Below are 56,926 nucleotides of genomic sequence, written 5' to 3' on the forward strand. Positions count from 1 at the left end.
TGTGTTCGTTATCTATCTCTGCATAACCAAGTACCCCCACAATTAGCACAACTACATTCACTTAGAGTTTCTGCGCGTCAGGGATCTGGACAAGGCTTAACTGAGTCCTTTGCCCCAGGACTTCCCACAAGTCAAGATGGTGGCCAGATCCGGGGTCTCATCTGGACGTTCACCCGGGGAAGGATCTGCTTCTAAACACACATGGTTGTTGGCATTACTCTTGTCCTCAAGGGCTGGTGAACGGAAGGCCTCAGTTCCTGGCTGGCTGTTGGTCAGAGTTTCCCTTGTTGTTGTTGTTGTTGTTCTGTTTTGTTTTTTGTTTTGTTTTGGTTTTTTCCTGTGGATCTCTCTAACATGGCAGTTACTTTATGGGAAAAAAAAAAAAAAAAAAAAAAAGCATGCTAACCTAGAGGCCACAGACAGTCTGCTGGCCGGACAGAAGTCACAGTGCTTGTAACCTAATCACAGAAGTGACATCCATCATTTTTGCCTTATTCTGTTCATGAAAACCCAGTCATGCGTCCAGCCCACTCTCAAGGGGAGGGGATCACACAAGGGTGAAGCCCCAGGAGGTAGGGTCACATGGAGAAGGGGTGGCACCCTAGCAGCCTGTCCACCAGTTTGCTTGCAAAGGACATGGCTATTGATCAGAAGTGAGAAAAGCCTCTGCGACACCTGTCAAGATTCAACTGACCCACCAACCAAAAGGGGGGTTCACTGGCCGAATCACCTTCCCATCTCGTCCGTTCCCATCCGGACTTTATGGCTTTAGATACTGTCTTTTAGGGTCTCCAGCCTTCTTGACCAAAGCCCGCCTAGTCTCCGTTACCTATCCTGCTACAACTCCAAGTCCTGCTACTGCCTGAAGGTTGGGGATCACGTTCGCCCCGGGGCACGGACACCGCTTGTCATTCCTTCTAAGAACAGAAAAGAGTCAACAGAAGCAGGTTATGAGCAACGGGCAGAACCTTAAAACGTTCAAGCCAGCCAAGGCCACACAAGAGGGGCCAGAGTTCTCAGTACCCTGTGCTCCTCACCCCTGACCCCCACCCTGGCCTTTTGTCAACCTGTTCCTGCTGTGAAGCAATCAGCCAGGATGCCTCATAGGTGCCACAGCAGACATGCATTTCTCATTCACGCATCTGCAGCTTGGCTGGAACAGCTCTGTGTCCCAGATGGGAGTTCTGTAGGTCACCTAGGGTAGTTCTGCTCCCCACGTCTTTAATTTTTCTGGAAACCGTGGGCTACTGGAGGTGTCTTCTGCTTACGGAAATGGCAAAAGCACACGAGGGTAAGCCTTACTGGCCAAGCGCATTCCCAGCCTTTGCGTGTGCCCTGCCTGCTAATATCTCATTGACCAAAGCCTGCCAGTGGCCTGCCTCAAGGTCAACGGAGGGGCGGGGGCGGGGGGAGGGATGTACACTCTTCTGGCCACAAGGCTGGAGTGTGGATGCACACTGCTCTATAGCAGGTGAAGATTTGGCACCCAGAACTCAATCGAACACATTCTTATTTTCCCCCCACACCATGTTGAGGTTTCCAGCTTATTATGGAAACACCAGGAGTGTGAATACGGGTGGGTAAAGGTAGGTTTCTGCCTCCAGTTTTAGCGGACAGATAGGACTGTATTTAAAGAAACCAAACTAAGAGGCATAGGCAGCAGGTGAATGGGCAGGTAGGTGGGGCTCTGGAGCGGGGTTTGGGAACAATAGAGAGGAACAGTGGATCCCCTCCTTTCTCTGGGTCCTGGAAAGGCTCTTTGGTGTCTTGCCAGGTGCTTCCCGGGGTGAGGCATGCCCCACCAGCAGGCACACTGGAGGTGATTTAGGTGATTCGGGAGGAGGCACTGCCTAGAGTGAGAGTGAGTTTGAATCACAGAGTGAGAAGGAGTTTCTCTTTCCTGGTGATCTTGCAGTGGTTCTGATGACAAGAAGGAGAGTCTCCTTTTGTGCTAACATGTCCCTAATACCTCCCAGGCTGGCTGATAGATCCCCAACTTCAGGTTCGTGGTTCTTTCAGGCAACAGGATCTGGCTAGAATATACTGACACTGGGGTGGGGGTGGGGGGTTGGGTAGTGTTTATAAGTTTCTCATCTATGTTTGCTGAATGGCACTGTTTCCTGTTTACTGTAATGCTATAGGGCTTCCTTTTAAAATAAATATAGTTAAATAAACAGAGTTGATTTAAAGGAAAAAAAGTCAGTGAATACTAGTTCAGGGGGCATGTAGTGACAGCTTGGCCATAGTTAGCATTTGGTAAATAGTGACGTGGTAGGAACAGGAGAGTGGTCTTGCTGCAGTCGGTCTGATTTCAAATCCACGTTCCATGCGTCACTTGAGGCCTTTGAGCAAGTTACTTAGGTAGCTAATCTGACCCTCAGTCTCTTTATGGAGAAAACGAGGGCAACTTCTTTTGCAGGGCTGTGGGGTTATATTGAAGGGAATGTTGAAGCAGAAACCCACCCGGACTGTCCATTCTGGGAGAGCCTCCTGGGTTTCCTGCGTCCTCCAAGTGGCCATGGGACAGCAAATGCCAATATCTCTGCTGGTGGCTGGGCCCCACCTGGCCCTCCTCAGCTGCAGCCAGACCCCACTCTCCTTCCCTTTAAGGCAGGGCCTCAGTTCAAATGAACACCTTCCTGCCTCCTCTCTAGCCCTACAGAAAACCTTCTGCTTAGTGGATAGTGGTCTTGAGCAGCATTAAATTCCAAAATTCAAAGAGAGATGACAGGTCAGGCACCAGAGCAACTGGGGAACCTCAGGACATTGGGGGTGGGGCGTGGCCCTTCAGAGGGGCTCTCAGATCTCCTAAGGATCTCTAATTTCCATTCAGGGAGGCTCTCCCCTTGGAGAGCTCCCCAGCAGGATTGAAAAAAGACTGGCATCAGTCAGTTTAAACATGGCATTCTGGCCCCATCAGCCAGTGCATAATAGATTGGTATTTCCTAAAAGTGTTTCTAATTCTCTTTTCTGTAATGCGGTTTACTGCCTTGCATTTTGGGGTGCATGCAAATAATATGAACCTGTTAAATTAAAAGCTTAAAATATACTGTTATGTTGTGGCCCTACTAAATGCTCCCCCCCCCCCACTCCACACATGGGGCTTGGGTACCTCTGGCCTCCTCCAACTCCCCAAGAACCTCCAGAACACATTAGTCCTCTCAGTTTCCAGATGGGAAAACTGAGGCTGGAAAGAGGCTGGCTGTTCCTTGTCTTCTGCTGTCACTTCTAGGGATCATAAATTCCAGGGCTGTGGGTTCAAAGGATGTGGGTGGTGGTTTGTGCAAGGGTGTGTGTGCAGTGGGGGGAAGCAGCAAGTGGGGGGGGGGTGGGCTCGGCGGGAGTCCTAAGACTTGGTTCCCGGTTGCCCTGCCCCCTCCCACCAAGGTCGGAGAATAAAAATAACAACCGTTCATATTCACTGAGCACTAACTATGTGCCAGGCACTGGGCCCGCGTGTATCACCACTTTCGGGTCTTCCAACGACCCTACAGGTCCCATTGTGACTCCCCTTTCCAGAAGAGGAAACCGAGGCAGGAAAGGTGTAGGAAGGATAGGATCACAAAGTTGAGAAGTGGGCCTGAGAAGGGGTTCTCCAGCAGGAAGTCGGATTCCAGATTCGTCGTTCTGAACCCTTACGGGAAGGTTGGAGGAGAAAAGGGGGGCAGAGGGACCGGAGAGGGGAGGGAGTGGAAATCCGTCCGGGCGAGCGCGGCGGAGGGACTCCTGGCTGCCCGTAGCGGCGCGATTCTCCGTCTTTCCCCGAACTGCGCGGCAGACTCCGCCCCAAACTTGGCCCGAGTTGCGCCCGGGGGCGGCCGGGGGCCGGGGGCGCTCCCCGGGCCGCAGCCTTTCCCTCCGGCGTCCCCCCACCCGCCTGCCGCCGGCCCTCCCACTCCGCTCTCCGGGTCCCTGACATCACGCCCCGGGAGGCGGGATCCGGGAAGGAGGGGACGCGGGGAGGAGGCTCCGCGCCACCGCGAGGGAGGAGGGAGGGCGCGCAGTCCCAGCCCAGAGCTTCAAAACAGCCCGGCGGCCTCGCCTCGCGCCCCAGCCCGTCCGTCTGTCCAGCCGCCTGCGCCCGGTGAGTGGGGCTCGCGCCCGGGAAGCGCGCGCGGGGCGCAGGGCCACGTCGGGGGGGCTCCGGGCAGCGTGCGCCCCGGGAGCCGGCCGCGCGCTCCTGCGCGCACGGGATCGAGGGAGTCCCGCCGTTGGTGGGGGGCAGGGAGGGGCCGAGGCCCATCCGTACCGAACCCCCCCCCCCCACGGTCCTCCGCCAGGGGACCAGGGCGCGGACCTTCCCCGTGCGCCGAGTTCGCCGCGCACCCCGAATTCCACCTCCCCACCCCCGGACCGCTTCCTGCGCCTTTTGCGCCGAGGCGGGCGGGAAAAGTTCGGGGAGGAGTCAGGGTGGCTCCCCTCGCCCCCGCCGACTGCACTCCCGGGGCTCTCGGAGTCCGGCGCAGCCGTTTGTCGCGGGAAGGTCCCGGGCGCCTCGGCGCACCGTCCCCCATCTTACCGAGCGGCGGGCCGGGCTGCGCCCAGGCCGGGTCAGTGGGTACCCCCTCGGCGGCGGCTCCGTTGCGCCCCCCAGCGACGAGGAGCAACTTCCTTGGAGGAGCCTGGAGGCGCCGCTGGGAAGCCGCTTCTCCCTTCTTATTGTGGTTGGGGTGGGGGTCTTTGGCGGCCCCACCCATGGGTTCCAGAGAAAGGGGAGGCTGGAGCTCGAGTATAGAGGGACTATACACTCTCCAAATCCAGGGTCCTAAACACACCCCATGGAGGCCCTGATTTGGGGCTCACATGGGGACATCATAAATGGGAGCCGGTTGAGGGTATCTGGACATGAGGGATACCCCGCAGAACAAAGCCCTCCTTCCAGGCCGCAGAAGCCACCCCTTATTTTTGGAACAAGGCGGACAGCCCGGTATCAGGTTTGGGGAAAGTCACCCTGCCTCCTTCCAAACTCCAAAGACGTGTGTGTGTGTGTGTGTGTGTGTGTGTGTGTGTGTGTGTGGAGTGGGATTGGCTCGGGTGATCTTGTAATTTAGCGGTGTCTATAATGGAGAGGCAAGCCTGAAAAGTGACAGGCAGAGGAAGGGTGAGGGGCTTGGGAAGGCTGGAGCCCCAATCTTATATGATCCCACTGTCGAAAGGCACCTAGGATGGGCAGATTCATAGGGCAGAAACAGAAAGTACAGGTTGCCAGGGACTGGGCGGGGTGGGGGGTTATCGCTTAATGGGTAAGTTTTATGTTGGGGAGGGTGAAAACATTTGGGGTATAGACAGTGGTGATGATTGCATGACATTTGGGGTGTATTTAATGTCACTGAATTCTACAGTTACAAGTGCTTAAATGATCGATGGTCGATTGTATGTATTTTTATCACCATTAAAAAAAAAAGTCTCCAGCCACCTCTGTACTTCCGTCTGAATTAGTGGAGTCTCAGAGGCTGCTGACCATTGCAAGCCACCTCTCCCAGAATTTGGCCTCGGTACAAGGAAGTAGAAGTGAGGCTGAGGAAGAGACAGGAGCCCGGGTCCCCCTAGGACTGAGGGAGGGACCCGGATGGGAACTGAAGCTAATGGAGTGTTTGCGGAACGCCCGTGCAGCATTCAGTGCGCCCACGCTCTCCCCTTCTGGAAGCTTCACACAGCTGCGTCCATCCCTGCTCCCAGGTGGCAGGTGGGGAGAGCCAGGTGGGAGACGTTAAGTCAATTTCTCAAGAGCACTGAGCTAGTGAGTGCCCAGAGCCAGACTTTGAACCTCCCTCTCCCCAAGCCCTCCCCTTATCCACCTGGAAATGCCCCCGTGGGTTTCCTGGAATGGGGCGGGAAGATGGGGGGGGGGGTGGGGAGACCCTTCTGGGAAAAACAGGGCCCAGATGCCCAGGGGGGCCTTGGCAGATGCCAAGCCCAGAGCCGAGGGAGGGGCATGGGGGTGGCAGGAAGACGCCTAACCTGTTTTCCCACTGAGGGATTTGGGATCTGCCCCCGCCAGGAATTGAGGGCCAGTGAGGGCCAGGAATTGAGGAGTGGGAGTTGGAGAGCGGGCCACATAGCCTGGAGCTTGCTGTGTCCCTAAAAGTGGGGAAACTGAGACTCCCTAAAGTGGGGAAATCTGGGGACTGGTGTCTGGGGTGGAAGCCACGGAGGTGGCCAGCCTGGTGGGGAGGCTCGGGGGCTGCGGCTACACCGCCCACCCAGCAAAGTGACACCCTGTCTGGCAAACGGGGCTCCGTGGCATCTAACTGTAAATACAGGGCACGTCCATTCAGTCACCCCTCCCTGGCTTCACAAGACGCTGTCTTCCTGCGATGGAAGCAAACGTTTCACCTAGATTTCCTTTCTCAGCCTCGCACGTACATTCCAGGCAGGAGCCGAAACCACGTGCGTGTGCGTTCAGACTCTCCATTTTACAGCCACAAGTGATTCATAGGTTGACTCAACTGGCCAAGTTTTCATCCCCTGGGGACTGTCCTGCCCCTCTGCGGCCTTCCTGGTTGATGGGGGCACAGCAGAGGCCAGCTCTCTGTCGCAGTAGACTCAGTCAGACGTGACCAGGAGGGGAAGTCTGTCGAGACAAAAATATAGAAGTGCTTTTGCAAGGCCAGATGGGACAGCCATTGGATTGCTGGCTGGTTGATGAGTCGTTTGGGAGGAAGAATCCAACCACCCTCCCTGGGGGGGCAGATTGTGTGTGTGTGTGTGTGTGTGTGTGTGTGTGTCTGTGTTTTGTAACATGTGGCCGCTGCCCAGCTCTGTGGACAAGTGGGGCTCTGACACAGAGCAGGGGTGGCGGCTGCCATGTCCGAAAGGTAGGGTGGGGTCCCAGGCACTGGAGCAGAGTCCTTGGAGAAGAGGCAGGTGAAGGTTGGTGCCGGGCTTCTAGGAGGGAGAATCAGCCCTGGACGTCGGCTTAGGAGAGGAGGCACTTGGTGGTGGCAGCTGGAGTGGGGAAAGGAGGCACCTGGCACCTTAGACGGACCGGAGGCCTGACTCTTGGACTTGGCTTCAGCTTGTCCGGGGAAGAATAGGGGTTGGGGTGGGGGTGGTGGGAAGCAGAGGCTCCCCTTTCTTGCCCCAGGCGTGATGGAGTTACCCAAGGCCCTGCAGGAGTTACCCAGAGTGCAGAGTGGAATCCTCCCCACATGCATCTGGCTCTCGTTAGGGACAGGCCAAGGGGTGGGGGGAGTCTAAAAATATCAGAGGCAGAACTGCTACCCAGCGAGAGTGCTGGGCTAGTAACCGGATACCCAGGGTGGGGGCTGGTGGTGGTGTCTGTGACGCAGAGCTAGCGTAGCTCTGTTCCAGTCACTTGGGTTCTTCCAGGCAGCTGAGCCTTGGGCAAGGGCCTGGGAGGAGAGAGAGCTGTCTGCATTCAGGGCAGCCAGGGGCTAAGATGGGGAAATTTCAAGGGCGTGAGAACCTTAGAAAATCCCAGTTTGACAACTAGGGACACGCTGACTTGCCCCAGGTCACCCGGCAGGTTGTCAGCAGAATCAGGAGCAGATCTGGGTCTAAGGGTGCACTGCCCAGGAGCTCAATGGCATCGGAACCGTCATGGGGGTTCCAGGCCAGGTCCCCAGGATCAGGGTCCCTTATGGCATGTGCCATCCACCTGGGATGCTGAGTTTTCCGTGCTCACGTACTGATGGGAGAAAGGTAGACAAGATACTATGCCCAGGCAGTAGGTCACTTCCCGCTGGGCCTTGGGTCACTCTCGGGCCCAGCCGTTGGGCTCTGGGGGATGTTTGCCCATCCTGGGGCAGGATGTAGGGAGGAGGAGGGGCTGAAGGAGAACCAGCTATATGAGTCCCTCCCTCCTTCCCATCTTAAGACACTGCTGGTTTTGTTCAAGAGGTATCTGCTGTGCCTAATGAGTAAGTTGTTAACGTGAATAACTGAATTCCTACGGCCCCCACTGTCCTTGGGAAGTGGAGCTGCTTTTGATCTAAAAGGGAAGTGAGGGCGTAGAGATTGCCCCAATTCCTGCCCTCTGTGGACAGGTTGGATGACCTCAGCTTCTAGAAGCTTCCTAGCATTCCTAGGTGGTGAGCTGGAGGAGGGGTCGCCGGGGGCGACATTTGGCATGGAGATTATCTTGAGGAATACGGGTGTAAAGGGTGTAAACTCCCTATCACCGTGTGGGATGTGGGGACGGAGAAGTTAAGTCCCTCACTGCAGATGGCTTCCCCGTAGAGAAGTCACTTGGAACGTTTCTGGTTCTGACACTTCTGATCACCGATTTATCTGGCAAACGCCGTCAATAAATACGACTCAAAGTCGTCTCGTTCGTCTTGTTCTCATGAATGCTTCTCACAGTGTGTCGTCACTGGTGGCACGCGAGATATTTTTTGAAGTTCTGCAAGCTGAACGTGAACCAAGAAAGAGTAATCATGTCTTTCTGTCAGTTGGGGTTTCACATCAACGGCACCCAGACCGGTTCACAGATACACCGTTTGGTAGAGTGAAACTACAGTTGATGCTTTCAGCTTTAACACGTTTTTTAAAAAATAATCGAAGGGTGTCGTGGATAAGCCCGGCTGATCCAGAGCAAAAAGCTTAGCCCTGGCGTGACTGCCGTTTGGGAATTGGCATCACCGTGACCGGGATGGACACGCAGTTCACACTTTGGACGACGCCACCGATCCTGGAGTATCTGTGAGCTCTCCGCCCCAGCTTCGCTTCCGCAGAAAGATCCGTGTGTTTGGCCTCAGACCTCGCAGCCACTCAGCTTCCCAGAGAGTCTCTCCCTTTAATGAGGGTCCTTGTGCTGCCCGGATGACCTCGGACGTTGCTCTGAGGATGGGAGGAGTTGTGTGTCGGTATAGATAGGAGTGGCTTGCTTGAACCGAGGGAAGGGCGAGGGAGCGGCTGGCTGGCCCCCTTTCATCTTGCTGGGTACGATTTAGCAACTCTGTGCAGAGAGCTGCTACAGGCAGAGAGGGATTTCGCTGTCTTCCAAGGAGGCTGCAGCCTGGTCCAAGGATGCTTGTGCCAGGACCGGGACGGAGACAGAGATGTGGTTTCGTGGAAGCCGGTGGTTGTGGTGGGCAAAGGGTTTCCTTAAGCCTCGTGGGACCGGAGACGGGCTCAGCAGAGTCCCTAGGATTTCCCCAAGCAGCGATGGTCCTGGGTGTGCGGGCAGGAGCAGAGAAGGACGGCGGACAATGCTGGCGGGATCCCACTCCAGGAGCAGTGTGCAGGTCGCCTGCTGTTCAGGGAGGGCAGCAGGGGGCACGGAGCGGGACGGGGAGAGAGGGGCCGGGTGGAGGGGCTTTCCTCCAGATCCCCAAGAACCTGGCTAGGGAGGCGGGCATGATGATGTTCACACAGCATTGTTGCAGTGGAAAAGGCAGAGAGAGAGAGAGAGAGAGAGAGAGAGGAGAGAGAGAGGGGGGAAAAGAGGAAGTAACCTAGAGGCAACCTAAATATCCATCGGTCGTTAACAGGACAGTTTACAGAGGTTAAAAGGAATGAGATTCATCTGTGTGTCCCAGTGGAGAAAGATCCGTAAGGCATTGTTATAGCAAAGCGATGGGTGAGGAAATACTCTTTTTGTATGAAAACCAACAAGGACTAGCGGCGTTTCCTGTGGCCTCGTATGTATCGTATGTATCGTGTGGACATAAGGAAGAGTGTCTGGAAGGACACATCAAAATAGGTCTGGTGGCTGCCTCTGGATAGAGGGGAGGGAAAGGAACAGCAATGGCAGGAATGGACACAGGAACCCCAGCCTCGTCTGTACCAGAGAGCATGTATTCACGCGCTTCCTCTGTACCTGAAGTTCCATAAGTTCCAGTAACCCGGGGCCAGGGTAATGGGGGGCCATCCAGCCCCCGGGGAGCGTTCCCTTCGGAACATCCCACTGTGGACGCCTTGTGGGTGTAAGGGGTTTCCTGTCTGGGTGCTGTTAACAGAATGGGGCGACAGTGAATATAGTGGCCCCAGTAGGGCCATTATGAGAACCCCCGAAGGGTATCCAGGAGGCCTTGGGGAATGGGAGCTTTGAAGAGAATTCAGAGACACGTAAGGAGCTGGGGCTGGAGCCGCATTTTAGGTTGATTATCTGAGGGGAGTAGAAAATGGCTTGCATTCTGGCGCCATTGTCCGTGGCAATAATAATAATTACCATTGCTGTTGTTCTAGCATTTGTAAGGTGCAGAGCAGTTTCCTGGGCCACGGGCTTTGTATCCTCTATCTCATTTAATATGAACACCAACCCGGGATGCCTGGCTGGCTCCCTCGGTGGAGCCTGCAACTCTTGATCTCAGGGCTGTGGGTTCGCGTCCCATGTTGGGTGTAGAGATTGCTTAAAAACGGAATCTTAGGGGCACCTGGGTGGCTCGGTCATTTGAGCATCTGACTTCGGCTCGGGTCATGATCTCGCGGTCCGTGACTTTGAGTACCACATTGGGCTTCCCTGCTGTCAGCACAGAACCCGCTGCGGATCCTCTATCCCCCTCTCTCTTCTGCCCCTCCCCCACTTATACACGCGCGCGCTCTCTCTCTCCCTTTCTAAAAAATGAGTAAACAGTAAATAAATAAATAAATAAATAAATAAATAAATAAATATTAAAAACACCAAACAACCGCCCCGTGAGGGTAGGGACTGTTCTAATTCCCGTTAGTAGATGGAAAAGTGGAGTCTTAACATTTTTGCTTAAAACCACACAGTGGCTGTGTTTTGGATTTGAATCCAGGTCTGGTGGACCCCACAGACCCTGCTGCATTTGATGTATCCCACCACGTCCGTCTTTGTGAAAACACACATCTGCGTCCTCCTCTTGGAATAATCCCGGCCCGTCGAGCCGGGAAAGTTCCTTTGTTAGCACATGTTTTGGTGGGTGTCCCGGAGGCTGGCATCCTTCCTCCAAAGCCGGCCATCTGGGCAGGCCTGGGGGGGCCCCCCCGGCCGTGAGCTCTCTGCCCCCCAGCCTGTCTCACGGAGGACGGACCCGCCCCTCCCCCAGGCCGTCTTGATTCTGTTTCAGGTGTGTGTGGAATGGCATTCTGGGAATCCCGCTTTGGCCAGGAACCTGGAGTCTAAAGCTATCCGTTCTTTCTGCTGGTCTTTGCCGAAGGCCAGGGCTGGTGGATGCGGGGACCCATCTGGTGAGGTCACGGGGGTGCCTCCAGCATCCAGCACCCAGCTCAGCGTGCAGTAGCAGGTGCTCGGGGACCCTCTGTCTTGTGAAGTGCTGAGAGAGGGAGTCACCCTGGAGTCTTGGGGCTCCATGCTTCCCAGCTGGCCCCAGAGGAGGATCCCAGGGGTGGGTGAGGAGCCAGCCGGAGGCTGCAGGGGGTGAGAAGGGAGGGGAGAGACTCGGGGGTGGGGTGGAAGAGATAACTGGGGCCGGGACAGCTAGCCGTTCCCTGTCCCTCCCGTGGCGGGCTCCGCCTGGAGCCGCGTCAGGCCCCGGATGGCACGGTCAGCGTCCATTTGTGTCAGAGTGACACGGGGTCACATTCTTCTAGGGCAGAGCCCGAAAGAGGCTTCGTTGCCGCCACGCCCAGAGTGCGGTCTGCACACCCACGGGTGTTAGGAGGCAGCTTCTATAGCATACGGGCAAACGTTAGAAACTGTGATGTGCTCATATTTATTTAAAATTTGCGTTACTACTGTTTCCGATTCTGTGTCTCCCTCTCTCTCTGCCCCTCCCCCGTTCATGCTCTGTCTCTCTCTGTCCCAAAAATAAATAAAAAATGTTGAAAAAAAAAAATTTAAAAAAAAAAAAAAAAAAAGAAATGGGGCGCCTGGGTGGCGCAGTCGGTTAAGCGTCCGACTTCAGCCAGGTCACGATCTCGCGGTCCGTGAGTTCGAGCCCCGCGTCAGGCTCTGGGCTGATGGCTCGGAGCCTGGAGCCTGTTTCCGATTCTGTGTCTCCCTCTCTCTCTGCCCCTCCCCCGTTCATGCTCTGTCTCTCTCTGTCCCAAAAATAAATAAAAAATGTTGAAAAAAAAAAAAATTTAAAATTTGCGTTACTAAAATGTCCATCGCTTGGCCCGGGATACCGCTTTTCCTTTGATGGAGTGATACACGCTTAAAAACGAATCGACTCAAGTTCATGTGTTTTAAAGACGGTTATGGGTCACCTGTGGCCCTGGGGGGGATACGGAGACAGGGCAGAAATGATAATAGTGTTGTCTCTGTCACTGTTTCCCTTCACTCCGTGATGTGCCCACCCCATTCCCCGCCCACCCCCAGATGCCGCGAGTGTTGGCTGCTAACACAAGCTCCCCCTTTTCTGGGCAATTTCGAGGACCCCCTCGCCCCTCTGGAGACAGCCGGGAAGTTGTGCTCCTGCCCCCTGGGTCTATGGACCGCACCCCGGGGCACCTGCCCAGTTGTGTCCACGAGCCTGGCTGAGGTCCCGCCGCCCTCTCCCAGGTGGGGCCCTGGGGCTCTCCCAACGGTTTTCCAGGCTAGAGCTGATGAGCCTCGGAATATTCCTCTCCCTGCACCCAGAGGCTGGGTGGGACTTCCCAAGCGGAAGGAGGACACTGATCGTCTGGAGGCCCTCTTCTTGGAGATGCTTCCGGTCTCCACTCACCCTTCCGCCTCAGGGCCTGCACAGGGCTCTGGAGTGGCCTCGCGCCATCAGGGGTGGCGGGTTACCGGCCCCCAGTGAGCTCAGCCATCTCTGCACACCGGCCTGTTCTGGACAGTCCGTGCAAATGGGATCGTGCGCCGCGTGGCCTTTTGCGTCTGGCTTCTTTTCCCTCGCAGCACGTCTTCGTGGTTCTTCCCTGTTGCGGCACGTGTTGGTGCTTTCTCCCTTTTCAGGGCCGAATAATATTCCATCATATGGGTGTCACCGCTTGTGTTCATCCGTTCACGAGTTGCTGGACACAGGGGCTGCCTCCACCTCTTGGCCGTGGTGAAGAACGCTGCGGTGGACATTCAGGTACCTACTTGGACCCGTGTTCCCGTGTCTGTTGGGTGTATCCCTCGGCGTGGAGTTGCTGGCTCGGATGGTAACAGTGTTTAACTGCTCGAAGAGCAGCCAGCCTGTTTTCCAAAGTGGCTGTACCTTCTTATGTTCCCACCAGCAGGGTTCGAAGGCTCCAGGTTCTCTGCTTCCCCAGCTCGAGCAGGTTCCTGGGGGCTGGGGCCTCTGGGTCTAAGGGAGGACCCACCAAAGGGTCTGGGACCCGCTGACCCAAGTGAGTGGGCGGTGGGGGGGTCTGGAAGGAAGAGGGGTGTGCCTGCTGTGTGGGCACCTGCCGGGGGTACAGTTGGAATCCGTGCAAGGTGCTGTTTTCTGCACGACGCTACAGTGACTTTCGAAGGCGCTGGACACGTCACATGGCGCGAAATCACTCTGTGAGAGGTGGTTCCCTTTCCGATCCTCTTTCAACAATCCTGATTCCATCGAGGGAAAAATCTTAGTGGGTGCTGACACGTTTCATGCCTTTCCAACTTCGCGTTCCTTCTTCAGACGGTGCGTGTCTTCGGTGTAGCCCTCGGACAGACAACAGCACTGAGCCAGAACTCGGGGACTTTTGCGGGGGTGGGGGGGCGTTTGTTTTCACAATCAATCTCTATTTGTAGCAAGTGATGCTGATTTTCCACTGCCAGGGAGCCAGAAGATTTCTTTTAAAAATACGTGTATTTCTGTTAGCGAGTGGGTTTATTTAAAGACCAGGATGAAGTCGATTCCCAGAGTGGTACTCGAGAAGGTGATGGCAATGGAAGTTGGGAAAACCTTGTTCTGGGATGTAGGGCCCGATAATCCCTGGTCTTCAGTGTTTCACAGAGGGAATCTCTTCCTGTCGTTTGTCCCCACTCCCCCCCTCCCTGCCCAGTTAAGGGGCGTGACTTGCCAACTCTCAAGTTAGCGAATCTGTATGGGCTGGGAACCCCAATGGAGAGATGCTGGGTTAGAGTTCTCCAAGAAGCAGAACCAACAGGATGTGTATATATATAGAGAGATTTATTTTAAGGAATTGGCTTACGTGGTTATGGAGGCTGGTGGGTCCAAAGTCTGCAGGGTGGGCTGGCAGGCTGGAGACCCAGGGAGAGGGGATGCTGTAGTTCAAGTCCGAAGGCCGTCTACTGGCTGAATTCCTTCTTGCTTGGAGGTCAGCCTTGTTCCAGTCATGCCTTCGCCTGATTGGATGAGGCCCACCCACATTAGAGAGGATAATCTGCTCTTCTCGAAGCCCACCAATGTAAATGGTAATCACACCCCAAAACACCCTCACAGAAATACGGTGGCTCAAGCAAGTTGACACAGCTAAGGATCACAGCTGCTTTAGGGGAGGCAAGGCACATAGCATTATATAAAACAGAATCCCTTTTAAATCATTCCCTTCCAGCCTTCCAAGGAGAAAGTCTCAGTTTTGTGCCAATATGCCTTCAAACTTCCCAAACACTTGTGACATCCTGTTTCAGCAAGGAGACAGCAAGTTGGCTTGGGACCTGGCTTTCAGCAGCCCCGGTTTCTAGCTGGCATCTAGTAACATTGTTTTGTTTCCATTGTATTTCTTTTTTCCAACACCCTTGGTTAATGGCAGGCAACGCCGACTTTCCATTTGAGTCCTGGTACAAGGTTTCCTTTTATAAAGATGTAAGCTTAGGGGCGCCTGAGTGGCTCAGTCGGTGGAGCGGCTGACTTCGGCTCAGGTCATGATCTCACAGTTCGTGGGTTCGAGCCCCGCGTCGGGCTCTGGGCTGACAGCTTGGAGCCTGGAGCCTGCTTCAGATTCTGTGTCTCCCTCTGCCCTCCGCTGCCTGCACTCTGTCTCTCGCGTTGTCTCAGAAATAAATAAACATTAAAAAAAATTTTTTTTATAAAGATGTAAGCTTAGAAAGTGAGGAACTCACTAGTACCAAGGGAATTATGGGACCCACCTGAAATTCCGAAGGTGGTACACAGGGGAAAGCGACGTAAGCATAGTGGGGCCGGTGCCCGAAACAGCCCCTCATGCTCCACGTTCCCTGAGCTGCCCGTTGCCATTTTTGACTTCTTTCCCCCCCAGGAGACCGTGCTAGTGGTTGATTTCCACGTGGAGGGTCCCACCGGAGAGTGGTGGCAGTGGACAGGATGAGAGCACCCTGGCTCTGTGGGAAGGGCTGGCCTGGGGGCGGTGGTTCTGAGAAGCTCCTTGACCATGATAATGGTCGTGGTTGCTGGCTTGCATCCCAGCCGCTGCTCTAAGCACTCGTGCTGTAGTATCTCCTAGAAGTCCTAGAAGGTAGGTGTGCCATCGTCATCCCCGTTTTACCAGTGGGGAAACTGAGGCACAGAGGGGTTACACTGCTAGGCTCCAGTCCAGTCAGTCTGGTGCTGTTTTCTTGCATATTTTGCCCCTGTTACCTCCTGTTCATCTTCTCCCCTCCGTCCACCTCCCCGTGTTAACTCCCCTGGAGGTGCGGGCCCGGCTTTCCTGGTCTGGGGGCTCCTCGGCCAGGCTACGTTGTAGGAAGTGATTCCTGGTCCCTGACTTGGCGGCACAATGCGTGTACAGAAATGCCAACTCTTGTCACTTAGGAAAGGTGACGGGCTGTTAACGTGAATGCCTCCGATCTCCCGGGGATTACTTGAAAGTCACTAGTACAGAGTGTTCTGTGAAGGCAAAAACATTCCCAGCCTAATGGCCGTGAGGATGGGGTGATGCCCCGAATCTGACGCCAGCTTCGGCCCTGGCTGCCTAATCCAGTTCCACCTCCCTGCCACGCTGACATGCTGCATGCCTGCAGGGACACCAGCAGCCCTCTCTGGGCTGGGGTGTGGGTCTGCTGGGTGGCATAATGCCAAGGAGCTCCTTGGATTCCAGCAGCTGGCGGTGAGATCTTTAATTGAGGGGCTCAGGCAGCAGTCATGGGCAGGATGACAGTTGCCAGGTCTTCTGCGAAAGCTGCCCAAGCCAGCAGACATTCAGCAAATAATTGCCACGCAACCTTGAGCTCTGGGGATATGATGAGCGAGACATTGTCTCTGCCCCTTGAGGACCGAATCTGATAAAGCAGTGTTTCCACTGTAGCAGTTAGCTTCTGCTGTGTAACAAACCACTCTGAAACGTAGTGGCATAAAACGGAAACTGTTTACGGGGAAACCTCGCTTCGCGAGCGCAGATCGTTGCAGAAACGTGCTTGTCCAAAGCGCTCGCGTACCAAGGCGAATTTCGGGAACGTTGGCTCGGTTGCGATCATGTGACATTTGCTATCGCCTACTGCTCGTATTGCAAGACATCGCTCGTTTATCAACTTGAAATTTATTAGAAACGTTTGCTTGTCTTGCGGAACACTCGCCGAACACGTGACTCGCAATCCAAGGTTGTACCGGGTTTAGTTCGTGATTCTGCAGGTGGGTGGTGTGGGCTGGGCTCTGCTGGGCGCTCTCTTGGGTCTGTGGTCAGCTGGTGGGTCAGCTGGGGGCTGGCTGGTCGAGCGTGGTCTTTGCCGGAAAGGCTGATCTCTGCCCCGTCCAGTCTCCTGCCCTCCAGCTTGTTCATGTGGTAGCTGAGCAGAGAGAGAGAGAGGAAGTGCGTGAGGTCTCAGGAGGCCCCCGCTCCGCACTGGCCACTGCGTCCCTTCCACTGCCTTTTCTTGATAGAAGAAATCACAGGGGCAGCCAGGGTTCAGTGGGTGGGGAAATAGATTCCACCTCTTAAAGGGAGGAGACGAGTTGCAAAAATTTTGTTAAAATCGTGTGTGCTTCTGAACATGAGGGATGTTGGTCTGCCTTTTTATATTCTTGTGATGTCTTGCCTGGTTTTGGAATTGGGGTAATTCAGGCCTCCAAGGATGAGTGTGTGGGGGGGGATGTCGGAGGTGTGGGGGGGGCAGGTTCCCTCTTCTTTGGTTTCATTCAGTTGGTGTTATCCTTTCTTGAGTGTTTGGCAGAATTCACGAGGGAAGCCATCTAGGCCCGGAGTTTTATCTTTGGGAAGGGGCTCCAGGCCCTTGATAAATATTTCTTCTTCCTTCTTTTAGCAAACTTGAAAAGAAAAGTCTAGGTCTGGTTCTTTTTCTTAGCTGTTCAGCTCCTTGAACTCTGTCTTGTTCAGTCATTCCCTCCGTACCTATTTACTGAGCACCATTGACAAAGCAGGCACTGTTCTAAGTGCTGGGACTGCCGTCTGCACCACACAGAAGGTCCCTGATGCCATCACGGAGGAGAGCGATAATGCCCAGGTAAACAGGTGCATTATGGCATCAGGCCGCGGCAGGTGCTGTGGGAGAAAGATAAAGAAGGGCTGTAATGTACGTCACTAACATTGTCCTCAGCAAGTTTGCCTGTCTCTTCTTTTTTTTAACGTCTATTTTATTTTTGAGAGAGAGCGAGAGCGTGAGCAGGGAAGGGGCAGAGAGAGAGGGAGACAGAGAATCCGAAGCAGTCTCCAGGCTCCGAGCCATCAGCACAGAGCCCGACGCGGGGCTCGAACCCATGAACCGCGAGATCATGACCCCAGCCGAGGTCAGACGCTTTACCGACTGAGCCACCCAGGCGCCTGGACGCCTTCTTTTCTATGGTCTCCTCTCTCAGCCTCTGTTTCTGGGTCCCACCATCCGCTCTTGGTTTTCTCCCCACCCCGTGCTCACCACCCCCTCCTCCTCCATCCCCTCCCCTGGCCCAGTGCTTTCTCCACGTGGGCTCCGTGTCCCACCTGCCCACCTGCCACATCGGCGGGTTCTGCTAGGTGCTCCTGTTCTCTCCTGAGTGAAGGCCCCACCCATATTCCCACCACCTGGCCATGTGTCCACATCGTTCCCAGACTTGGCTAAACTGGGCCGTTGCCCTCGCCCTACAGACGTGCTCCTCCCGCTCGGACCCGCGTGCATCAGCATGCTGAAGCTGGGGGCCCCCAACCCCTCAGCCGGTGCCAGGCCTGGTGACTCTGCTTCTGAGAAGTTCTCTCTGGTGCCTCCAGCCTCAGCTGGTGCTCACCGGCCTGTTGCTGCCTTGGTCCAGACCCTTGTTCCCCACCAGGGATCTACCCCAAAGGTGTGAGCCCGTGGCCTGCTTCTAACCCACCCTCTGACTTCCAGAGGCAGATCTTGGTACTTTCCTCCTTAAGGGGAGCCTGGGTGGCTCAGTCCCTTAAGCGTCCAACTTGGGCTCAGGTCATGATCTCGCAGTTCGTGAGTTCGAGCCCCGCGTCGGGCTCTGTGCTGACAGCTCGGAGCCTGGAGCCTGCTTCGGATTCTGTGTCTCCCTCTCTCTGCCCCTCCCCCACTCATGCGTGTGCACATGCGCACGCTCTCTCTTTCAAAAATAAATATTAAAAAGGGGCGCCTGGGTGGCTCAGTCGGTTAAGTGTTCAACTTTGGCTCAGGTCATGATCTCACGGTCCGTGAGTTCGAGCCCCGCGTCGGGCTCTGTGCTGACAGCTCGGAGCCTGGAGCCTGCTTCGGATTCTGTGTCTCCCTCTCTCTGCCCCTCCCCTGCTCATGCTCTGTCTCTGTCTCTTTCAAAAAATAAATAAACATTAAAAAAAAAAAAGTAAAAAAAAAAACCAAACAGTCTTCCTCACTTCCTGCCTTACTCATTTGTGTATCACCAGGGCCCGGTTTATGGGGGGTGCTCAGTAAATGCTCATTTACTCAGGAGCAAGGGACGCCTGGGTGGCTCAGTCCGTTAAGCGTTGGAGTTCGAGTCCCGGGTTGGGCTCTGTCCCGAGAGCTCAGAGCCTGTAGCCTGTTTCAGATTCTGTGTTTCCCTCTCTCTCTGCCCCTTCCCCTTCTTTTGCTCTGTCTCTCTCTGGAAAATAAACAAACATTAAAACAATTTTTTTAAAAAACAAACAAGTAAATAAAAGCAGTGAGCAGTAGGCTAGACTCTGAGCCTGCTTCTGCCACCTGCTAATTTGATGGTATGAACAAACCTCTCATTTTGACTTCTAGCCAGCAAAGGGGACCCTAGCCCTTGCCCATCCGTGTGACGGGGCTGTCACCTCCCTGACAAAAGGAAAAGGAAATTCAGATTTAGGGTGGGCAACGTTGTAGTTTCTCTAGTGCTGGGTTGCCTGGGTTCAAGTCCCAGACCCAGCCTTCACTGGCTGTGTGACCCTGGGGACGTTGCTTCACTTCTCTGAGCCTTTCCTTCGCCTCTAAAAGGAGGCTAATTGTAGCACCTACGTCATGGTGTTTTGTGACGAATGAGTGAGCGCCCAGAACAGTGCCGAGCACACGGTAGGCACCGAATGTCGCCTGCCACCATTGTTGACGTCGGACTGAGAGACTCAGGCCTGCGCAGGCAGGATCGTCCTCGGCGGCTTCTGCCCTGGAGCACCGCCGAATCCCCGTGTCCCGTGTGTGGCCGTGTCTGCCCCAAGCCCAGTGCTGGCTCTGAGCCCGGAAGCCCCAGCGCGGTGAGAGCAAAGCTGGGCCGCCCAGGGCAAAGGGGCTTCTGCCAGCATCAGGGCATCTCGGACGCCTGGATATTCCAGTGTGGCTGGTGTCCAGATACCAGGGCGGGAGGCCGAGCTGACCTCTGCCTTCCTGCAAATGGAGGCCAAAGCCACCGTCCCCTCCGAGTGCCGCGGGTGCTGGGAGGGGCCTGGGCTCCAGCCAGCTGGCCCGCCAGCTCTGGCGCGGGCCTCGGAGCCCCTGTGGCGGCACGGCGTCCCCCGGGCTTCAGTGCCCAGAGCGTCCTGGGCCTGTCCAGCCCGGGCTGTGGGTGGAGCGCTTCGGGGCCGAGGGAACCCCCCCACCCCCACCCCCACCCCCACCCCCGCCCCGGACCTCCAGACGCCAAGCAGCCCAGGTCTGTTTTGCAAAGCTCCACACCTCAGGGCTGACCTCCTGCCCACAGTTCCTGGAACGGCGCCAACTCAGGCTGAGAACGGGCCTTGGTTTAAATTGTAGGAAGGACTCCGGGGGTGGGCTGAGTGGTCGTCTCAGCAGCGCGCCCTGTCCCGGCGGGAAGCTGGCCGGCTCTCTCTCTTGCTCCCCAGCACGTAAGGGAGCACATGCCAAAGCCGCTTCCTTTTAGGGGCTGCAGGGGTGGGGGGTGGGGGTGTCTCTCTAGGAAGGGGAGGCGAGGAGGGACCTTAACCTTCTTTTCACCTGTAAGGCCTTATGGTGATGTCCCAGCATCAGCGGCAAGCCAAATGGTGCTTCTGGCAGAGGGAGGGCCGGTGAGTCACCAGCAGGACTTTGTCCCCACCCAGGGCCAGACGTGCAGTGCGTGAACACACACACACACACACACACACACTCACACACACACTTCAAGCAAATATCCGACCAAGGCACAAAAGCAGGACAACCTCTCTACTAAAGAGCCAGTGACGAGCTACGAATCCTTGGTGTGTCCTGTTTGTTGTCTGAGGTCTGGCTGGGCATTTCTGGGAGCGCCGTCCCTCATCCCGTCGGCCATCAGAACTTAAAACTCACGGGGCGCCTGGGTGGCGCAGTCGGTTAAGCGTCCGACTTCAGCCAGGTCACGACCTCGCGGTCCGTGAGTTCGAGCCCCACGTCAGGCTCTGGGCTGATAGCTCGGAGCCTGGAGCCTGTTTCCGATTCTGTGTCTCCGTCTCTCTCTGCCCCTCCCCCGTTCATGCTCTGTCTTTCTCTGTCCCCAAAAAAAAAAAACGTTGAAAAAAAATAAAACTCCCTGAGCCGCCAATCCTCCTTCGTGTGCCCGGAGTCTCCATAGCCCGCCCCCTCCCCCACACTGGCTCTGGTTCTGACGTCCGGAGGATGCTGGCCCCCTGAAAGCCATTCGCTGCTCTTCCTACCCCGTTACGGATTCTTTCTCTTGCAAATAATTCTTTTGACTCTGCAGTTCTAATACCCTGGGATGTCTGTTATTTTATGTGATTATTTTGGTGGGTATTTTATAGCACGGAGAGCATTTAGGCCGTCAATCTGGAGATACTTTCGCGTGGTTCCTACTGTGCACCAAAATCAAGGCTGTAGAGTGTCTGTGGGACCCACCTGAGTTTCTGGGTGGAAAGGGGGTGCATTGGGATACATTTTGAAAACAGGACTGAGTCCGTGTAGTGTCTGGGTGAGTGTTTTTAGTGATCAACGAGAGGCCTTATCCAAAATCCAGACCAGTCTCCAAGTAGATCAATAAGGACAGCGTTCGATTCAGTGGGGCCAGTGAGTGAGCCAATAGGATCAAAAATGCCAGAAACACTTTTTTTTTTAATGTTTATTTTTGGGAGAGAGAGGGACAGAGCATGAGTGGGGGAGGGGCAGAGAGAGACGGAGACCTAGAATCCAAAGCAGGCTCCAGGCTCCAAGCTGTCGCCACAGAGCCCCACACAGGGCTGGAACTGAGGAATGGCGAGATCATGGCCTGAGCCAAAGTCGGACGCTTAACAACTGAGCCACCCAGGCGCCCCTAAAGTGTATTTCTGTTTTTTTTTTTTTTAAGTTTTATTTATTTATTTTGAGAGAGAGAGAGAGAGAGCAAGCACACAGGGGAGGAGCAAAGAGAGAGGGAGAGAGAATCCCAAGCAGGCTCCACACTGTCAGTGCTGAGCCCAAGGTGGGGCTCGATCCCATGACCTTGGGTTTGTGACCTGAGCTGAAATCAAGAGTCAGACGCTGAACTGACTGAGCCACCCAGGCACCCCTAGAACGTATTTCTTAATCAGACCCTCTCTAATAAGCCCCGTCCTATCCCAGCCGTAGCTAATGGGCCTGTGCAGACACATGCTGCCTCCCCAGATCCCTCCCGCCTGCTGCAAAGATTGAAGGAAGTCCCACCAAAGGTCAAGGATGCAGGGATGGATGGCTTGACGCTTCCTGAGCCCTGTCACCCGATGTTAACTAGGCTGCCGTGTGATTTCCATTAGGCCCTAACCACGTGAGCGGGGAGGAGGGCAGCAGAAAATGTCCTGGAGCCCGAGGTGGAAAACAGGGGGTTGGAGTCCCAGCTCTGCCCAACTTGGGCAAATCACCTGCAGCCTTTGTGAGCCTCAGTCTTTCATCTGTAAAGTGGGGATAATGATACCTTGCCCTGCCGGCTTCACAGGGCTGACATGAAGGTCCGACACAAGACACGCCGTGTAAACTGCAGCGCGACCTTTAATCATGAAGAATCACGTGGGGTGACCCCTCGGCGCACCCTCTCCCCGGGGACCTGCTGGACCTCCTCCCTGTCTTGGGGGCACGCGTGCATTCCTGTGCGCCGTCGCGGTCAGGGGCAAGTTCGCTAGTCCTCCCTGAAGAATGCCCGTCTTTCTTGTCATGTGGCAACAGCAGCTGGCAGAGGGCAGAGGAGGCCGGGGCTGGGAGAGAGGGCCTGGCTGGGTCGAATACCCCACGAGGGACGTCTCACCACAGGCTCATAACTGTAACAGTGTTCTGCAATAGAAGACTCGGAATGGTAAACATTTGGCGAGAACTAAAGACAACAGACAGAGCCCCCGAGGGGTGGAAGAGGCAACTAGTAACGCCAAGGAAAAGAAGGGTTGTTCAAGGGAAAAAAATGCAGTCAAAGCACACTGTTTGTCTCTGTAGTTGACAACAGCTACGTGGTCAAAAGGTCGAGGTCGATGATTGGTGAATGGCAAGACTGTATGGAGACGGAGAGAGTGGGCAGGTGGGGGGCAACGGTGGTAAAGAGACTCTCCCCTGGGCAGGAAGCCGATGTTTACAGTAGATGAATCAGGCGGGGAGGCTCCTGGCTTGACTCGGTCCGTGGAGCCCGACACTCTTATCTCGGGGCCGATGAGTTCAAGCCCCCAGGTTGGGTGCAGAGATTACTTAAAAACTAAAATCTTTAAAAAAAAATCCCAAAAAACAAATACAGTAGGTGAATCAGGAAATAGAAGTGCATATGGAAACATGGAACCCTGGGGAAAAACACAGCTGAAGGGGTTAAAAGTGATTGCTTCCGGAGACCGGGAGCAGGGCAGGGCAGAGGCTGTGGTTTTTCATCACACGCCTTTGATCCTATTATCTTTTGTGTTTGTTTTTTTTTCCTTGTCATCACCTGTATTATATAGATCAAAACATATTTTTTGAGAAGCTCTGCAAGTGCTAAGACTTTGATTTCTAGACTGGGACTTGAAAAGCTCACCCGTACAGCCTCCCACCTTTCGGAGCGTCCCGCTCAGTGGCTGGAGAATCCACCAAAGGGAAGTACGCCGTGGCCTGCCCTCCTGCCTGGTGAAAGCCATGCTGGCACGTGGCAGAGGCTACTGGAAAATGCTTGTGGACATTGGAAACCTGTCTCCCGTCCTCCAAGGGGTCTCCCACTGAGCTCACGAGGGCACCTGGAGTGGGGGCCAGGACACCCTCCAGACCTGACCTTGCTCCTGCTTCCCTGTGGGATCGGAGCAAGCCAGAGCATGGCCTCTGTTCCTGGTCTCGGTTCCTGCCTCTGGGCGATCAGGGCTTTGAGTTTTCTGAGAACATTCATAGTTACGCATTTTTAGAACTACAAATGATAGCAGATAGCTTGCCGTGCACCAGGCACAGCCATGAACAGATAGATAATAGATAGATAGATAGATAATAAACAAGTGAACAAAATGAGGTACGCTGAGGCCATGAAAGTCCTCGGAAGAAAATGAACCGGGGGACAGGATAGACAGCACCAGAGGGGGCGTAGGTGTTCATCGGGTGATCTGGGAGCTTCTCTGAGGATGGGCTGTGGGAATTGAGACCTAGACAATGCAAGGGAGAGCCTGCTGAGGGCGGAAAGGAGGGTGTCCTCCAGGGAACTCTCCTCCAGAAAAATGAGACCAGGCCAGCCCGGTAGAGCACTGAAGGCCGCAAGAATAGGGAAAGCAAGAGGCATCGGCATTCAGTAGGGCATTTTTTGGAGGGAAAATAAATGTCTGTGAATGGCAAGGATAAATTCGGTGCCACCTTGGGTTTGGTGGGCTGGCCTTCATGCAGCCCCCAGCCCCGGGGGGTTTGTCTGTCCCTCAGTATCTCCACAGAGGGTGCACGGAGACCCCGTGCTGGGGTGAAAGACGGGTGCGTGTCACGAGGAGAGCACCGCTGGGAAGGGAGGGCCCAGGGGATGCCAGAGGCTGGTCTGTGCTGGCCAGAATTACACTCCCCGGGGAACTAAGGGTGGTAATAAGTCAAAGACGTGGCATCGAGGCTTCTGCCCCCACACGGGACTCTGCACAGCTGTGGGTCCAGTAGGTCAACTTTGAAGATGGAGTATGGCACAGCACTAAGTGTCCAGTATGGTCAACTGAGCAAAAAAAACTAACAGTAAAATCCACTACCTGCACGTACCCTTTGACGCGGCACCCCCACTTCTAGGACTCTGCGAAGAGCAGTAAGGGGGCTTCCGGCTGGCTCAGTTGGTGGAGACTGCACCCCTGCATCTCAGGGTTGTGTGAGCCCCACGCCGGGTATAGAGATCGCTTAAAAATAAAATATTAAAAAGAAAAGGAAATAAGTGTAAGGATATCCCTGGGCAGTCCGGCGTGAAACAGCAGGACGTCCGGAAAGGACCTGAATGGCCGTCAGCAAGGAACCAGTTGAGCAGACTGGCTTCAGCCACACAGTCCAACACCAGGCGGCCATGCCAACGACGAGGTGGAATCCTGCGCGCCCGAAGAGAATGATTAGTGGTGGGGAAACTAGGCTGGAGAATGGGCTCCCGGCTCCACACCCGGCTCCCCCCTCGGTGAAGGGAAAGCGGGGCTCGAGGCGAGCAGACATTTCCGCTCCCCTGGGTAGGGAGGAGGTGTGCGGAAGAGCAAAGCACCGCGCAGCGCGCCCTGAGCTCCACCAATCCGGAAGGTGGGCGCTGGATGCCCCCTCCAATCAGGAGCGGAGGAGCGGGTGAGGGGCGGAGCAGGAGGCCGGAAGTGTCAACCAGGTGCAACTCCCTCCACACGGAAACCGGAAGAGTGTGGAATAAGTGTTCCCACATAACTATTTATGGAAGGACACAGAGGAAAATGGGAAGAGGGGTTCCCTGAAGGAGAGGAAGTAGGAGCCTGGCCTCAGAGATAGTGGTAAAGGGACCCTTGACGTAAAGGGACCCTTGACGTAAAGGTGCAGGAGTGAAGGGCCCTTCTTTAAAGGTTTCTGGGATCTCTCCTACTTACGAATGGTTTCTTCCAAAGCCTGTGGTGAGGTCACTTGCCGTGTGTCAGGTCCACAAGTTCTTTTTGTCCCATTTTGCTTTCATGGGAGATCCAGACATCATCGTGGGGGAACACTAAGTAGGTTGCATTTACTTCTCTATTTCCTAATTTTCCTGGACACCTAACAGTTCAAACCAATCTGTAGCCACCCTTGTTTGCCCCTAGATCTTTGTCTTACACTGGACTCAAGACATTTTGTAAAAACTTAGCGTCTTCTCTGCGGGAGCTCCTTCATGATGTCTGGAATTCCAACCGAACTCACTCCCAAGTGTTAAAGCAGTGCCTTCCAGACATTAGGCGTTCTAGAACCACCCTCAGGCTTTTTGCTAACACTGAAGACTTCCCATCCTTTTATTTACATAATATTTTTCTTAAACGATTCACTTTTGAAACTTCAGATTTGTTTTGGGGTGCCTGGGTGGCTCAGTCAGTTAAGCTTCTGACTCTGGGGATGGGCTCAGGTCACCATCTCACAGCCCATGGGATAAAACCCTGCCTCAGGCTCCATGCTGATGGTGCGGAGCCTGCTTGAGGTTCTCTCTCTCTCTCCCTCTCTGCTTCTCTCTCTCTCTCTCCCTGTCTCTCAAAATAAACTTTTTAAAAAAAACCTTCAAATTTGTTTTAAAAGGGTATTTCATATTACTACTGTAAGTAGTGTTACTTATGAAAAGAACCTTTTAAATTCTTAAATTCTGGCTACACTCTATGACCTACCCGAAGTTCTGCTTATTCTTTTTGTAAAAAAAAATGGCAAGTGTTCGAGACAGGCTAACACCAAACTGGGTCTTTCTCCTTGGTGGACTCAGAAGGATTGGATGGGGAGTTTCTTACTTCGTGGTTCAGTGTTATTTAATGCCCTATCAATCAATGTATCAACCCAAACCATGCCCTACAGCATTTGAATTCCACACTTCGGAGAGACCAGAGTTAGAGCCTTTCTCCCCTCTTCTGGAAAGTTTTAGTTATGTGTCCATATGCTTTTGTGTCATCTGAACTGGATAATATATTAAGTCCATTATCCCCTGGCATTTATGGCCCTGCCTGATTAGGTTGGCTTTTTGGTAAGGGTCAGAAACACATCTGTTTGGAGGCAGCCTACGATGGCAGCTAAAAATGATGCAGGCGTAAACAAAGGAGTATTTGTCCTTTTAACAAGAATTGGAAGAATTTCTGAGCTGGTTCACGGATTCTTCCCGAGCGATGATGCGCAGAATCGCCGCTGGGACCGCACAGGCCGAACTCTGGAGCCGCGGCTCCTGGCTCATTGTTAGGGAGTCCTAGGTCTTGGGGAGTCCCCCCGTGTGAGCCCATGAGCCCCTGCCCCCCATGAGGGAATGATGAGTCCCGTGAGTGAGAGAGCATGGCCAGAAAAGACAAGCCCCCCGGGTACGAATGCCTTTGGTGCTTTTGAGCAGCTCTCCAGTATCACTTTAATCCACTTGCTACAACCCTAGCTCTTCGGCAAGAGTTCCAATTTCACTTGGCTGTCGCTTCCTATGGTGGAGTATGCAGACTGTCCAGCCAGAGTAAAAAGTTTAGCCTGAGGGGCGCCTGGGTGGCGCAGTCGGTTAAGCGTCCGACTTCAGCCAGGTCACGATCTCGCGGTCCGTGAGTTCGAGCCCCGCGTCAGGCTCTGGGCTGATGGCTCGGAGCCTGGAGCCTGTTTCCGATTCTGTGTCTCCCTCTCTCTGCCCCTCCCCCGTTCATGCTCTGTCTCTCTCTCTGTCCCAAAAATAAATAAAAAACGTTGAAAAAAAAAAAATTAAAAAAAAAAAAAAAAAGTTTAGCCTGAGATCTCAGTGGTTTAACATCCAAAGGCTTCTTCGTCAATCACAGTATCTGTCCAAAGCGTGAGGCTTCAACGAGTGGTGGCTGCACCATCCCGGCCACTTCATGGGGGAGGGATGTGGGAGGTCGCACACCTCCTCTTCAGCCCGGAAATGCGCGCCAGGGTTGCTTACAGCCCATTGGCCAGAGTTAGTCATAAGGCTCCAACCTAACTGCAAAGGAGGCTGGGAAATGTAGTCCTGTCAGGCCCAGAGGAAAATGAATCCCTCGCAGCTGTCTACCATCCACCATGTTTCCATTTTGTGGTTAGATGTTCACATAGGGATGGATGTTAAGAGGAGGGGTGTTTGAGTAGGGATTGATTTTATAAATGGTCAGATCGTTAGGAAATATGTTCGCGTCGGGATCACTTTGGCTCTGTTAAGCACCATTGCTGTGATCATGAATACTCAGACCTCCAGCTTCCTGGGAGCTGTGAGCCTCCCAGGACATTGCCACCATTGCCTGGTGGGTGGGGGATCAGGGAACAGCATTTTGGCACACACAGAGCCGCTCGTTCCTGCGCCGGCGCCCATAGTGTGCTGCTTTGAAGAGGTGCGCGCTTTTCTGAATTAGCGATTTTAATCGGTCCTCACCCGACTTCCTCCACAAGGGATATTTGGCATTTGGATGCAACACGGAGTAGCTCCTCATGCCAGACGTAAGTCTATACAGGGAAGGAGAGATGAGAGAAGAGCTGGGTTGTTGTTTTGTTTTGTTTTTTTTTTAACTTTTTAATGTTTATTTATTTTTGAGAGAGAGAGATAGAGAGCACAGGCAGGGGAGGGGCGGAGAGAGAGGGAGACACAGAATCCGAAGCAGGCTCTGGGCTCTGAGCTGTCAGCACAGAGCCCGACGCAGGGCTCAAACTCACAAACCGCGAGATCACGACCTGAGCCGAAGGCAGACATTTAACCTAGTGAGCAGGCAGACACTTAACCTAGTGAGCCAGCCAGGCACCCTGAGAAGAGCTGTTTTTGATTTGCTAAAACCCCCACTAAAAACTGCCTATTTTTTGCTTAATTTTGCTCTGCCATTGACACGTGTATTTCTCTCTCTGTCTCGCCCCCTTTAGCATCTCTCTCTCTTCCTCTGGACTTTAAACGCAATCCCTCGCCCCTCCGTGCCCTGTGAAAATGTTGGTGCTCCTGGCTTTCATCATCGTCTTCCACATCACCTCTGCAGCGTTGCTGTTCATCGCCACCATTGACAATGTAAGTTCCCTTTCTTTCCGACCGTCCCAGATCCCAGAGCCCCCGGATCCTACAGTCTGTAGAAGCAGGATTGAGAACTTGCCCAAGGCGATTAGGATACGGGCTTGTCCTCCCCCGTGAGACATGCCCCTCTCAGCTCAGGCCTCGGGGCTCGGCCAAGTGTGGAGGTTCAGAGCATCTCATGGTTAGGTCTGGGTCCACAGGCACCTGGATCTTCTTGTCCCTGATCCCCCACATGCCTGGTGTGATGCCTTGGGTGTAGGAAGCTCTTTCCTTGAATTCACTTGAATTCATCCCTCCTCTGGGTAAATTTCTTAACCTCCACACTGTGCCATTCCGGGGCCAGACCATTCTTTGCTGTGGGGCCGTCCTGTGTCAAGTAGGGTACTTAGCAGTATCTTTGGTCTCCACCCACTAGATGCTATTTTGTGACAACCAAAAACGTCCTCGGACATTGCCAAATGTCCCCAGGCGGGCAAAACCACCCTTAGTGGAGGCCCACTGCCCTAGATCCCCCAGGTGACCCATCCCAGGTGATTTCTGCCCCTCCTGCCTTTAACACCTTACAAGTCAGGAACCCTGTTGCTAGACACCCCCCCCCCCCCCCCCCCCCAGTTATGCCTTCCCTGGCAGAGCTCATGCTTGGAACTTTCCTGCTGCCCGTGCTCCCAGAAACATTGAACTCTTACTTTCATATCCAGCCTGCGGCCGTGTAGCAGGGATGCATTTGAGAAACGACCCATCGGTAAAGACTAATGGGTCTCCTAGCAGGAAATGAAGCTTGGTATCAGAGGTCCTCCTGGCCCGCACTTAGCCCCACGGGCCTGGCTTCCATCCTGATCGTTTCAAACTCAGAAGCATTTAGAGTCAGCAACACGGCTCAGCAAGCCTCGGCTGTGCCTTCCGCGTGGCCACCAATGCTGCCGACATCGAGGACTCCTGTTGATCGATCGTCATATGGGAACCTAGATTATCACACCGCCTGCCCCTTAGCGCTCACCCTGGCCAGGTCCTGCGCTAGGTCCTTATACATGAACCCACGCATTTGGTCCTTACCTCAAGCCTACGAGACGGGTCCTCTTCTGACACGGTTTTATGATGCGGGAGCTGGGCCTCCGGGCAGTTGGACACCTGTGCTCAGCTCACCTGCAGTCAGTGGCGGGACCGGGATTGGAGCCCTTCCTGACCCTGGATCCTGGAAGGGAGGTGATTGCAGTGATCAGCCTGGGTTCCAGAAGGGTCTCGAGGAGTTGCTCTGCGGGGCCAGGGCAGAGATCACAGTGATGCTGTGGCTTAAAGGGTTTGGGCCTCTGTGACATAAATGGTAGTGAGTGTTCTTTTAGAATCCCCTTTCTCTGTGCTTTGCAACTTCCCCTTTGAGATCCTGAAAGGGTCGCCGACATCATGAGAGGGATAGACAGACATGAGGGGCAGAAGAGCCCTCAGCCACAGCACCAGCTAGTCCTTTGGGGCACCGTGGGTATTTGTAGTGCCGTGGCACTTACCAAGAAGACACGGACAGGCTTTTTTTGGCCAGTTGGTAAGTCACGGTGTTCATTATGAGTTAGGAATTACTCTTGGCACGTAGCTGGCACATGGGAGCTCGGTGAATGTTTGATGACTGGACAGATAGGAGAGGGGGATTCCAGTCTTTGGATGGATAGAAGACAGAAGAAGGGCCCAGTGGGGGCAGGGAGCTGTAGAAGGCACAGAGAGGAAGAAAGCATTTGGACCGAAAGCAGAATTTGGCCTGCTCGTCTCCTCCGCAACAGCCTTTGCCCCCGGATTTCAGCCTTTCTGGCTGCCCCCTGACGTCGCCCCTATAGTTCGTGTGGATTTGCCGCTATGAGCTCTTGTTATTGCCACATGAGCCTCATTCGCTGCTGAAAAGCAGCCCAACAGCACGGACCTCGCTTGGGAGCCTGTCGGACGTGCAGAATCCCAGCCCCACCCCAGACCTCTCAAATCAGAATCTGCAGTTTTCTAATTTTTTTTTAAACGTTTACTTATTTTTCGAGAGAAAGAGCGTGAGCACAGGAGGGACACAGAGAGAGGGAGACCCAAAATCCGAAGCGGGCTCCAGGCTCTGAGCTGTCAGCACGGAGCCCGACATGGGGCTGGAACCCACGAACTGTGAGATCATGACCTGAGCCGAAGTCGGACACTCAACCCACTGAGCCACTCAGGCGCCCCCAGAATCTGCATTTTAACCCGATTCCCAGGGGCCCCACATGCACCCTGCAGACTGAGAAGTGCTGGTCCCGTCCCGAATATTTATTTCCCGCTGTGCCTCGCACCTGGGTAGAAGTCAATGCTTTCGTGATTAACCGACCGCCCTCCCCTGTGTTTCTGCTTTGTGTTCCAGGCCTGGTGGGTAGGAGAAGAGTTTTTTGCAGACGTCTGGAGAGTGTGCGTCAACAACACAAATTGTACAGAAATCGATGCCAGCTATAAGGGTGAGTGCGAAGCCGATACAGAAACACCGAGCGAGAAAGGAACGCTCAGACGGAGGGCTCCCCTGTTCGCTGCTTTCATACCCTCTCCTGTGCTCTCGGGGTACTTGGAAGGGGCTGGCCCAGTGCTCCGTGCAGGCCAGAGACAGGAGGGGTGTGCAGAAACCAGCTAAGCCGCCCCCCCTCCGCCGCCCCGGTTCTTGGCCAATCAGAGCTTCTGTTTCTCGCGAGGTGTCAGGCCACTTTTCCCGGTTTGGGCATAGCCACCTTCTCCCGTGTCCTCACAAGGCGGAGAGCAGAGAGCCCAGAGCCCAACAAGCTGCCGGGTGTCTTCAGGAGGGCATCCTGCTCATGAGGGCTCCGCCCTCACGGCCCGATTCCCTCCTAGAGGTCCCACGTCCGAACGCCATCCCATCGGGGGTTAGGATTTCAATAGAGGAGTTTGGGGGAGGCATAGTCAGCCCACAGCAGCCCCAAATTGCACCATCCCTGGTTCACCCCGAACCGTGAGATCGTGACCTGAGTCGAAGTCAGACGCTCAACCAACTGAGCCACCCAGGTGCCCCCTGGATTTTTATGCTTCATGGAGCTGTAATTTACAAATCAGAAACTGCATACTTCTTAAGGGCTCAGTTCAAAGAGTTTTCCCAATGCTATATACGCCCGTGCAAGAGAGAGAACTTTCCCATCACCCTACAAAGTTCCCTTGGGCCCCTTTCCACTCGTTTCCCGCCAGCCCCGTCCCAAGGGCAACCACTTCTGACTTGTGTCACTATAGTTCCCTCTGCCTGTTGGGACTTGATACAAATGGAGTCGTACAGTGTGTATTCGTGGGCGGGGGGGGGGGGGGGGCGGGCTTCTTTCCTCACCGCAAAGAATGGGGTGAGGGCCTGGGTGCTCTGTGGATGGCACTCCTGATGTACAGCCAGGAGGGAACGTGAGCCACTGCTCTAAGCATTTCATTAGATACTTCCAAATTGGGGCGCCCGGGTGTCTCCGTCAGTTAAGCATCCGACTTCAGCTCAGGCCCTGATCTCACAGTTTATGGGTTCAAGCCCGGCCACGGGCTCTTTGCCGTTGGCATGGAGCTTGCTTGGGTTCCTCTGTCTCCTTCTCTCTCTGCCCTTCCCCGACTTGTTCTTTCTCTCGAAAGAAATAAACTTAAAAAAAAAAAAAAAAAGTACTTACAAATTATGCTTTCCTCCAGTCAGTTTCAGGCAAAACTGGGGAAAAAGAAGAAGGTTTGTCGTTAGGTTTTCCCGTGCAACTTTGGCCACCGTCCCCTCACCCGTGTTAGCTGCATCCTGGTGATGACGTTCAGCCCTTATGCGGGACTTCCTGCTTGCAGTGCCCCCTAAAATCCTTACATGGATGGATTCCTTCTGCTTGCCCTGCCTGAAGGCGGGGGGCGGGGGGGGGGGGAAGCTGGGAACCACGCAGGTGGCTCCAGCCTGTGCCCTTGACCCCTTGTCTACACTGGCAGTGTGTAGCTTCCGCTGTGTCCTTCCGTGCGATGCCCTCCATCCAAGCCCAGCTCTTCTCTCTGCTGAGACCTCCTTCTGCCGAGCGTGGCTCTCCAAGGCTGATCCGAGAACCCTCCCTTTCTCTTCTCCTAAGTAGCAGTCATAAGGCTGATTCCCTTATAGTTAGGGGGTATTCAGTAGTCCGTTCTCGGAGCACTTTCTGAAGGTCCCTTGGGCCCGTGAGCCCCGCGTCCCCAAGAATCCCTCTGGAGGCCTGTAGGACGGCGGGGATCGTGTGGTCCAGTGCACAGATGGACACCGACGGGGAGGGGATGCTGGGAGGACACCTGGCCGCTCTTGTGCTCGCAGTGTGCAAATGTCCGTTTCCCTCCTGTCGTCCTCACTAGGGAGCTGCCACTGTCCCTGTGGCCCCGGGGGTCTGCGGTCCTCGGTCACGCTCTCTCGCCCTCTCCCCGCAGATTATTCCACGGTGCAGGCGGTCCAGGCCACCATGATCCTGTCCACCATTCTCTGCTGTATCGCCTTCCTGATCTTCGTGCTCCAGCTCTTTCGCCTCAAGCAGGGAGAGAGGTTCGTGTTAACCTCCATCATCCAGCTCATGTCATGTAAGTAGAGCGACGGGCTTCCTGGACTAAGCGCTCCCCTCCCGGGAGCTCCCCTCCCTACTGCACCATGCCTAGGAGCCAGGAGCGGCGGCAGGTGAGGTCTGAGAGAGGAGAAGCCGGCCGCCACCCTGCGGCGGAACCTCCTCTACGTCAGAGTCTGGGATTTAGTTGGGGGGTCAGGGCAGGCGTCCCCAGGACATGAAGTCTGAGCTGGGATCTGTAGGATAAGTAGGAGTTGGCGTCTAGAACGTGCTGTCTTGATACTGAGGGGAGAGGCAAAGGTTCCCCCAGGGAAGATGCCGCTAATGTCTGTGTGTGCTGGTGATTCGGTCAGGATGGCTTTTGGCTTCAAGTAAGAGAGAAATCCAATAAACAAGGGCTTCAGCCACAAAGACCTTTACTTTTTTTATATGACAAAGAGCTTGAAGGTGGAAGGAGCCATTGTTGGCCTGGCAGCTCAGCAGCATCAAGAGCTTCCACTCGGTTCTTTGATGCTTTTCATCTTCAGAGCGTCAGTGATGACTTCCTCATGGCCCCCAAAAGGCTGCTGCAGCTCCAGACATTCATCCTAACCTCACAGTATCTAAAGCAGTAACAGGGGAAAGTATAGCAACAGAAGACGCATTCTCCTCCCTGTCTGTCTCTTTGCAGGGAGTACTATTTTTCACTGAAGGCTTTTTCTGTGGCCAGAACTGGGGCACATATGGATCCATACAGTATAGCAAGTAAACAGGAATAGGACTGCTGGGTGGGGAAGGGAGGGGGAGATGGTTGGCAAACGGTGGTCCACGGGCCAAATCTGGCTCGCTGCCTGTTTTTTTCTTTTTTAATCTTTTTAAATGCTCATTCATTTTTGAGAGAGAAAGAGAGAGTGTGTGAGTGGGGGGAGAGGCAGAGAGAGAGGGAGACCCAGAATCTGAAACAGACTCCAGGCTCTGAGCTGTCAGCACAGAGCCCAATGTGGGGCTGGAACTCACGAGCGGGGAGATCATGACCTGAGCTGAAGTCGAACGCCCAACCGACTGAGCCGCCCAGGCGCCCCTCGCTGCCTGTTTTTATAAATAACATTCTAGGGGCGCCTGGGCGGCTCAGTCGGTTGAGCGGCCGACTTTGGCTCAGGTCACGATCTCGCGGTCCGTGAGTTCGAGCCCCGCGTCTGGCTCTGTGCTGACAGCCTGGAGCCTGTTTCGGATTCTGTGTCTCCCTCTCTCTGACCCTCCCCCGTTCATGCTCTGTCTCTCCCTGTCTCAAAAATAAATAAATGTTAAAAAAATTTTTTTTAAATAACATTCTACTGGAACCTAGTCCCGGCCACTCACTTGCACAGTGTGGCTGCATCCACGCTCCAGCGGCCAAGCTGAGTAGTTGCGACAGAGATCGTAAGTGGCATACGAACCCTAAACTCTTCACTGTCTGGCTGACGCCTGGCTTACACCGGTTCTGACTCACCCCCCGGGCCGTGCCGACGGCCGCCCGAACAAAATCGGGTCCGGCTAGCAACAAGTGCGAAGTCAAGCGTTCACGGGGTAGGCGGCAATATTCTGCTGCAAAACATTAGTTGTGATCTTTCCAAAAGACCAAAAGTAACTACTCCCCAGTCACCGAAGCTTACGTGTGTCTTCTTCTCCAGCCGCGGTCCCCGCGGGGGGCTGATGCACGCCGTGTCAGTGGTCCGTGATCTGTTTATTTGCTTTCTTTGGACAGGCCTGTGCGTTATGATAGCAGCTTCCATTTATACAGACCGGCGCGAAGACATCCACAAGAACAACGCGCAACTGTATTCGCTGACCGCGGACGGCAGATATGGCTACTCCTTCATCCTGGCGTGGGTGGCCTTTGCTTTCACCTTCATCAGCGGCCTCATGTATCTGATACTGAGGAAGCGCAAATAGGACACCCAGAGCTACGTAGCGTTTGCTGCAGTACAGAATCCACATTCAGATAACCGTTTTGTATATAATCAATTGTGTGTGTGCGTGTGGTTTTTCTAGCAAACATATCGTTTCCTTTAAAAGCCAAAAAAAAAAAAAAAAAAAGAGAGAGAGAGAAGAGTTTTTGCATTCTTGAGATCAGAGAGAGAATAGACGATGAAGGCTGGAACCCAGAACTCCTGCCCGTCCAAAAGTCGCGAGACGACAAAGCCAAAAATCCAGCCATGCTCAAATGCAAACATGTTCAGTGGGATGTTTCTAGACCGTGGCGATGTGCTGTGATGTGATGTGATGAGAGACCAAGAACGCCAGGTCTCGGGGGACGTCCTCCCCCCCAGGCTGGAGCCTCGCCGAGCACCCCCCTCCCCTCGGGCTCCCTTCCCCATTCTGTCTGTGCTGGTGTTGGAGGTGGGGTGAGGGGGGGTCCGGGTGAGGGATCGAGTCTCCTCAGATGTTTACCCAAGTTCTATGCGAGAAACAGATGTGTATCCCCTGCTGTTCTGTCTGTATCCAGACCAGAGCCCAATGGTCCTGTGAGGGGCTGGGTCCAGAAAGTTCCACCCACGTTTGCTGACGATGTCAGGTGCTTGCCTTAGGGAAGGTGAACTTTAAGGGGGGGTCGGGCTGAGGCTCACCCTAAGGCGGAGAATCTCAGCATGTGACCCCCGGCAACCTAGTAAGGTGCAGACTGCCGGGGCCCCTCCCCGGACCTACAGAATCAGTGTCTTCAGGGACGGGGCCTGGCAACCTGCATTCCTAACAGGCTCCTCGTGTTGAAGCCGAGGAGCACAGCCCCAGGGCCGGGTGAGCACAGCTGCCTCGTCACGAGACGTAAAGATCTTGTGGTGAGGTGCTGGCTGCCACCAGCCTCTGTTAGCTCTTGTCTCTTCCACAGTGGCTCACATGTGGGTCATCGTCCCAACAGTGCCCAAGCCAGTGTCCAGACAGCCAGATGGCCTAGAGGTGCTGCCTTCTTCCTCCTGTAAGTAGGAAAGCCTGTCCCGCCTTCTGAGGCCGGCCGGCCTCTGCTAACCCCCATTTCTAGAGCCTCAGCGGGCCCACCCGCCGTTCATTTATTCAGCAGCATAAATCATGGAATGCTTGGTACATGTCAGGCCCAGGGCCCGCCGAGTGGGGACAGTCTTCTCGGGGGCTCAGCGTCCACTGGAAGAGGCAGATTAAAAACTACTTAGGAAAACTAATCACGAACTATGACGAAGGCCGCAGAGAACCCAACCCAGGTTCAAGAGAGAGAGGCCCTTGGGTAGGGGGGAGCCTGCTGTATGCCTGCCTATTTTCAAATGCTCCTGGAGGCACTTAAATTGGCAGAAATGTCACTCTGGTCTGCCACACAGAGTGCCTTTGTCGGGCGGTGGTGTCTCATTACACCCCAAGGACACTTTTGTGGAGGGTCCCAGGGTCCCGCCTGCAAAGGCAGCCGTGACAGGCTTCCAGATTGCCGTGGCTCTCGAACACCGGTGTGCACGGTGCCGCCTGGGGAACATGCTTTGGTAGGGTCCGGGGGACAAGCCCGCCAGGTGCTTCCGAGGCTCTCCTGCAGAATACGGCCGTGGGGAGTTTCTCTTTGGGGTGAAAGCATGGTGTGTGGCAGGTGACCCCGGGAAGTGCTCCTGTAAGAAGTTCTTCGCCCCTCATGGTCTGTACCCTCTTGGATTTTTTGGGCATGCCGCCGGGGACATGTGCCTGGGGCCCCGCGTGGGACCCATCTGCCGCGTCTCCGTGTTGGCACTTTGACCTTCTGCTAAGTGGAGCGATGACTTGTCATAGCCTGGTTCCCGTGGAGCTGGGAAGATGCCCAGGCGTGGTCTTAGGGCCACCACGGATGCCAGTGCAGGATGGGCTTTTCTCTCCACCCACTCGCTCGTTTCTTCGTTCATTTTCAACAGCGCATTAAATGCTTACTATGTGCCGGGCACTGTGTGGGGCTCTCAAAACACAGGGTGGGCAAATTCACTTGAGGTAGGAACTCCCTCCTCGTGGAGAGGCCACCAGCACAGCGACAAAGGGACAGACACGGGGAAAAACTGTCACCTCTTGCTTCCATGGAAAACCCATTGTAAGAGTGTGGGCCATACCTCCCAGGGTTTGCAAGATGCTACATGAGCCTCAAGGAGGAAGGTGGGTCTGCGTGCCCTGGGGCTTTCTACCCAGGGGGCTTTTCTAGAATTTTCTAGCAGCCACAGTGGAAACAAACAAAAGTCTTAGAGCCCCAAATCTGGAAAGCCTGCTCCCCAGGCAGGGTGTGAATTTCCCTCCAAATTTGAGGGGTACATGAGTGTCTGAAACGACCCTGTGGAGTTTCCTGGCTGGTCACCCCTCCTGTGGAGCACGTTTGGTGTCCACATCCATTTGTGATGCCCCGGTTTTGTGAAACATGAGAGGTGCTTCCTCCCCCACGTGGTGTGATGTGTGACTTGCGTCGGGAAAGTAAGGTGGTAGCAGGAGGAAGAAAATGCCCAACCTTCTTCGCCCTAGACAGAAGCAGCCCTCACTCGGCACTTACGGTCAGTTATTCAAGGACAACCCCAATGAAGAAAATTAGCTGAGACATCCAGGAAGCAACGACTAGGACCAAACACGTGACTCGTAACAACTGCATTTGAAGGGAGTGTAGTTTGCGCATTTTAGGACATTTTTATAAAGTACTGTAATTCTTTCGTGGAGGGGCTATGGATGGAGACAGATTAACTTGTTTTGTTATTTGCATTAAAATTCCTTTGGGTCTCTGTTCAGATGAGTTTGGAGGATTGATTTGTTGGTCGGAGTGGATGTATGTGTTTGTCGATGAACGCAGGAAAGTTGGGGGCCTTCCCCCCCGCCCGACGCCGCCCCCCACATGCTCTCTGCTGTAGTTGTGTGCCTGGGTGCATTCGTTCTTCAACAGAGCTCAAGTCGTAGGATGCTCTGTACTTGCCGCTAAGGAAGACCTGCCCACGAGCCTATACGTAGACGCACTCAGCACAGTAACTGGAAGATAGAAGTTGTGGCTTCCTTTAAAGTCTGCCTGGACGAGAGATTGACTTGCTAATAGTTGAAAGGCTACTTACTATACAGTAGGTTAGACAGTTCTGTGTATTGAGGGACAGTGGTTTTGGGGGGCAGCGTTACGGAAAGGCTTAGGGGCTGAATTTGAATCTTGGCTTGGGGACAAAATGGGACTTTAAGGTAGTTAGATCCTTTCTACTTAATGTGTCTTTAAAGTAGTCTATTTCCTACATTTTATATAATCTGAAACTGTACATGACAAATAAAGTTTGGAAGCAAACTGCCCAGAACAACAGACTCAAATGTTCCCAACCGTGCCAACCATCTAGTGGAGAAGGCTGCCATTTTGAGTGGCGGGGGCGCCATTTCATTTCCCGTCAAGATAATCCTGGGCAGTGTTTACAGCAAGCCATTGATATCTGACAGGTCGCCACAGGACAATTTCCACGCCACCCCCCCACCCCCCCGCCTTTGCCTGCAATGGAATCTCTTTCCCAGAAGAATAACATGCTTCTTCTGGGACCCCATGCTGGAAGGCCCCACACTTGGTTAGCGATCCGCTCGCTAATGCCATCTTAAAATCCGTAATGATATTTGAGCAAACAGCCCCACTATTTCTATTTGCAATGGTCCCTGAAAATTATGTAGCCAGTCCTGCTCTCCAGTTTGCTTAATAAATGCTTCTGCTTTAAAGGGTTTGGTCAAGGGGCACCTGGGTGGCTCAGTCAGTCAAGCGTCGGACTTTGACTCAGGTCATGATTTCATGGTTTGTGAGTTCAAGCCCCTCGTCGGGCTCTGTGCCGACAGCTCAGAGCCTGGAGCCTGCTTCGGATTCTGTGACTCTCCCTCTCTTTCTGCCCCTCCCCGATTTGTGTTCTCTCTCTCTCTCTCTCTCTCTCAAAATAAACATTAAAAAAAAGTTAAAGGGCTGGATTATGATGAAAGTCAGATCTTTTCAGCATACTCTGCTAAAAAATGAAAGTTCAGCCAGAAAGAAAGGAAGTATAGATACATTGGTAGATAAGTAGATGGGTAGATAGGTAGATACATGGGTATATCAAAACACAGATGGGTAGATGATAGATAGATGGATAGATTGACAGGCAGATAAATAGATGATAGATGAAGAGAGGGAGATCTTGAATTCTTACCTAAGGAATGCCAAAAGTAGTAGTAACAATCCATCTGGGGAATCTACATCCCCTTGTCTTGACACGGGCGTTGCAAACTGAAACCTCCAGGGGTTTCTATCTGTATTCTTTGTGCGTCTAGGGTTTTTGTTTGTTGGTTTCGTTTGGTTCTTGGTCCGTGAGGCAGGTAGCTGGTGGTCACCCCAGAGAACTCAGTTTTATGTATTTCTTCCATTTGGAAGAAAGCTTGTCATTCATTCATTCATTCACCAAATATCTGTGGCCTCCCACGATTTATCCTGGAGAATGCTCATGTGTGCTTCAGAAGAATGTGGATTCTGCTGCTGTTGGAGGGAATGTTCTGGAGATGTCTGTCTGGCCCATTTGGTGTAAAGTGTAGTTCAAATCCAATGTTTCCTTATTGGTTTTCTGCCTGGATGATCTATCCATTCCCAAAGGTGGGGCACTGAAATCTACTATTAATGTATTGCTGTCTGTTCTTCCCTTGGGACCTGTTAACATTGCTTTATTTATTTAGGTGCTCCGATCTTGGGTGCATTAATATGTATGACAAAGGACTCAATTCATCACGAGGATATTGTAAATATTTTTTCACCAAGTATTTGTGTATGTATTATGGCATAAGCATTGTGCTGGTTGCCAGGTACATTATGATAAACTTAGTCCCTGCCCTGCTTTAGACTTAGTCCCAATTAAAAAGAAGGGGGGGGGGGGCTGGTGCCTGGGTGGCTCAGTCGGTTGAGCGTCTGACTTCAGCTCAGGTCATGATCTCACAGTTCATGGGTTCGAGCCCCGCGTCAGGCTCTGGGCCGACAGCTCAGAGCCCGGAGCCTGCTTCGGATTCTGTGTCTCCCTCTCTCTCTGCCCCTCCCCTGCTCGTGCTCTCTCTCTCAAAAATAAGTAAACATTAAAAAACAATTATTTTAAGTGCAAAGAGGAATACTTGACGGTACGTGAAAATTACATGCGATTCACATTTCAGTGTCCATAAGTAAGGTTTTATTGGAAGCCAGCCATGCCCATTTGTTCAGTTATGGTGCCAGCTGCCTTCACGCTACAGTGACATCCACACTACAGTGGGAGAGTTGTTGCAGAACGTGTCTGGCTCTAGTACTGTCTGGCCCGTTATAGAAAATATATGCCATCCTCTAGTCTGATCAGACAAGAAGGGAACTTCCTCCGCGTCTCTTTTGAGGAACAAGAGGAGTTTTCCCGGAGCCCTTTGGCAAACTCCTCCCGATGTCACTGGCCCGAGGATTCCACTTTTCATGCTTCACCCAAACACCCAAACACCGGCAGGGGGATTAAATTAGCACGCTTAGTATTGACCTCTTAGCTGGGGATCACATTCCTTCAGTGAGGGATATACTTATGAACCACACTCTCAGAAAAGAGAAAGGAAGAGGCGAGGAACAGTGTCTGCCCCAGTCCATCCCTTCGCTGCCCGACGTCCATGCACAACTTCAAAAGACTTTTTAAGATTCATGGGATGTACTAACTCCTTCCCGAGAGGTACACGCCCTGAAGCCAAAACCAGTTAGTACTTCCAGCTCCAGGGTTGTTTGGTGACTTTATTTATTTGAGAGAGGGTGCAAATGGGCGAGGAGCAGAGAGAGGGAGAGAGAGAGAAGCGGGGCTCACCCAAAGCCGTGTTTACCAAAGCCGGTCTCATGCTCACCCGACGCGGGGCTCGAACTCACGAGCCACGAGGTCATGAGCTGAGCCCAAGTCAGATGCTTAACCAACTGAGCCACCCAGGCACCCCTTGGTGACGTTTATCATCCTCTTTATCAGGCCCACACGTGGCTCCTGTGACTAAAGGCTAAGATATATACGCCCAACGTACCCAATACGTAATGGGGGAAGACCTGTTCTGTAATAAGTGATGCCCTTTGGAAAATGGATCAGTAGAAGGAGAGTCGATGCCCAGTGACCTAAGGGTCACGGTCCGTTGCGAATACCGAGAACTTCCCTGATGGGGAGGGACATCAGTGGTTGGTCAACCCATGGCCTTTGATTCCACTCAGTGGCACAAGCTGTATCCAAGGCTGTATCCAAGATGGGCAGTGGGGAGGAGGGCCCCTACCTCCTTCCCGTGGGCATGAGGCCTGGTGTCTCAGAAGAGCCTCGGGCGGGGACAATCACAGATGGGGTTCCTTTGGCCGTTCAGGGCCAAGCCAGCCAGACATCTTCCCTGGCTCTTGGCTTGTTTCTACACAACAAGCTTTTATCATCACAAATTTTGACAGGAATCCTGGAGCTGGGTGGTTCTGCCTAACGATCTTTCACGAAGTGGGCCTCATCTCTGAGCCTGAGAAGTCCTGTCTCCTGGTCCCATCCCTCAGTCTCTTGAGGCAGTAACTTCATGCTTTCATAATCCAAGCTATGTCCCTGGTCTTGTCTCTTTGTCTGGTGGAAAAAGCTAGGATCTGGGGTGTCTTTTCTCGTCATCTCCTCCATCGTACTTGGCTTTCCGCCTCCACACCACTGATCCGTAGTTTTGAGCAGGGCTTAACAGACCACTGGCTTGCTGGCCAAAGGCCTGCTTTTTTGAGGCCCAAGAGCTAAGAATGCTTTGTCGTTTTTGGAGAGTTGTAAAAAAAAACATGTCAAGAAGTGTATGCAGCAAAGACCTTGTGTGGCCTGGAACACGGAAACGATTTACTGTCTGCCCCTTTGCAGGCAAAGGGTGCCGCTTCCCGGGTTAGACTTCGAGTCGTCCGTCAGTGTGCATCCCTGAAGCACCAGATTCCCCCGTCAGTTTGGATTGCAGGCTTCAGGCAGAAAGAATCTCAGGAAAGCCGTGTTTTCTTCCACTCTTGCCATCGGGTGAACCATCTCTGGCTCAAGGCTTTTTCTTTTCTTACGTTGTGTTTATGTTTTACATTTATTTTGAGAAATAGTGGTGGGAGGGAGAGAGGCAGAGAGAAAGGGAGTCCGAATCTCAAGCGGGCTCTGTGCTGCCAGCAGAGAGCCCGATGTGGGGCCCGAACCCAGAAACTCTGAGATCATGATCTGATCTGATCATGATCTGATCATGATCGCTTAACCGACTGAGCCACGCAGGTGCCCCTCGATTGACTTTTTCTTGAAGGAGCTTCGCGACGGCTCTAGGAAGCTGAACATTGTAACAGCCTGATAGGTTTCGACAACTCTTGCTGGTCCGACAGCTTCCACAGGTACATGGTTGGTGGAAAACAGGGTTAAACGTTTGGTCCTGGCCCAGCCCAGTCCACCGCCTGATTTTGCAAACAGGATAACGCTGGCACACAGCCACGCCCACTGACTTACACATTGTTCGTGCCTGCTTTAACAGGCAGGGATGAGTGGTTGCCAAAGAGACCATACTGACCGCTAAGCCTGAAACAGTTGCTATCTGGCCCTTTACAGAGAAGCTTGCCAAAACCTGGTATAAAGCAAATGTTTTGTGATCACAGTGCACAGGCCACCACTTCCCAGCCTGGAATGGCGGGGCCTCACTGCCCTCTGCCCTGCCCCCTCCACTGGCCAGTTGCACATTTAGAGTGTTACTTGTAGTGCCCATATTTAATACCAGTCAGGGTTCTTAGCTGTAAGCAACGGGGACTCTGGCTGATTTAAACAGAACGGGAGCTCGGTGAAAGCAAACCGGTGAAGCACAGGCTTGGAAGTATGCAGTCACATCCCCGTGATTGCCTCCGATTCTTCCATAGAACCGTCTGGTAAGGAAACCACTGCTGTCACCACAAGCTGGTGCTTTGCACCGAGAACTTGACCTTAGGAAGCCCGCTGCTCCACCGGAAAGCATCTGTCTGTGCTATCCCTACTCCTTTGGATTCAGAGCCTGGCACGGTGCGTCTGATCGATGGGCGAAGACTGTGTCAGGTGACCACACCCTCGCCGCAAGGGCAGCTGGGAAACAACAGGCATTTTCAGTATCTATAGTGGGAGGTAAGGTCTGCAAGCCACCAAAACTCCGAAGGAAGGAAATTCCCCAACAAAGGAAGGAAGTTCAAAGGCTGGGCAGTCAAAACCCAAGAGCAAATGCCTGCTACATCCTATCAGGATCCAGTTCCCTATTTATCCACAGCTAAGTTCGTGCTTCCCAAAGTTTATTCACCCGTCTCTCCTCGGCCACATGCTCCTTGCTCATAGGCATATACGGCCTGGACTGTTACTTGCTGAACGTTTTTCTTTAAAGCAACTAGTTTTTATGTGAATACATTTATTCAAAAGGAAACTCTAAGGTAAGTTGAAAATCACCCTCGGCTGTCCTAAATGACATAGATATGATTAAATTAAAAACAAGAATGCTGGGGCGCCTGGGTGGCGCAGTCGGTGAAGCGTCCGACTTCAGCCAGGTCACAATCTCGCGGTCCGTGAGTTCGAGCCCCGCGTTGGGCTCTGGGCTGATGGCTCGGAGCCTGGAGCCTGTTTCTGATTCTGTGTCTCCCTCTCTCTCTCTGCCCCTCCCCCGTTCATGCTCTGTCTCTCTCTGTCCCAAAAAATAATAAAAAAAAAAAAAAAAAACGTTGAAAAAAAAAAAATTAAAAAAAAAAAAAAAAAAAAACAAGAATGCTGTTAAGTGTAGTGCAAACCATTATCTGGCAGAGGTTTTGAGCCTGAACACTGCTGTTTCCTAAGGAATAAAGGAGGCTAGTAACCGACGTATAGGTGTTAAAAAATTATCAGGACCGTAGCTGCTTGACATAATCAGAAAGCTAACAAGAGAACGGAGGAGACAGGAACTTCCTCCTATGTGATGTGACTCTAGGTACCACCTAAATGAGTTGGGTACCACTGGGGGTGTTTGCCTCGTCATGATAATATAAAAAAGCATAAACTAAAGTCCTTGCTGGCACAAGGGAATTCACACATACGCTCCGATCCTATCGGATTTCCTGATTCTGCTCTTTGTGAGCCGGGTTTCCTCTTCCAGGCTGGCCGCATCAGACATCCCAAGCCAACAGGAGATTAGAAACGTGTGTTTTTGTTTAGCCACGCCTGAGTGTGTGATCGGAAGCTTCCAGCCTCCGGGGAAGCCTGCCATGCCCCATACTCTCAACTCCCCTCTGACCACAATCCCCGCTCGAGCTTCTGGCACGGCAGTGACCCAGGAAGGCGTTGCGCAATCCCGCACAGGTGGCCGGCAGGAGCCGCATCTCTGCCAGGTTTCTGCAGTGTGCTAATTACAGAGCATGTCGGGCTTTAAGGAGCTGAGGTTCCTAACTCCTCTCCCGTAGGGTAGGGGCTGTGGTTCGCCTTTTCTGATCACTGCATTTCTTGCTCCCATCCCAAGGTCATGGCCCAGGACTTCTGCAGCCAACTGGACCCTCCCTGGGAGGCAAGGCCAGGTCACGTAAAACACACGGGCCTCAGAACCAGACAGGCCCGGGTTCCAATGCGACTCGGCAGTTAGTTGCTAAGAGGCTTCGGCAAGCAGCTTAGACCCTGTGAACCTCGTGTCCTGTTCTGCAAAATGGTAGTAATGCTTGGTCCACCTGGTCCCCCACCCGGCCAACATGCGTTGGGCACCTACTGTGTACCACACACTGGGCTGGGCACGGAGACACGGGACGTACCAGACTGAAAGGAGCTGACGTTGTAGTGGGGAGAAACATAAAAATTACACATTGGGATACAATCTGTGAAGGAAGCCGTGTGCCACGAAGACAGCAACTCGGGGTAGGTAAGGCCTGACCCTTGAAGCTGAGACCCGCGCTAGGAGAGCTGAGGGCAGACGGGGCCGAGCAGCAGAGCCGGCTGGGTTGTGGGGTCCCGTGAGATGGCGCACGTACCGGGCTTGGCACCGAGCGGGGGACCCTGAGCACTTGCGGAGACACCCGGAACTCCGGTTTATGGAGCACGGCCACGGGAACTGTGTCATTTCGTTTGATTCCATGGCAGCCCATCAGGCAGGGGAGGCAAACACCGTGCACTCACTTTTATCGGTGGGGAAGCAACGAGAAGAACAGGGAAGTACAGCAAGGAGCCAAACCATTTCCTTTGGTCTCTCCTCTCCCCAAGGCCACCTCCTTTGGGGCGCCTGGGTGGCTCCGTCGGTTAAGCGTCTGACTTGGGCTCAGATCGTGATCCTGCAGTTTGGGGACTCTGTGCTGACGGCTCGGAACCCGGAGCCTGCTTCGGATTCTGTCTCCCTCTGTCTCTGCCCCTCCCCTGCTCATTCTCTCTCTCTCTCAAAAATAGACAAACATTTTTAAAAAACCACCTCCTTTGATGGACAGTGGACGCTTGCAAGATGGGAGCGGATGACTTAGCTACTGCTGTATGACAAGCAGAACCTTGTTCGACAGGTGTCTCTCATCCCGTTTCAAAATGACTCGGGTATAGACCCATGGTGATGGCACAGATGGAGGAGACCAATTGGAAACATACGCTCTCTTGGGCTCGGAATTGGGATACCACTTCTGCTGCCTTTTGTTAGCCAAGCGGGTTACAAGTCTTACCCAGGTTCCAGGGAGAGGAAACAACTCCCTCCTTCAATTGGGGGGACCGCACTGTCACTTTACAGAGGACGGGGGTGAGAAGGTGAAGGCGGGAGGGAGCAAAGTATTGAGACCATTCGTGTCATCTGTTAGTGCCGACTTCCATTTAGGGGCATAAAGTAGAGAATGGGGTGTGTGTGTGTGTCTGTGTGTGTGTGTGTGTGTGTGTAGCAACTGAACCTTTTAGAGCACACACCATTCGGGAAATGCTCGTGAAAATGCAGACTCTAGACCTGTTAAATCTCTAAGGACCTGTCCCAGGATCTGAATGTTAGGACTCCCAGGTTTTTCAAGTTTGCATGTTATCATTTTAAGGGATCAGACCTATGTACCGGAGTCAGATGAATTTTAATTTTGCATTTGGAGGTGAACACTGGAACATGTAGGCCAGTCTCTATGCCTCCCTCCAAAACAGTGTGTATCGAAAAAGTGTCCTGCTTCCAATGTATTTGTTTTATGGACTTGGGCAGGCCAAGCGGCCGGAAAGTGAAAGAGCTGGTGATACTACCACCCCCTAGTGGCGGCGTGTGGCAATACAACATAGCAATAAAGCACCCTTAGCAGATAGGTTCTTTCATATCCACTTTAGCCAAATCCAGCACAGCTGATCAGGGCTAATGTGAGTTGTTCCTCATTACTCTACAGTGAAATCTATACCGCCAGAACATTGCTATGGTCCTCTTTTCATTAGCTCCATTTATTCCTTTTTAGCCACGTGATGCTGGTATTTAGAATATTGCCCCACGGACACAGATCTGCAGGTTACAACCGGGTGTCACTATAGAATGACTCTTCTCACGTGAGAAAAGAGTATATTTTCAGTGCCAGCCCCCTTCGAAGTCATTTTAAATAATTCTATCATGAGAAGTCCTTGCAAATGTTTTCTTTCAAAATTTGTCCTCGCAAGAGCTCCGTGGTATAGACCAAAGTTGCTCAGCGTTGGCGCGATGGACATTTGGGACCAGATAATTCTCTGTCGTGGGGGCTGTCCTCTGTGTGTCAGGTATGTAACAGCATCCCTGTCTAATCCATCCATCTGATGCCAGGAGACACTCCCCCCTGCCCCCTCCATACACACCAAATTGCGTCAAGGTAAAAGGTCTTCAGACGTTGCCAAAATTGCCCTCAGTTGGGAACCACCGCCAAAGAGTTTCATACACCGGGAAATACGGTGACTGGTGACCCCGGAAGGCTGCAAGGGCACTGCTGGAAATTTGCCGTGAGGGTGGCTGGGCCCCACGCAGCTCGCATCACTGCAAGAGAACAGGGCAGAGCCGACGACAGAGGACCCGGCTGTGGCCCTTGGCACGTGTCGGAACACACGGGAGAACAGCACAGGACGTTCCCGGTCCCAGAGTTTAAGCCGTACGTTTGCTCAATATTTGTCATCAGCTGGAATAAACAGAGACAGGAGAAGCCGGGAAGCGACTGCTTCTTTGTGTCTGTGGAAGGGCGACGGTGCAGTTTCCCTGGGGCCTCGCATGCATGCGAGGAAGGAGAGGTGTGTGTGGCTCGACCTTGGCACAGGTTTACCTTAAATAACAGATTTTGGGGGGGCCAGAAGAAGTTAGACATGCTGCTGCCTCATCCGGGAGGGAAGGGGAGAGGAGGGTTAACAGGCGGCCCACCATGCTTCGATCCTCTTAGCTAAGCTTAGGTTTGCTTTTTCCGGAAGCCCGCTTTTCCTGTTTGTCATCCTCTGTCATCCTATGGCAGCCTGGGATGGGTGGACTTTGGTCCAGAAAAAAAGGATCCCGAAAGACCCCCAGCCCAGACCTTTTCAGAATAAGCTGTGATTCCTGGATCACAACGAAATATCTCACTGGGACCAACGAGACATGCCTCATGGGGGCTAATGACCCTGCCGAGCCTCTGGTCCCAGCATTCTCCTTGCTGGATGACCCGTGGCAAACTGCTTGATTTCTCTGGGCCTCTGCTTCCTGTAAAACGAAACTGGCTGTTGCAGCAAGTGCAGGAGGCATACAGACAGTGCTCAGAGAGGGCTATTAATCTCTAATTATTATTGTCGAGTCACTGGGCCAAGGCCACCCGTCAAGTAAAGTGGTAGATCCCAGGCTAGAAATTAGATTTTCCTACTCCAAAGCCTGGGTTCTTGGCACATGCCGGAACGACTTGGGAAGCTTCTGAAGCCCGGATCCCGCAGAGGCGGTCATTTATTGGCCCGGGGAGCAGCCCGGGTGTGGAAGTTGTTAAAATTCTCCAGGTGATTCTAACATGTAGCCCGGGGCTGAGAACCTGTCTCTGGTCTGCGTCATAAGTCAGGTGCAATCAAGTAACAGTCAGGCCCGTGCAGTATTTGACCTTCTGTGACTGGCTTATTTCACTTAGCATACCGTCCTCCAGGTTCATCCATGATGTAGCATGTGACCGGATTTCCTTCTTCTTTATGCCTGAATAATATTCCCTGGTATGTAGATAGCATGTTGTCCCTATCCATTCACTTGCCGATGGGCATCTAGTTTGTTACCACCTGATGATATCCCTTGAGGTGCCTCAAGTAGTCAAACTCATAGGAACAGAAAGTACAATGATGGCTGCCAGTGGCTGGGGGAAGGGGGATGGGGGGCTGGGGTTCAGTGGGTACGGAGGTTTGGCCGTGCAGCTTGCAAAAGTTCTAGAGATCTCCTGTACGCCATAGTGCTTGTGGCAAATGATGGCATACCCTCAAAACTTTAAGAAGGTAGATCTCCTGTTATGTGTCTTATGTTTACAATTAAAAAAAAAAAAAAAAAAACAGTGGTAGGCGATGGGCTGTTCGAGGAAGTACAGAAGGCTCCAGAGTGAGCAGAGCCCAGAAACAGCAGGACTGAATCAGGAGGGGCTTCCCGGAGGAGGTGGTGGCTGAGGGACCTTCTGGGAGGAGAGGTGCCAGGGAGAGCAGGAAAGCTTGGAGCCAGCCTGTGGAGCGGCAGGTGGCGGGAGGCCTTTTAAGGGGGTTAATGGGAGCAGCAGGCTGCTGGGACTTCCAAGCAGGGATCTGGAGCCTTCAGCGTGAACCGCAGACCTCGGAGTTGCCTGCTGGGAGCAAGGTGTGGCCTGCCGGCTCCTGCCTCCCCACCCCCCCGGTGAGTTGACACAGTAACCAGACTACCTGTGAAAGGGTGATGACTCAGCCTTCCCTCTCAGCCTCCGTCTTGCTCGGCTTGTTTTCTGGCAACAGAGGCAGAGAGGCCCCGTGGGCAAGACGGGGCAAAACGTGGCAAAAACAATGGCCAGTTGGTGCCAGAGGCTCACCTGGTTTCGAGGTTGGCCGATTTTCTCTCTCATTGTACGTGGAAAGGTCTGCATAGCTGCGGGCGGGAGAAAAGGGTTTCGTGAAGCGTCCACAGACCCACGGCCTTGGGGTCCCCTGGGGAGCAGGCGGACCTGCCGATTCGTGGCCACGCCCTAGACTGTTGGAGTCCGTCCCTCCAGGGGCGGGGCCTGGGAACCTGCGGCTTTGACAGGCTCTCAGGGATCCAGATCGGGAGAGGTGGGTGGATGGCAACTGGGAATGTTTCACAGGAGGTTTAGCCTTATCCACCAACCCAGACAGCCCGGATTCGGAGGCGTGATGGCGCTGCCAGCCCGAACTTCCTTTCCTCTCTGCTGGTTGTCCGCTGTCTCATTGAGCGTCATGAAACGCCGAGTGGACCTCCTAGGCGGTTTGGAAATGCAGTGACCTGACTTCAGTATAGTCCCACCAAAACTGACAAATTAAAAAAAGAAAGGAAATCTCACCTCCTACCCACGGTCCACTCATTTTTGAAATACCTATCCATGCGGATATTTATTGCTTTTTTTTTTGACTGGCTGATATTCAGTCCCCCTTTGCTTTGGTAACAACACCCCAAATTCCTCTTGGAGAGTCATCTCTCCCTCCCTGTGGGCAACCTGATGGGCAGGTCAAGCGGGCGTTTTGTGGCGCGTGACCCAAGCCAGCACAATCCACGTTTCTTTCTTAGACCCTCCTGGGCTCCTCGAGGATCCCCAACCCTGGCGTTTATTCCATCTAGCAGGTGCTTCTTATCTTTGCCTTCTTTCTGAGCCTTCCCTAATCTACACCACGATTGCGTGGGCCATTTTAGGTGCCTCTCATAAACCCCCCTGCTCCTGAAGTTCTGGTCGGCTTGCCTCCTTGAAAGGTCTCTCCTTACCTACGTCTACATGCTGCTGCAGTATTCTGGAAAGCTTTGGCTTTCCATGCGAAAAGGAAAGGAGTGGAGGCAGGGATGATAACGGGCGTCAATGTCTTTCAATTCCTCTGCCACATTCAATGGAGTCCACCAGGAGAGCCTGAGGTTTTTCTGGCAGACCACATACAGAAAGTGGCTCATGGAGACCAGTCTTCCACTTGGGTTAGGTTTGCAGCTGAAAGTAATGGATTTTAATCTACGTCACTCGATTCCAATTTGACGAAAGGGTGGAAAAAGGAAGAGGGGAGGAAGGATGGTAAAATCCACCTGCAAGGGTTGTGGTTTCTAAGTGCAGGTGGAATTCTGAAATGGGGAACGCCGTCAGGTAAGGGCTTTTGACTCGTTAGGAAAGCCAGCGGGCGTCTGTGGTCATTCAGTTACATTGTATGAATCAAGGTCAGAATCTGAATCGATGGAGAAGTGTTAGAAAAGAAACATTTTTTTTTCTCTGACTTTTCTTGGCTTTTTGTGACCCGTCTAATAATCAAATTAACCTAGGACAGATTAACGAGAGAAACACAGATTTAATTAGTACACAGCAGAGTGCCACAGGGACCACGAGACCCAAGGGCAAGCCGGGAAATGGAGGCTTACGTTTCATCTTGAGCTGAGGAATGAGACAGGGGCCTGGGGCTCCGCAGTGGGGGAGGGTGACTCAACTCACAGCAGCAGAAGAGCAGGTGTTCGGTAATGAGACGTTCTTCTTGCCATACAGATATGTCATTCAGATTAACAAGTAACCTCTTGGTAATAGCTCTCTTTCTGGGCCAGGCCCCCTATCTAAATTCTTTTAGGTAGTTTAAGGAAGAGGTAAAAGTTTTTCTTGAGTCTGCTGGGTCTTGAATGCCTTCTGCTCAAAATAGTCCACATGTCAATAGTCCACATTTTGGGGAGACTTATTCTGAGCCCCTTCACAATCAATGTGGAGGCCTGGGAGAAATGGACCGTGTTGTATCTAGGTAATAGCTAAAACACTTGCCACACTGACACCGTATTTCAAATGTATTATTTAGTAGCATTGTGACAGTTGGTTTCAACGCGCAAAGGACAAAAAGGTTTCTTTTCAGTTTCAGAAAGGCGGAGAAGAGGCATAGTGCCACCTGGTGGCCATTTCCCCACATTGTAATCAAGCCTCAGAGATGAAATTTGTGGCATTAAACGTAGGAGGTGAAATGCGAAATTCCACTGCCCTCAACATCTGGCCATTGACCTGGGATATATACATCTCTATATTCAATTAAATTCTCAAGTATTAATCAAAAAATTTGGTTTGGTTTGGTCTGATAAAAGTTGTTCTTTTTTAAAATCAGATATCCCCCAAAGAAGAGAAATGATTCCAATGATTCGTTTTATGGTCATTCTACATTTTCCTCTGCCATGTTATTTTTCCTGGAGGAAGAAGGGCATGCACGTTTATTCTGTGCTTCTTAGTAGCCTTGGGGCAGAGTAACTGGATGCTGGGGTCTGCCTGGTATATTCATTGAAGATTCCCTAGAAAGTATTCATTCTTGATTCCCCTACCCCCGGACATCACTTCCACGGCTTCTGTCCACACCACTTCCCAGCCCGGCTGCTGTCGTCTTGTTCTGACCATTGCAATAGATTGGTAATTAGTCACCCTCGTTCCCTGGTCTGCCCACCACCCTCATCCCAGTCTCCAGCTCATTTTCTCCGTGGCAACCAGAGTGATCGCAACCTCTTCTGATCCTGTTAACATCTTGATTGAAATCTTCGCTGCCTCTCCATGACTCCCAAGACAACAACCCAACCTCTTTTTCTTTTCTAAGCTTTAATTTTAATTCCGGTAGAGTTAACATTCAGTGCTGTATTAGTTTCAGGTGTACAGAAAAGTGATTCACTTCCATACATCACACTCAGTGCTCATCACGGCAGGTGTATGCCTTAATTCTCAACCCCTGTTTCATCCAAGTCCCCGCTCTTTCCCCTTTGGTAACCGTGTTTGCCCTCAATAACGAAGAGTCTGTTTCTTCCTTTGTCTCTCTTTTTCCCCCCTTTGCTCATTTGTTTTGTTCCTTCAACTGCACCTGAGTGAAATCATATGGTATTTTTCTTTCTCTGACTGATTGATTTCGCTTAGCATTATACTTTCCAGCTCCATCCATGTCATTGCAAAAGGCAAGGTTTCATTCCTTTTTATGGCTGAGCAATATTCCATTTATATATATATTTCACATCTTCTTTATCCATTCATCACTCGATGGCCACTTGGGCTGTTTCCATGGTTTGGCTCTTGTAAATAAGGCTGCTATAGTATGTTAAGTTACAAGTTAAAAATAGAACTACTCTACGATCCAGTAATTGTGCTGCTGGGTATTTACCCCCAAATACAAAAACACTAATTCAAAGGGATATATGTGCCTGTTTATAGCAGCATTATTTACAATAATGACCCAACTTCTTTTTTTTCTTTTTTCAATATATGAAATTTATTGTCAAATTGGTTTCCATACAACACCCAGTGCTCACCCCAAAAGGTGCCCTCCTCAATACCCATCACCCACCTTCCCCTCCCTCCCACCCCCCATCAACCCTCAGTTTGTTCTCAGTTTTTAAGAGTCTCTTATGCTTTGGCTCTCTCTCCCACTCTAACCTCTTTTTTTTTTTTTTTTTCCTTCCCCTCCCCCATGGGTTTCTGTTAAGTTTCTCAGGATCCACATAAGAGTGAAAGCATATGGTATCTGTCTTTCTCTGTATGGCTTATTTCACTTAGCATCACACTCTCCAGTTCCATCCATGTTGCTACAAAGGGCCAGATTTCGTTCTTTCTCATTGCCACGTAGTACTCCATTGTGTATACAAACCACAATTTCTTTATCCATTCATCAGTTGATGAACATTTAGGCTCTTTCCACAATTTGGCTATTTTTGAGAGTGCTGCTATCAACATTGGGGTACAAGTGTCCCTATGCATCAGTACTCCTGTATCCCTCGGGTCAATTCCTAGCAGTGCTATTGCACGACCCAACTTCTTAACACGGGCTACCAGTCTGTAACAGTGTCCCAGGTGCTGTTGCTGCCTCATAAGCCTCACACTTAGAGGCTTAGAGTAACTTGAGTTTTGCTTAGTTTTGTGGGTCAGGAATTTGAATGGGGCTCAGCTAGGCTGTTTGGTCCACATGGCTTCCACTGAGGCGATTGAAACCCAGGATCTGCTTCAAAGAGGCCCCTCCTCACCCATGGGTCTGCCACCTTGGTCCTCCCTGGTTGCTGCCACCCTGTGACATCTTGTCCTCCAGGGTCTTCATGCAGCGTGGTGGTCTCAGGGTAGATGCACTTTTTTAGACGGTGGCTGGTTTCCAAGGGGGAGGAACCAGGGCCAGCTCTGAGAACTGGCCCAGCATCGCTCCCACTATGTTCCATTGGTCAAAGCCGTCATCGACCTGCTCAGAATCTAGGTGGTGGAGAGACAGATGGGTCTGCTAGGTAGGGGGAGGGGCAAGGCCGCACCGCGGGAGACCAGGCAGCATGCAGGTCTGCTGTCCAGGGCCTGGCCCCTGCAGAAGCACAGGTCATCCTAAACCACCTGCCTCTTACAAATGTGCTTCCCTGCGCTCTTAACCTGGCGAGCACGGCCAAATCAGGATTTCCAGACTCTCCGTGGCCTGAAAGAATCTGCAAGCCACTGTTTTGTCCCCCAACTTTTTATTTTGAAAAGCTTCAGCCTACAGAAATCTAAGAATGACATGACGCCCATACACTTTCCACTTAGATTCACCAACTATTAACACTCTGTGGCCGTATTTGCTGTGATGTGTGTGTGTGTGTGTGTGTGTGTGTGTGTGTGTGTGTATGATTATTTTATGAACCATTTGTGAGTTAGTTGCAGACATCAAGGCATGGGGTTAAATGTCCATCATTTAACGCAGACACAGCACTGTTGTCTGCACAGTCTATATAGTTGGGACTTTGCTGGTTGTCCAAATGATGTCCTTTAGAGCTGCTTTTCTAAATCCACGATCCACTAAGAATCACGCACTGCATTTCGTTGGCCCATGGGATTTCCCTCTTCCACGCAATCCTCTACCTCCAGAGAACTTTCCTGAGTTAAACCCCTCGACTGGCACAAGCCTTCCCAGCAGACGGTCTCCAGGACCAGCCTGTCTCACCACCATGTTCCACTGTATCTCCCTGCTCATGTTCCTCATGGATCACATTGCCAGCGCTCTAGGGAAATCTTGCGTGTTCTTTTCTTACTCGTTAATGTCCTTACGCCACTTCCGAAAGGGCAGGGGCAGTATCTTCTCTTGTTCTCCATGTCAGCCCCGGGCCTGAGGTCTGGCACCTGGCAGATGTTCGATAATTCCTTGGTGAATGAATACATGAATATTGCACTGGGGAAATTTAACGAATCAGTGAAAACAGTTTTGGGTTGGCTGAGCTTTGTGTCCCAAACCTTTACTATGTCATAAACCTCTTGCCAAAACTGCTAAGAATTTCTCCTTTGTCTTGGGCTATAGCCCAGCCTACCCAAGCTTGGTCTCTAGTTTGCTCAGAGGAATAACTCCTGCTCATAACTCTACCAAATTGGTTTTATACAGAGCCCATGTGGACTGAAACAAGATCCCAAACCCTACTGCTGAACTACCCAAGTGTCTCTGCTTGCCACTTGTGGGTCCCAATCTGTGAGCAAGAGATGGGTGACTCCAGCTTATGGGACAATTTCTTTTTCTTCTTCTTTGTTATATCTATATAAAGTTTATCTTTTTTGAAAGAGAGTATGTGTGTGAAGGGGGAGGGGCGGAGAGAGAGGAGAGAGAGAGAACCTCAAGCAGACTCCTCACATCATTGCAGAGCCTGATGTGGGCCTTAATCCCACAAACTGTGAGATCACGATCTGAGCTGAAATCAAGACTGACTGAGCCACCCAGGTCCCTGGGAAGATTTCCTTTTCATGGAGTGAGATGCATAATTCGCCCAAAGGGAGCTGGCTCAAGCCGTGGCAGTGATCAGGTTAATTTGCAGGTAGTCCTGAACATACCCTATGACCCCCAGTAATGCCCATCACATGTGGTTTTCACCCCCTGTGCTATGTCTGTACCCTTTTTTCAAGGCACTTTGTACATTCCAGAATTCTCTTACCATTAGGTACTCCCCAAAATGGAGTATTTCCTTGAATGCTAAGAGTTAACACTCTATATTGCAAAAATCAGTATTACCTGCCTCTTGTGTTACCGTGGCTTAAATCCATTCCATCAAACTTTACCAACTGCATGCACTATGGGCCCCCAAATCCAGGGGAATCAATAAATAAATCTTGGGTGCAGAACTATTATCTTCACACATCAGACATTATTTCCCTCCATCAAAGAAAGAAAAAGAACTTCCAGATGTGTCCTTGCCCCTGTGATTCGTAAGTGTCTATAGGTGTGTCCATTGGTATCAGCCTTAATTTGTTCAACTTCCTGTAACCTTTAAGGAAGGTGAAGCGACAAACACTCAGAGATTGACTGACACTTATACATATTACCCATTACCATACATCCAGAGGGTGATATAAAATTGGACTTAAAAAAAAAAATCCCTAAAATCCAATTCAGTCAGTTCCTACCCCTTTTGGCCTCATGAGATTTTTGTCAGGGGAGAGATGCAACTTGATTTTTTATCCACCTTGAAGGAAACCCGAATAGGCCACCCCTCAAAAAATAAGCCATTCTGGCGTAAGGATCATGGTGAGCTGAAGGCCGCTGAGAAATGGGAGACATGGGAAGACCTCTTTGCTTTCCCCCTTTCTGCCTAAAATCGGGGCATTTCACATGTGATCTCCTTTGGCTGGCTCTCTTCTGGTGTCACCGATAGGGTAACAGTTGAGAATATTGCCCCTGCACTTTCCAAAAGGCAAAAGCCATTAATGCTTTTTGAGCCACCAACTCTAAGATGCTTGCTATCGACCTTCCTCCCTCATCCTGTTATTGTGAAACTCTTGCTTAAGCTTGTGTACTCACCAACATTCCAGAAGATTTGCTGGCTGGGGATGTGTTTCACTTCGGTGAATGCCCACCACAATCTTGTCCGTGGCGTCAACTCTTGGAGCTTGGCTTAGCACATGAATGTCTACTCCGCATCAGCCGAAGGGTGCAGTCCTCCCCTAAGTGGAGCCCTCGTCCTGTGCTGAGGGATGCCCCCCCACCCCACCCCGCCCCACTCCATTGCTCTGAGCCTGAAACGGGACCTCACAGAGGGAAGCTCAGCTCATCAAATTCAGTTCAGAATCTGGCTTTTCCAGGAGGAGTCAAGATGGTGGAGAAGTAGGGGGGCCCAAATTTCCCTCATCCCTCAAACACATCGGTATTGAGGTCAGAACACTTGGAATCTCAGGAATCCAGTCTGCAGAGGGACAGAAAAATCACAGGTGTACAGAGACACGTGGCGGGACAGAGGTGTATGTTTGTGAATTGGGGGAGATGAAATGGGCAGTGTAGACACAGGGTGGGGGGATCCCCTTCGGTGGAGAGACAAAAGGAAGAGAAAGAGAGGCTGTGGAAGTGTGGGATTATATTCGGATAAGAGAAAACCCTCTCCCGACCACTGGCCAGGGAATTAAAAATATGAAGAGAGCCTGTTTCTACTTTGCAAACAGCCTTAGGAGTTTAGGCCAGAGTTTTCAGGGGTGTATGACTTTGTCTGGGACTGGAGCCAGCAGTGTGTGTGTGTCCTGGGAAGGAGGGGAGCCAGTGATCTTGGGGGTGCAATGGGAGAAAGCAGTCTCCTCCCTGGAGTGCTGTGGGAAGAGAGTGTATTGCCCCCCACATCCAGAAGACCCAGTGCAGGTGTCAGCCAGAGGCCCTTTGTGGCTGGGTGGAGCGGTGCTATTCCAGAACCACACCTGCACACAATGGGATCCTTGTGAAGATACCAGGTTTTGAATCCTAGTGGAGTACCTGGGAGGCATGGGGACTGTGGAACAGGACAAGCCACCCACCTGGGTGGCTCTGTGAGGATGGCCTGAATAGCGTGCTTTGAGACACCCAGTTCAGGGAGGAGATTGGGGTGTCATTTTCCTTTCACCCAGGGGTGGGGCTTCAGGGACCAGGACAGAGGCCCCCAGGGGGCGTGGGCCCCCGCTTACACCAAACCCTGCCCCTCCGTACGTGGTAACTGCTTATCTACCGGGGTGAGATTGACACTGACCGAACCAGACACAGCACAGTCACGGGTCCCAGGCACCAACAGATAACTGTCTTGTGGTTTTTTAGATTAGTCTGTTTTTTTTTCTTTGCTTTCCTTCTCTTCTCCCTCCCCTTTCTACTCTCTTCTTTCTTCCCCCCTTGGAATCAGCCTCAGAGCTTCTGATTTTTTGATCCGTTCTTATTATATATAAAATATGTATTTTTTTCCTCTCCTCTGGTCATTTAATCAGGCATTTTTACCCTATTCTTTTTACACCTTTTCTGTATCTCCTTCTTATTTTCCTCTTTCTGGATTAAGCTTATGGTTTCTTTGATTCTCTGCCTGGTCTTTTTTTCTGCCCCTGTCATTTCTTCGTTTGGGATAAGGTTTCTTCCCTTCTCCCCGGGCCCCCGCTTC

General features: G+C 52.5%; 1 protein-coding gene and 2 long non-coding RNA genes across 3 annotated transcripts; 1 reads left to right on the forward strand and 2 right to left on the reverse strand.

Annotated features, from left to right (window-relative positions):
* Positions 1-3,944: 3,944 nt before the first annotated feature.
* Positions 3,945-37,296, forward strand: EMP2 (epithelial membrane protein 2). The gene is made up of 5 exons (XM_058712123.1): positions 3,945-4,084; positions 27,932-28,070; positions 30,436-30,526; positions 32,466-32,612; positions 34,317-37,296. Exons 2-5 carry the CDS (start codon positions 27,993-27,995, stop codon positions 34,502-34,504), a joined length of 504 nt encoding a protein of 167 aa, XP_058568106.1. The 5' UTR covers positions 3,945-4,084; positions 27,932-27,992; the 3' UTR covers positions 34,505-37,296.
* On the reverse strand, positions 21,977-25,570 carry LOC131501710 (uncharacterized). Its single transcript, XR_009256860.1, has 3 exons — positions 24,991-25,570; positions 24,167-24,297; positions 21,977-22,273 (listed from the first exon to the last, which is right to left on the reverse strand). It is a non-coding gene; the product is annotated as an uncharacterized LOC131501710 (long non-coding RNA).
* Positions 37,297-45,864: 8,568 nt separating the features above from the next.
* Positions 45,865-48,579, reverse strand: LOC131501711 (uncharacterized). Its single transcript, XR_009256861.1, has 2 exons — positions 48,441-48,579; positions 45,865-46,577 (listed from the first exon to the last, which is right to left on the reverse strand). It is a non-coding gene; the product is annotated as an uncharacterized LOC131501711 (long non-coding RNA).
* Between the last annotated feature and the right edge of the window lie 8,347 nt (positions 48,580-56,926).

The sequence above is a fragment of the Neofelis nebulosa genome, chromosome 18, assembly GCF_028018385.1.
Source record: "Neofelis nebulosa isolate mNeoNeb1 chromosome 18, mNeoNeb1.pri, whole genome shotgun sequence".
NCBI lineage: Eukaryota > Metazoa > Chordata > Mammalia > Carnivora > Felidae > Neofelis > Neofelis nebulosa.

Excerpts from the sequence above, each read along its gene's own strand:
- EMP2 (XM_058712123.1), top strand. The coding sequence starts at position 27,993 with ATGTTGGTGCTCCTGGCTTTCATCATCGTCTTCCACATCACCTCTGCA. Across the intron at positions 30,527-32,465 it reads AATCGATGCCAGCTATAAGG|ATTATTCCACGGTGCAGGCG; the intron begins GTGAGTGCGAAG and ends CTCTCCCCGCAG. Across the intron at positions 32,613-34,316 it reads CATCATCCAGCTCATGTCAT|GCCTGTGCGTTATGATAGCA; the intron begins GTAAGTAGAGCG and ends TTCTTTGGACAG.